This window comes from Macaca thibetana, chromosome 18 (assembly GCF_024542745.1).
Source record: "Macaca thibetana thibetana isolate TM-01 chromosome 18, ASM2454274v1, whole genome shotgun sequence".
Taxonomy (NCBI): domain Eukaryota; kingdom Metazoa; phylum Chordata; class Mammalia; order Primates; family Cercopithecidae; genus Macaca; species Macaca thibetana.
Window position 1 is genome coordinate 48,953,940 of NC_065595.1, and position 72,089 is coordinate 49,026,028.

Sequence of the window (72,089 nt, forward strand, 5' to 3'; positions counted from 1 at the left end):
GCCAAGAAGAATCTGCATCAGTCTTGCTGGGTCCCCCTGAGTCTGTTACCATTAGATCATACCCTTTGTCTAACCACATTTCACACAGCTGTCCATTCTTCGTCAAACCTAAGCAAAAAAACAGTTTTCTCTGGGTCTTTGAGTCTTCATTTCTGAAGGCTCCCATGTCACGTAAAACTTTGATTAAGTGAATTTGTTGTGCTTTTCTCTTGTTAACCTGTCTTTTGTTATAGGAGTGTTGACATGACCCTTAATGATGCACGAGGAACGGGGTGACTACCTTTCTAACCCCACATTCTCAACCATTCATTGAAAAAAACTTTCTGTAGTTTAGTAATTTTTCTCAGCAGTCTAGACTCGCATAGCATGATGGATTTTCAGTTTGATTTTCAAAATTTAACCTAATTTCCGCATTGCAGGGAACCCTGACAACATTGATTTGCTGACAAAATGAAAACAAAAATTATACCATTTTAGAGACAATGCTCTGCTATCCCTTGATCAGAGCTTGCTACACTTCTGATTGTCCCACTAAGCTTTCTAATTGACCATTTTTTTTTAGTGAAATAAACTTGAATTATATTTTGTCATACATCAAACCCTATTCTGACCCTTGAAGATGTTGTCTTCTTATTGTATTTACTGGAATTTAATTGTATAAATAAGTAATCCACTGATTTATGTGGTATTTATCTTTGGTATTTGGATAATTTTCCAGTAATGACATCAACTAAGTTTTTATATTCTATTGTCTAAAATAAAATACTTAAAGATTTTAGGTTTCTCTAAATATTTTACAGACCAAGTAGAGCTAAATGTATTCATTTGTTCTAGCAAATAAAATGCTATGAGAATAAAAATTGATACATTAGACTTCATTTGGGTTGTTGTGAGAATTATTTAACTCATATATTTTATTTACATATATAAATTAAAATATGTAAGGTATTTAATATAGGCTTTGGCACATATAGGCTCTTAATCTATGGTACTTTTAGTTATTATTAAACGACTCCTAGAACTAAGTGTCTAAGGTCACACAGGTTGTCAGTAGCCAACCAAGTTTAGAATTCAGATCTGGTGATTCCAGTCCTCGTGCTTCCCACCTCACCATGATGACTTTCTATTGGCTCCTGGGACAAGCCTCAGCTTCACCTACTGAGAAAATGAAGTCATAGGATAGGAGCTCAGCCTAAGCAGGGCCTGAGGGTGCCTGGCCCACACTACTGCTGGGACAAGTGGATGAGACCACAATTAGTCCAGAATTTGAATTTTATTATGGTGGGTACCAGGACCCTCTCTCCCAAAAGTCTGGGACTACTCTCAGGTTTCAGAAATAAAAACAAAATTCTAAGCCCACTCACCAACTGAATGAATCCCCCACTTGCCCAAGGAGACCCCAGAGAAAGCTTGGAAGCTGAGTTCCTAGCCTTGACGAGATGGGAGATTGAATATCCCTCATTATACCTCCTTCCTTGCTGACGCCACTAGGGCTTCCTTCCCTGATGGTTAAACAGAAACTAGCCTTTTTGGTTGTCAATTTTTAAAAAATGTTTAAATTTTTATGTATTTATTTATTTTAATTTTTGAAAAAATATGAGACAGGTCTCGCCATGTTGCCCAGGCTAGTCTCAAACTCCTAGGCTCAAGCCATCCTTCTGCCTCAGCCTCTCCAAGTGCTCAAATTACAGGTGTGAGCCACCTTGCCTGGCCAGAAGCCAGCCTTTTTTTTTTTTTATTTAATTATTAATATTATTATACTTTTAAGTTCTAGGGTACATGTGCACAACGTGCAGGTTTGTTACATATGTATACATGCGCCATGTTGGTGTGCTGCATCCATTAACTCGTCATTTACATTAGGTATATCTCCTAATGCTATCCCTCCCGCCTCCCCCCTCCCCACAATAGGCCCCAGTGTGTAATGTTCCCCTTCCTATGTCCAAGTGATCTCATTGTTCAATTCCCACCTATGAGTGAGAACATGCGGTGTTTGGTTTTCTGTTCTTGTGATACTTTGCTGAGAATGATGGTTTCCAGCTGCATCCATGTCCCTACAAAGGACATGAACTTACCTTTCCTATGGCTGCATAGTATTCCATGGTGTATATGTGCCACATTTTCTTAATCCAGTCTGTCACTGATGACAGACTGGGGTGATTCCAAGTCTTTGCTATTGTGAATAGTGCTGCAATAAACACATGTGTGCATGTGTCTTTATAGCAGCATGATTTATAATCCTTTGGGTATATACCTAGTAATGGAAAGGGAAACCAGCCTTTTGGAAAGACGCCACTACAGTTGTCAGTCAACAGCCAGATGCTGCCCTTCCCTTTTGCAATGTTGACACAACAACCAATCAGGCTTCCTTCCTAATGATAGACCACTTACCACAGAGTGGTTCTGGCCAGTCCACAGAGGATGCATAGTGAGGGTTTTTGTGTCTTCTGCTTTACTTTTTGATGTTAGAGGGCCAAGATCGGATCTTGCCAATGCCACCATTTTTTGGGACCTATGAAGGGGCATGAAGCTCAGCTGTGCATGTACATGCTTCTCCTCTCATAAATATTCATGACTCCTCCTATAGCTTTTTAAATGTGGGGGGTATTCATATCAGAATTACCTGAAGAACTAAGATATATATATCTGTGACTAATCGTCCACCCTGCTTGCATAAATTCCTGTTCCCTTTCACCCTCCCTCAAAGTGTCTGTTTCTGGCTTCTGACTGAAGGCTGTGCTTCCCAGCCTGTCAGAATTGCCACCATACAGGCTGCAAGCCTTGCTGAGAATTTAAGCTCTCCTTTCCAAATTTATGAACCTCCTTATTCTTCAGTTACAGGTTACATAGAGGAGTTTGAGAACTGTCTGACTCAGAGAATCACAGACTATCCACAGGAAGATACCTCTAGCTCGATGGGAAGGAACAAAGCTTTGTTCAAAGCTCATCCTTGTGACATAAGAGGACATAGAAATCAGGATCCTTTTTTTTTTTTTTTAATGACTTTGTGTTCTCTCTGGGCATTACCTTCTTTCTGATAGCACATCATGTATATCTCACCAGGTGAATCATATGAATTCTGGTTCATAAAACCTCATGTCCCAAAATTTTGTTTAAGTGGCATGGGACTTGACCGGGATTGAGGATTTTGACTGGATTAGAAAGTAGTAAAACCCAGCAGATGGGCCAGGCATGGTGGCTCATGCCTGTAATCCCAGCACTTTGGGAGGCTGAGGTGGGCGGATCACAAGGACAGGAAATCAAGACCATCCTGGCCAACATGGTGAAATCCCATCTCTACTAAAATACAAAAAATTAGCTGGGCGTGGTGGCACACACCTGTAGTCCTGGCTACTCGGGAGGCTGAGGCAGGAGAATCTCTTGAATTTGGTAGCTGGAGATTGCAGTGAGCCAAGATCACGCCACTGCACTCCAGCCTGGGCGACAGAGCGAGACTCCATCTCAAAAACAAACAAAAACCCCCAAAAATAAAAAATAAAAATTAGCCAGGTATGGTGGTAGGCACCTGTAGTCCCAGCTACTCGGGAGGCTGAGGCAAGAGAATCTCTTGAACCCAGGACGCAGAGGTTGCAGTGAGCCGAGATCTTGCCATTGCACTCCAGCCTGGGAAACAAGAGTGAAACTCCGTCTCAAACAACAAAAACAAAAACAAAAAAAACCCAGATGTAGCAGAAGTGTTCTAAAGCAATTAGCTGAGATAGCACAAGCTACAGAAGGAAGGTCATTATACAAACACAGGGCCATTAAATGCCAGTCTTCTTAGCCTAATGTTAGAGCCTGCCTTAGACCCAAAGGATAGGGGGATAGCTGCATGTTTTCTTTCAGCACAAGCCACCTCATGCTGTCTGAGCTGTCCCTATTAAGCCAGGCTAACAGGTTTTTCTTAACAACAGAGACCAGCAGATGATTTCTGATGTCAATGATGTTCATCTCGTATTCTGGTTTGGTTTCCTTTCACTACCTTCCTTCTCTGCTTTGAAGGTTTTTGTCCCTCAGTTTTCAGGGTCAAGGAGACTCAGGAAAATATGCACGGCAAATAATGTTTTTTAAATGTAGCCCATTTTCTACCTTTTTTACATCTCATTGGCTGTAATGTGTGTTTATAGAGACAATATATATCCATTTTGCTTCACCAGCTAACAATACAAAGAATGAGAAATGGCTCCTCCTCCTCTTCCTCCTCCTCGCAGTCTTCTCTTCCCAGAACCTGGCCCCGTTAGTGTTACCTTGCCTGAGGACTCCTTGCTGAAGGAGGAAAGGAGTAGGTACTATAATTCTTTGTCTAGTTATTACCTAAATTAAAAATTCCAAGATAAATAGTGCTTGCATCTCAAAGGGTGAAAGGGTAGAACAATGGCCTTGTGCTGTTTGTATATACTCTGTAACAACCAAGGAATAGGATGGCACCAAATCAGGAGGAATATAAAGGGAAAGCATTCCAGGCAAGTAGGAAAGTGCGATGGCATTGAGGAGGCTTGACCAGAAAGGGCAGGCAGAGCTGCAGGACAAGCTTCTGGTTTGGATTAGCAATCTGAGAGGGGAAATGTCTTTGAATTGGAAGCTGAAGATCTGGGTGCTAGATCAGTTCTATAGTTCTGCTAGTTCTAAAATCTTGCCTCAGTCAACCTCAGCAATATGAGTATAACACCACTATCTTTCCTCAGCATATAAGAGACAGATGAAGTCCTTTGTAAACTGTAAAGCAGAATCTAAATAAATATGAAGTCTCAAGAGCCGTACACTAGAGATGGCTCAGCTGGGAGCTACCTGTGGAATTAGGAAGCAGCTGTCCTCTGCTTCGCTTTGCCTTTCCAACCTGCATTCCTGCTTTTCCATCAACCACAGCTTCCCAGAAAAGTACTCTCTGGTGACTGAGTTTCTCACATTCAGTGTTTTTTCTTTCCAGGCTCTGGGTTTCTTCTTCCTGGGCTCTGATGAATGGCTTCTCATTATCCAATACCCATCTATTACCTTCATGTAGACACCATCCTCTGCTCACCTATTCTGTCTCTGATGTGTCCACAGGAGTGATAAAGCTAGTCTCCTTTTGTGTCCAATCAAGCATCAGTTGCCCTTATGTGTTCTTCCTGTTTATGGCCTGGGAGAAAGTATAACCTCTAAAGTAACCTTTGAACAGGGCGCATCACATCTGTTAGGTTGTAATCTATTGGTTTCACGCTCAGGGGTCAATATTGTATCTCAAGATTTATCTGGGCACATTTCACCATCACATCCATATACTTGGCATCTTTAGTAGGTGGAAGTGTCAAGAAAAGGGAGGTTTTAAGACAGGGTACTGTTGGCTTTTGCTATTGCCATGTCTGAGCCATGAAGCCACACCACATGGTGAATGTGAGGGTTCCTCCCCTGAGGGGAATACCTGGTTCTACTGCCAGTCATCCTGAGGTAGGACGGAGTGGGAGAGGCCATCCCCTGGGGTGCAATTGGGTCTGAACTCAATTTGTGGGGATGCTTAGAGATGCCTGGAGAGTCAGGCCTGCTCTCGTTATGAGGAGGTCTATTGCAAGCTCGCCAGGAACTCTTGAGGTTATGGTTAGTAGCAGTTATAGGATAGTTTCTGCATCATTTTCTGTCTTCCTACTTTACTAAAAATTAATAAAAGCCACTGTCTGGTCTGAACTGTCCTCCAGGGAATTAGTGGCAACAGGGTCTGCACACGGGGGGCAGAGTGGGAGCACTGGAGTGGTCACCATGAGGGACAGCTGTCCCCACCAGGGGACTATTTTACAAAGATGGTCAGCGCTGTGTGTTAAGAAGCAACAGGGATCTGTGGTATAGTTCCCTTGAGGCAAGACCTAGAAAAACTCCCACAAATGACCGGCAAGACACTTTGAAGGAAGTAGACCAGTGGGTGTTAGAGTCATAAGTTGAATAAGCAAAGAGGATGTAAACCAATTTTGTGGTCACAGGCCCATGTCACTGGCAGCATTGAGTTACAGCAATGTCTTTCAGTACTCTTCACTTCTCTTTCTTCTAAAACCATGCTCACCAAGTGACCTTCGAATAATAATTGAGCTTCCCAAATATTTACCAACGGGGAAAGAATGCCCTTGCAGTGACAGAGTGTATTCCAGTTCTCTGGAGGCTTTATTTTGCTATGTTAATCAAATTACTCTTCTGGTCTACACAGCAACTTTTTATGAGTTTGGTAAATATGAGTGAGTTCTGGAATGACTATTTATCATGTAAACAAACAAAATTAGATTTTAGTCCTTCAAAGACAAAGGTGAGATCCTGGGCCATGCCCTCTGTGTGAGTCTCCTAGGGCTGCCATTACCAAATACTGCAGACTGGATGGCTTCAGAGAAGCTTATTTTCTCTCAGTGATGAAGGCTGCAAGTCCAAGATCAAAGTGCAGGCCTGGTTAGATTCTCCTGAGGCCTCTCTCCTTGCTTCGCAGATGGCTGCTTTCGCACTGTGTCCTCACATGGTCTTTCGTCTGTGAGTGTGCACCCCTGGGGCTTCCTCCTCTTCTTATAAGGACATTAGTCATGGGGGTGAAAGGATAGAACAGTGGTGGTGTGCTGTTTCTATATACTCCTGTAACAACCCGGGCACAGCACCACGAAGGATGACACCAAATCAGGAGGAACACACAGGGAAGGCTTTATATGCTACTATCCTTTGGGTCTGAGGCAGGTTGTGACATTAGGCCAAAAAGACTGGCATGTAATGGCCCTGTATGAGCAAAATGAGGTAATGACCTCATTTAACCTTAATTACCTCTTTAGAGTCCTTATCTCCTAATACAGTCACATTAGGGATTAGGGATTCAACATATGACGAGTTGGGGGAGGCGGGCACACAATTCAGTCTATAACACTCTCGCTCTCCTGTCCGCCACTCCAGGAATACCACTCCGTGGGGCCTGAAAGAGCTAATTGCTCTCCCTAAATGACCCCAGTCTTTTAACCCCTCTCTATGGACGACGTCACCTCTCCGCACCTTTCCCTGTTGTCGCCATTGATTGAACATCAGGAGTCTCCCATACACATGATGACTGTCACCCCAGAATCAAATCCTCCTTTCTACCCTCACTCCTGCTGCCACCCTGGGTGACTTCCATGAGTGTAAGACCCCACGCCCCGAACTCACATGTTTACAACCTTCTCTGTTAGACCTGTGTGTTCAGGTTGACCAGTTGAACTACTCCTTTCTCCAGCATTTTCAGCTCGTAGATCCACTATGGTTCCACACAACTCATTTTGTAGGCCTTCAATCTTGGCTACATCTTAAAGTCCACTTTCTATTCTCCAACAACTGGGGGCTGATTGATTCTACAGAAAGTCTAAGTCTTTAGATTAGTACAACAATTAATCTACAGTCTATGACCTCATTTGGACATCAGAGAAAATTCATTTTACCTTCCTCTCTCTCTCTCTCTTTTTTTTTTTTTTTTTTTTTTTTTTTTGAGACAGAGTTTCACTCTTGTTGCCCAGGCTGTAGTGCAATGGCATAATCTGGGCTCACTGCAACCTCTGCCTCCCAGGTTCACGTGATTCTCCTGCCCCAGCCTCCTGAGTAGCTGGGATTACAGGGGCCCTCCACCACACCCAGATAATTTTTATGTTTTTAGTAGAGATGGGGTTTCACCATGTTGGCCACACTGGTCTTGAACTCCTGACCTCAGGTGATCCACCCGCCTCAGCCTCCCAAAGTGCTGGGATTACAGGTGTGAGCCACCACGCCTGGCCTAACCTTCCTCTCTTAATGCTTTCTTGCAAAGTTCTCACGAATCTTCCCTACTCTCCTCAGACCTCCGAACAATACTATGTGCCAAGCACTATTCAAAACACTTCTCATGTATTAACTTATTTAAATTAACAACCCTGTGAAGGAGATACTATTATAATCTCACATCTGTATTTTATAGATGAGAAAATTAAGGCACAGATAAGTTATATAACTTGCTTAGGCTCACATAGCTGTTACCACTAGGGAATGTATCTGAGTCATGTGGCCCCTCAGAAGAAAGAATTTGACCAGGGGCATCAGGCGGACTGAGAGACCCAGGCAGGTTTTAGAGCAGAAGTGAAGGTTTATTAAACAGCTTTAGAGCAGGCACAAAAGGAAGTAAAGTACACTTGGAGGAGGGCCCGGTAGGTGACTTTAGAGATCAAGTGCAGTTTGACCTTTGACTCAGGGTTTCACACGTTGGACATGCTTCCGGGTTGCGTTACTTCCCCCCTGATTCTTCCCCTGGGGCGGGCTGTCCACACGCACAGTGGCCTGCCAGCAGATGGGAGGGGCCGCATGTGCAGTGTTTACTAAAGTTGTGCGCATGCTCACTTAACGCATTCTTTCCTCACCAGTCCAGTGTTCCTAGAGGACGGTCATATACCAGTTAAACTCTACTATTTTACCTCTTCGTGCACATGCTTGAGCCCACTCACCCAGTTCCTGAGACCTTATCGGGAAGCTGTTGATCACCAGTTTCAGGTGTTTTCTGTCTACTGGGAGACTGCCTTTCTCTGGCGCTGGCTGCAACCGATTATTATTTTAGAGAGACATAGACGTTTAAGAACTGCCTGACCATCTCCTGATGGTCACCTGCTATTCCCATCGGGGGTGGGTTGGGGGGACCCCTCCCGCCCTGCTCTTGTTTGTCTACCTACTGTAACACGGCTGCTAAGTAACAGAATTGGCATTAACCAGGATTCTGTCTGCAGAATCTCTTCACCACGATGTGGTATTGCCTCTATTCATTTCTTGGACACTCAGGCTTTGACCAAGGTCCTTTTTCCCCTTTCAGAGGGAAAATGAAGGCACAGACACCATTATCTTCTTGTTTCCCGCCTACTCAATTCTAGTCTTATAAGCAACTTCATCCCCTGTAGGCTCAGAAGGAGAAATCCTCTTTTTCCTGTCCCAAGTAAATTTCTCTACCTGGGCTGTAAATCACATTCCTTCTTCTGAGACTAATTCTATTAGTTATTCTGGGTCTTCAAATTCTGCCTCTCATTACCCCTTCCTCTCATTACCCATCTCATTATCCCAGTAACGCTTTGGGAACTCCCACAGCGTTATTATGCCAGCATCCATCAAGTTGAGTGAATTCATGGGAACTGATACATCACACAACCCTCAAAAGTGGCATCCTAATGTATTAATTTATAATGACAAGTATAATTTCCAAGGAAACCAGGCAGTCATTACTGTTCCTCTGAGAGAAAGCTTAAGTCTCCTCTCCTTCAAGGAGTCTTTTGTGCTTTGTTCTTTAGCTTTCCTTTGGCACTTAGCATATACTGCTGTGTGTTATGATTATCTTATTTATCAGCATCCTGCGTCACCCAACTAGACTGAAGATCCCTTGAGAACAGAGAGTATATCCAATCTTGCTTTGTATGTCTGGCCCAGCATCTTGTACACAGCAATTGCACATGAAAAATTTTGATCCTTTCAGCATTGTTTTCGTTCGACAATGATCGAACTTCTACTGTGTACCAAACATGGTTTTAGACCTTGGGGAGTCCACAGTGTGTAAAACAGACAATGAATCTGATCATGTTGAGTTTATGTCCTGGCAGAAGGAGATAAATAGGAAATAAATATGTGTCAGGCTATGGTAAGTGCTATAAAGAAAGATGATGCAGAAGACAAAGTTGGGGACTTGGCAGGGGATTGTGGCATTATTTTACAGAAGGGGGTCAGAGATAACTGAAAAGGTGGTGTTTGAATGAAGACGTGGATGAAGTGAGGGAGCAAAGTGCTGGCTTTATCAGCACAAATATTTATAAAGCTGCTGACTTAGGAACTTGAACACTACTTCCTAGCCACATAATTTTTTTTCCTCAGTGTTTTACTACGAAAAAATTTTAAACATTTAAACAACTTTAAAAAATTGTGTACCATATACCACTGTATACAAAGGTTCTACCATTAACATTTTACTTTATCACATATCTCTCTATCCATCCTCTGTTCATCCACCAAGTCACTTTTTTTAATATATTGCAAAGTAAATTGAACACATCAGTATATTTCCCCCTAAATACTTCAGCATCCATGTCATTAGTTCAACTTTTTTTAGTGTTATTTTTTCCTTTAGATAAAATAAAATGCACAAATCTTAAAGTGTATATTTGCTGACTTTTGGTAAATGCATGCACATGTAACCCAAATTCCTTCTGAGCTATAAAGCATTATCATCATCCCAGAAAATCCCATCATATCTCATCCCATGAGCCCCTGTACCCACTCACCTATAGACAACCACTGTTCCATTTTTTTCCCCTATAGCCTAGTTTTGGCTGTTCTAGAACTTCATATAAATGGAATCATACAATAGTACTCTTTCAGGCAAGGCTTCTTTCACTTATCCTAATGGTTTTGAGATTCCTCTGGGTTACTGCATGTATTAGTAGCCTCATTATATATAAAGCTGTAGTCCAGTGGTTCTCAATCAAGTTTTGCTCCCAGGGGGCATTTAAAATTGTCCGGAGACATTTTTGGTTGTCACAACTGAGGAGTTGCTACTGGTATCTAGTGTTTAGAGTCCAGAGATGCTTCTAAATATTTAACAATGCCCAGGACAGCCTCCTGCGCAGATCCCCAACTTCAGCACAAGGACTTATCTAGCTCCAACAGCAGTAAGATTGAGAAACCCTGCTCTAGCCGGATATAAAGTATCATTTGTGTATTTACATACAATCAATATCTTCTGTCAGCTATCGTTTATCAACTGAGGCATTAAATATAGACCTTTGTTTAGTTTTAGTTTTCTTGGGATCTTTTTACATTTAAAAAAAGGACAGTACTTTAAGCAAAGTCATTTTTCTTTAACAGTGGAGAATTCAATCACCAATAGCAGACCCACGTAGGAAGAGATTTGGGTATGAGTCTGTCCTGAGAGCCATCACATTTTATGACATTCAGACTTCTTGAAAAACCCAGGTTGGACAAGAACTACACTGGCTTCTGGGGATGACTGGAAGAGATGAGAAACCTTCACTTTCTTTCCTTTAAAAATATTCTTAGGAGCATGGGGAGTAATTGATTAAGAGAAGGGTCTGGATGTATTCTAGTTTCACTTGTTCACTTTCAGAGCAATATTTCAAGAACAGATAGCAGCTGTCTGGGATTGGGTAGAAACGGCCGGTACTTGGAAATGTTCTGTTGCATTTTTCAAATAAAAGTCATTGACTATGATACGAGAAAATTAGATTCATAGAAATTTATTGGAGAAAGGTTACATTACGTGTTTCATCAATTTAATGGCTGTTGTTTTGAGCTACCTGATAGATTTTTTCTGGTAAAAAAAAAAAAACATTGTCAGGAGGCTGAATTTCTTGTTTCCATGAGAGTCACAATTAGCATTCATATAGCTCTCAGGCACCCCTGAAAGTGGGATTAAAAACAGGAGAGCATTGCTCTTAAAAGTCAGCTACTGTGAAGCTCTCCATTTATGAGGTGATTATTATTCTCACCCATGTTGAATTTGTATTTTAACTATTTCTAACCATTTTTTAATTTTAACTATTTTAAACATTAATGAGCAAAATGAATAAAGTCATGGGCGTAAGTGCTGTATTTGTAACTTCTGATCTTATTTTTATTTCTCTGACTTTTCTTGGTTATAAATGTAATATCTAATTTTTGATAATGAGTGGTGTTCAATAGCAGCTTTTTAAGATCACTATAAGTTAAACTATTTATTAAAAAATAATATAATATCTGAAATACGCAGGAGAACAAGCACATTCAAACTGTTATCTAGTATTACCTGTCAACTAACATTTACATTCACATTAAAAAAATAACTTTCTGATCCCAGCACTTTGGGAGGCTGAGGCGGGTGGATCACAAGGTCAGGAGTTCAAGACCAGCCTGGCCAAGATGGTGAAACCCTGTCTCTACTAAAAATACAAAAAAATTAGCTGGGCGTGGTGGCATGTGCCTGTAATCCCAGCTACTCCGGAGGCTGAGGCAGAGAATTGCTTAAACCTGGAGGGGCAGAGGTTGCAGTGAGCCGAGATTGCGCCACTGCACTCCAGCCTGGGTGACAGAGACTCCGTCTCAAAAAAAAAAAAAAAAAAAAAAAAAAAAAACTTTCTGGCTAGGCGCAGTGGCTCACGCCTGTAATCCCAGCACTTTGGGAGGCCGAGGTGGGCGGATCACTTAAGGTCAGGAGTTCGAAACCAGCCTGGCCAACATGATGAAACTCTAACTCTACTAATAATACAAAAATTAGCTGGGTGTGGTGGTGCATGCCTGTGATCCCAGCTACTTGGGAGGCTGAGGTGGGAGAATTACTTGAACCTGGGAGGTAGAGGTTGCAGTGAGCAGAGATCGTGCCACTGCATTCCAGCCTGGGTGACAGAGTAAAACTGTGACTCTCAAAATAATAATGATAACTTTTTTAAAAAAGTATGTTTCTTCATAAGTAAAGTTCTGTCAGCTGCAGCCTTTCAGTCCCAAGCTTCTTTCCAGTGACTCTCCCCGGTCGCCTCTTAAGAAACTTGTAACAGGAACCAGAGGATCACTGCTGTTCACCGACATTCTTTTCCTTGTAACTTAGTTAAGGAATTATTAATCCTCTCAAGCCATACATATTTATTTTTGCTGCAATTAGCTTCTTACTGAGTGGTCCAAGTGATAATTTCCTCATGGGTTCTTTCAAAAATGCCAGAGCTGATCCTGAGTTCCAGGTGAGAATGTTGTCTCTCTGCTACACAGTGGTGTTGTATGAGTTTGTTAGGGCTGCTGTAACAAAGTGTCACAAACTCGATAGCTTAGGAACCAAAATTCATTATCTCACCATTCTGGAGGCTGGAAGGTCAAGATCAAGGTGTTGCAGGGTTGCTCCCCCTGAGGACTGTGAGGGAGAATCTGCTTCGGGCCTCTCGCCTTGACTTGTCTTCATGTTCGCACAGCTTCTTGTATCTGTGCCTGTCTCCAAATTTCTCATTTGTATGAGGACAGCAGTCTTATTAGATTAGGGCCCAACCTAATGACTTCATGTTAACTTGATTACCTCTATAAAGATCCTGTTTCCAAATAAGGTCACATTCTGAGGTACTGGGGTCTGGACTTCAACATAGGAATTTTGGGAGGACACAATCTAACTCATAACAAGAGTCATTTTCTAAACTTCCTGAGAACTCTTACAGAGCCCAATACCTATTCCAATAAAAATAAATGTATATTATAGCATTTCATAGGTATTTTTAAAACTTACTCATTTAAAAATAATAAAAATCACCCATAATTCACATTTTATCACAATATCAAATGTATTTAGAAAATGAAACAAAGATGAAAACATAGGTAGTTCTTTTCCATAGAACATTCTCTTATTGTCATTTAGGGAATGATTACGGAGGATAGCCAAGATCTTTAACAGCTCTACTGATGACTAGTTGGCATGTAGTATGCTGCACATATTTCACATCTACAATTCGATAAGTTTTAATATATGTGTGCACCTGTGAAGCTACCACCAGAATCAAGATAATGAACATATCTTTTACCCACCCACCCACCCACCCACCGAGAGTTCCCTGTTTCTTTGTTGTTTCTCCTCAACCATTCATCTGCTTTCTATCATTATGCATTAGTTTGCACTTCCTATAACCTTACGTACATGGAATTTTAAGCATCTACTCTTTTTTTTTTTGTCTGGCTTCCTTCATTCAGCATAATTACATTGCAATTTACCCATGTTGCAGTCCGTATCAATAGTTTGTTTCTTCTTATTACATAGTATTCTACTTTTTGGATATACTACAATTTATTCATTTACCTATAGTTGAGCATTTAGGTCATTTCCAGATTTAGGTTATCACAATGTACATAGCTAACAGCTATGAACTTTTGTGTACAAGTTTTGTGTAGACATGTGTTTTCATTTCTCTTGGACAAATTGCTGGGAGCGGAGTTGCTGCATAATATAGTAAGTATAAGCTTAGCCATGTTAGGAATTGTTGGTGTTTTCCAAAGTAGCTGTGCCATTTTATATCACCACCAGTAGTAGATGAGAGTTTGAATTCCTCCATATTTTCATCAGCACTTGGTATGGTCAAGTCTAAGTTTTAGCCATTCTAATAGGTATGGAGTAGTAATTTAGAGTGGATTTCATTTACATTTCTTACATGAATAATTATGTTGAGCATCTTTCCATGTGCCTTTTGATCATTTATTTAGAAGAGTTCATTGTCCTTAGACAAATTAGATATTGAGTTTGTATCAGAATTTATTAATTTGCTAGTGTCAATGGAACCTGTAAAGTGAAAATGGGAGGGAGAGAGAAAAAGAGAGAAATAATAAGACAGAGAGACTGATAATAAAGGGGTGAAATAGGAAAGAGAATAATTGCATAGGCAGCTAATGTTTTTTAATATAAGAATAGTTTGCAGTTTCATTTCCTACATTTGTAGGTCATTTCATCATGACCCTATCCGTGGTTTGAAAAAAGTCTGCAGTAAGGTGGTCTGAGATGCTAGGCAGCTATCTACCAGTCAAGAAAGAAAAACCATCTACAAGCAAATGACGAAGATACATCTGTGGTGCTACTAATTGGAATAACAAAGTTTCATCCTCTGACTGAGGTGCTGATTAGGCCAATCAACGTGAAAAGATCAAATGGGGCCAATACAGTGATATTTTAAACAGGTTATTGCCTGTAATTATTTTATTCAAGCTACAAAAGGTGCAGAATACACAGTTCTTCCATTTCTTAGGTTGGGAACTGCTTTTTTCCCCTTGATATCACTAAAGAGCATGGTTGAGTTTAATTGCTTTACATAATAAACTGAGGAAATTAAATTTCTGTGGATTTTCTGAGGAAGTGTTCCTCTGGGAGGAGGATGGTGTTGGAGGTATGCAGGCCACGAACAACATGGCAAGGTAGCCAAAGGAAATCTAAACACAGGCTTCCTCTAATTTTCAAGTTGTTGGAAATGCAGAATTGTGCATGCCTCTGTCAACTCCAAACCTCAGTAAACTCTGCTATACACATGAATGCCTTGCATGAGTTCATGTGTGTGTGTGTGCACGCATGTGTGTGTGTAAACCAAGGACAAGCAGTTGAATTTGACATCTAGTTTGGTATATAAGAGGTGACACCTCACTGAGATTCGTAAGTCCTGCCAGAGCAGAAACCATGAGCCAGAATTGCACATGAGAAGGTAAACCCTGGGAAAGCTGCAGAAATCTTTAGACAGCATTAGATCTCCTACACTTTGTAGGTAGGAATGTTTCAGCTAATTTTGTTTAAATCTTCAGTTACAGAGTGACATTTGCTGATATTTGAATTTTATGTTACAGAGTGACATTTGCCGATATTTGAATTTTATGATTATTATGGCATCATAGGTTTATGTTGGTGTCAATTCTTTATTGTTTACTTGTTTTATTTTTTTAAATTCTTGCTCTGTCTCTAAGCTGGAGTGCAGTGGCCAGATCATAGCTAACTGCAGCCTCGAACTCCTGGGCTCAAGCAATCCTCCTGCTTCAGCTTCCCAAGTAGCTGGGACTGCAGGCTCTCAACACCGCACCTGGCTAATTTTTAAATTTTTTGTAGAGTCGGGCTCTCACTGTGTTACACATTGTGGTCTTGAACTCCTGGGCTCAAGCAATCCTTCTGCCTTGACCTCCCAAAGTGTTGGGATTACAGGTGTGAGCCACCATGCCCGCCTGGTGTCAATTCTTAATGTAACAAGTGTTTTAAAAGAAAACATTAAAAAGCACATTAGTGAAGATACGCCTGTTTTGACATATAAGTGCTGTTGTGACAGTAGTAATCGTCAGTCCTTAGTTTAATATCCCTGATTTACATGGACTCCTGAACTTGGGAAGGATATGCTCAACTTGGATGTCACATTTGGCTGGCATCAGGGACGAAAATCATGTTCTTTTCCTCCCTTCCTCCTGGGGCATCAGAGGACCCAAGCTTCTGTTTGTCCACTTTGGCTCTCATTGGTGCATTTGGCTGGCACGCTGGCAGCCACTGGGTCACCTTCTTCCTTAGCCCCATACTTCTACCTCCCTTTCCCCTCATCTGAGGACCAGTATGTTGGCAGACTACCTAACCATCTTTCCTTCCCTTTCTTACCACCCATTGCTCATTGCAGGATTAAGAAATAGCAATGAGTTAAAGTGACCTTGATCTGGCCACTCAGACTGTATCAAAAGATAAGATTTTTATGTAATATATACCAGCCTGAGAAATACTTTATAATGGTACACGTGTCATAATGATACTTTAAAGAAACGACAAAGCAGTAATAGTGCTTTCCAGCATTTTTTGTTGCATATATACACTCTGATTTTATATACAAAAAACCTATTCCAAGTTTAAAACACTTGATGAGCCTTTGCATCATAGGCTATGAAAAGTTGGAAAACAAGAGCTTTTTCAATGTTAAAATTGATAATAAAAACAATCATTTTAAAAGGAAGGATGAAAGAAAACGTCTATTTAAGTCTTTAGCCCATTTAAAAAAATGAGTTATTAGTTTTCTTGTGAGTGAGTCATAGTTCTTTATATATTTTGGAAATTAACTCTTTATCTGATATATGGTTTGCAAATATTTTCTCCCATTGCACAGGTTGCCTTTTACTCTGTTGTGTCTTTTGCTGTACAGAAGCTTTTCAGTTTGATGTTGTCCTGCTTGCTTATTTTTATGATTGTTGCCTGTGATTTTGGTGTAATATCGATGAAATCATTTTCCTCAACAAATTAAAAATAGAACAACTGTATGATCCAGCAATCTCACTTCTCAGCATTTATCCAAAAGAATAGAAATCAGGATCTTGAAGAGACATTAGCACTCCCATCTTCATTGCAGCATTATTCATAATAGCCAAGGTGTGGGACCAACATAAGAGTCCACGGATAGGTTAATGGATTTAAAAGATGTGGTATATACATTCAATGGAATATTACTCAGCCTTGAAAAAGGGAAGGAAATCCCGTAATATACAACAATATGAATAAACCTTAAAAACGTTATGCTAAGTTATAGAAGGATAAATCCTGCATGATTTCACTTACATGAGGTAGCTAAAGTAGTCAGACTCACAGGAGCAGGCAGTAGAATAGTGGTTGCCAGGGGCTGGAAGAAAGGGATCATTACGAGTGGCTAATCGATCTGCATAAAGCCTGGATTATGCAAGATGAATAAATTCCAGAGCTCTACTGTACAACCTCGTGCCTATAGTTAACAATGCTATATTGTACACTTAAAAATGTGTTAAAAAGATAACTTTCATGTTGTGTTCTTGCCACAGTTTTTAAAAAGGGATGAAAAAAGATTTCTGCTTCTAGCCATGTCTGAGTACCTAGTACCAGACTAGGCCTCTTGCTGAATGAAAACAATAAAATCATATGAGGCAACAGTTTTATAAATTGGGTAACAGGTAGAAGACTGTGATCACTGAAATAAGAAAAACTCATAAGATAAGCTCTGTATTCATCTAGAATCTCTGTCTGGGGGTGATTTCCAGGCTATGGCATAGGGAGGTGGAGCCTTTGCCAAGATGAGTGGTCTTTTTGAGCTAAGGAGGCAGAGATCAGAGTTTGGGCTGCCAAGATGCCTGGAATTGGTAGGCCTGGGAATGGGGAAGGAGGCATCTGTGCAAAATGGGGGGTGCAGGTATGTGTTTGTGGGATCTCTGTGTTTTTATCTGAGGACTGGGTTGTACAGGCACAGACTGAACCTTTGGGAGTCTTACCAGAGAGTTGCTGCTGTACAGTTGAGTTTGGAACAATATGAGAAATCGAATAGTGCTGACAGACATTGAAACTGAGTTCCAGCCAGAGTAGAGTGACCTCATTAATATCCCAGGAATTTATAAAGGCCATGCCTTAGGGATGAGGATTATGTCCTGGAGCAAGGCCTATTCTAGATCACTCTAAAAAAAAAAGCCTCTAAAACAAAGCCTTGTCAAAATCTACTGGGTAAACAGAGATTGGAATTTGATTTCTGTGAGCTTAGTAAATATCTTGGGGCTTCCACAGATTTTCCCTGAGGAAGCCCATGCAACTTGAAAGTGATCAACCATCATTAACAGCTTAAAAGCGTAGCTTAACATTATTTAGAGAATGACATATTGAAATTCAGAATCTATAAAATGTATCACCAACAATGTCTACTAAACAATAAAAAAAATTAACAGACATGCAAAGAAGAGCAAGAGCTAAGAAAAGAAAGTTGAACAGATGCTGAGATAGCTCAGACATTGGATTTAACAAATACACACTTTTAAAAAGCTGTTATAAACATAAACATACCAAGGACTTAAAGAAAATATGATTTTAATGAATAATCAGAGAAATGGAAACTATAATAAAGAACTAAAGAAAAATTATAGAATAAAAAAGTACAACAGTCGAAATTAAAAATTCATTCAGTAGGCTTAACAGATTAGAATTGGTAGGAAAAAAAGTTCAGTAAATATAGTAGCTTTCTATTGCTTCATAGAATTGTTTTGCAACAAATTACCACAAATTTAATGACTTAGAAAAACACCCATTTTATTATCTCACAGTCACTATAGGCCAGAAGTCCAGGCACAGTTTCACTGGGTTCTCTTCTCATGCCTTCACAAGGCTGCAATCCAGGTGATGTTTTTAGGATAATAGTAACATGATGAAAATCTCTGCTAATGTTGTCTGATAATCCCTATAATTTGGAATTTCTTTTTTTCTTTTTTCTTAATTTGGCTCATCCCAGAAAATTCTAACCTTCTTGTAGTTTTTATTAGGAATTACAAATATCGTAATCACCTGATGGGTTCATCTAACCCACTTCACATATAAAGCCAATTCACTGAGACAGTGGTATTGCAGCAGAGAAAATGTTTGATTATCATAGGGCCAGCCAAGCAGAACAACAGGAGATTAATTCTCTTTTTTTTTTTTTTTTTGAGGCAGAGTCTCACGCTGTTGCCCAGGCTGGAGTGCAGTGGCGCGATCTCGGCTCACTGCAAGCTCCGCCTCCCGGGTTCCCGCCATTCTCCTGCCTCAGCCTCCTGAGTAGCTGGGACTACAGGCACCCGCCACCGCGCCCGGCTAATTTTTTGTATTTTTAGTAGAGACGGGGTTTCACTGTGGTCTCGATCTCCTGACCTTCTGATCCGCCCGCCTCGGCCTCCCAAAGTGCTGGGATTACAGGCTTGAGCCACCGCGCCCGGCCAGGAGATTAATTCTCAAATCCGCCTCCCTGAGAGCCTGGAGGCTACAGTTTGTAAGTATAATTTGGTGGGCAGGGGGGTAGGGAATGGATGCTCCAGATTGGCTGGGAATGAAATCATAGGAGTGCCCAAATGGTTTTGGCGTACTGAGTCAGTTTCTGGGTGGGAGTCACCAGTTGAGTCAGTTCCTTCGTATGAGTCCAGGTGGAGTCAGTTGGTCATCAGAATGCAAAAGTCTAAAAAATATCTCAAAGACCAATCTTAGGTTTGACAATAGTGATGTCATCTATAGGAGCACTTGGGAAAGTTACAAATCTTGTGACCTCCAGCTTTATGACTCCTGAGCAGTAAGGGATTCTAGAAAAGCAAGCCAGGGAATAATGGTTGGTTAGCATTTAACTATGCCTATAGTGTAGCAGAATTTGGGCTCCTCCCATCATCTTAATCTTGTGATCTTTTATTAGTCTTACAAATGTGGTTTCAGTCCCTGAACAGGGAGGGGGTCAACTTTAGGGAGGTACTTTGCTTCCAAGTTAAACTAAACTAAATTCCTCCCATGGTCTGATGGGCCTATGCCCAGGAATGAGTGAGGACAGCCAGCCTATGAGGCTTAGAAGCAAGATGGAGTCAGCCATGCGAGACTTCTCTCAGTGTCACAATGTTTGCAAGGTGGTTTCAATATCCCAGTAATAATTTCTGACCATTGTTGCCTCTGTTAATGCAATGATTAGTAAACACTGCCAGCAACTAGTTAGAGAAATTTTTGTCCACTTTGGGAGACTAAATCTCAAAGAAAATAGTCAAATGAGTCCCTGCTCCAAATAACAATCTATAGTAATATCTTAGAGGCATCATTAATTTAGCCTTTTTTTAAGATAATGACGGGCTTTTTGAGATCAAAGAACCATAATTATCTCACCATACAACAATGGATAAATATTAGGTACCCAACATGCTGCTTCCCCTACTTGTATCCGGAGTTGGCTGCCTTCCCTTGTTCAGTGGTCATTGTCTGAGTGTACTCAAAGTGTGCTTGGAGGAGCAGCAGCTCTGGCATCATCTGGGGCCTTGTTGGAAATGCAAACTCAGGCCCTACCCCAGATCTACTGCATTTCAACAATAACATCTTCAGGTGATTCATATGCACGTTACATTTTGAGAAGCACTGCTCCAGAATAATAGGAAATGAGGAAATTTGATTCATTTCTGCTCCCAACTCTGCAGTGGGCCACTGTTCACATACCTGCTGGTAACTGTGATAGTCTCCTGTTATAGGAAGCCACAGTCTCCTGTTACAGGAAGCTATTCCTCCCACATCAGTAATAGCTTCATTTAATTTTCCCTGTAGTCCAAATGAAAAGCACAAAAATTTAATCTCTCAAAAGTGGTCCACCTTGTGCAACTCCTCAAATCCTAGCCTCCCTCCCCTGTCTTCCAGTTCACAACTTTCTCTGAGAGAGTCTTCTTAGAAGCCTACCCCCCCTTTTTTTTTTGTAAATCCTGATAGAGGCTGATAATTTGGCTCTAGGTTGCCACCCCTCCCCATCAACTCCCACCTTGCCATTGTAGGGGAGAAAAGATTTCTCACCCATTGCTAAGTTCATGGCTGAGGCACCTGTAATAAAAGATAAATTAACAGGAGAAAAGCACACAAATTTATTTATGTGGGAACCCTCAAGAAATGTGACCCAAAGAAACAGGGAAGTTTCTGTATTTTTATATTAAATTGGATGAAAAGGTGGACAGTTGTGGAGAAATAAGATTAGGGGACAAAAGTGTCAACCTGAAAAAGAAAGACACTAGAAAAAATTCTCTCTAAATATGTTGAGAATAGTCGGGAATAGAAATAAGGATTATAATCTAGGATGCATGAAGTAAATGCAAGCCACCAGTGCATTCTGTGAGAGAAGGGTAAAGCAGAAGTTTTATTAGCAAAAAGAAAGTTAAACAAGCTGCTTAGAAGCAGAGTTTATTAGTTCTGGAGGGTCAAAGCCAGAGTTGTTGTCAGTTCGTTGGCGGAGATGCCATTACTCAGCAAGTGTTCTTCCGAGTGCGTCTTACCCGAATTACTGCAGTCCTAAAGGATGTCTAGTGATGAGCCTTATCAAAGCAAAAGATGCATGAAGGGTTTTTAGAGAGCCCTTGGAAACAGTTCTTTTCTCAGACACGTAGCATGAGCCTCTGCTCCTTCAGGCCTTCTCAGTTCTATTTTGTCTGGGTCTGACGAAAGTGCTTTCATCCTGGTATGTGCAACTTTCAAAAGGAAATGATGTAATGGTAATAAACTAGGGAGAACTTAGCAAGGCCTGGTTGTTCAGATTCTTCGGTGTGCCCCAGTGTGACATTCCTTTCTTCCAGGTGTTTGAAATACTTGTTCCCCATGCCGTAAAGAAATACCACTTGAACATTAATTTATTTAGTAAGGCCATTTTTACTGCCTGCAGAAAGGGTACACTCGCCAGCAGTTTTGCCACGAGAGTACACTGAACAAAGGAGACAGGCTCATTTATAACCTGACGCGTCCACCCTACTGCTGCGTCCGGTTTCCACTGGCTGGAACGGGACCTCACGTTCTGTATTTGTCCCGTTCAGCTAGCAACTTAGAACTTTTTAAAAGAGGCAAAGGTAGAGAAGAACAAAGGAAGGAGGAAGTAACTTGTGGAATGCTGAGAAAGGTAAAAACACTTTTGAATAAGGAAGAGGAACAGGCTATGACCTAATGCTTGCTTGGAACAGTATAAGCATGCCAGGGCAAATATTTAGGCTACATTGTGGGAGCTGAGAATATAAAGTACATTGATTTCTTTATTATGGCTAGCAGATATTTAAGAATGTTAGCATGGGTCTTTGAATAAATTTTGATTCTTAGAGAGGTTACTATTTATTCCTAATTAGGGAGGAAAGTCTTTGAAGAGGAACCTCTACTTTACTTTTGAAACAGGTATATGGCACATGAGGGCATTATGACCTACTTCAGTGGAAGGCCAGAGAATTCTTTCATGGCCTGTCTTTAGAGGGGAAGGGCAGGAGAAGATCACAGTAACCATCTTGCTTCTGCTGTTTCCTCAAATGCCAACCAAGATGCCATATTTTGAGGTAGCATGTCCTGAACCCCATCACCATCTTGAGTTGCTTGTGGGATGTGGTAATCCTCAGCACGAGGTTTCCTAAGTCTAACTTACTCAGTCTTCAGCAGCACCAGTGAGGAGTGGAGCTGGGATATTGGAATTTGAGCAGCTCAAACCAAGGGGCCCTTGCAACTCTCAGCATCAAAGAACAGTCCATTTTCACCTTTGCCACTTCAAGTTGACTCCCCTTTGTGGTCTCCATGGCAACTGCAGACACAAACATGTTTCTTCATCCTTTCAGAACTTCCAATGGGTAACTAGTACATATATCAATTAGACACACACACACACACACACACACACACACACACAGAGTACGCTCCCCAGGACAAACATTGATTCTCACACAAATGCCAGTATAATACATTCATATACCTTTTTCTATCTGCAAAATACTCAGGATGCTTGCTCCAGCCAAAAAATACAGTTAAGTAAAGGATCAAAAACGGAGGCACTTGCCTTTGTTCCCTTTGCTTTTTTCCGACGGTGCCTTGGAATATATTAAAGAACAAAGCCCCTAGTAATGCTCATTCCTAAGCCTATCAAAGGCTCTAAAATAAAAAGTTTGTTCTTTCTAGTTTTGGTGTTGTATTGAATTTTTAGACAGTTTTTCAGGTAAGCTTTCTAAAAGAAAGAGAGTTGGGGTGGGCATCTATCATTCTCAGGTCCTCAAATGTGTGGGAGAGGGCTGCTTTTCTTCCTGTTACAGAGTAATTTTAAAGAAATGCAGTTTTTTCAGAAACCAACTTCCAGTTCCATGTCACGAAGACCTTCAGCCACTGTGGTTAAGAAAATGATTAGTTTGCCTGTGTGGTCTGTTGTCCTCTTTCAGAGTCTGCTAATATTTTCCTCTTTCCCATATTCTTGTTTCCTACCCTCCGCTACACTAACGTATCATTTTCTTGTGTTAGATCTCTTTACTATAGCAACTAACAGTCTATTATCCACAATTCCAAAGTCCAAGAACTCTGAAAATGAATCTCATTTGGTGGCGAAACTGCCCTCTCCTGCTCTGATTTGCCTGTACAACCATGCTTGAGTCAGAGAGAGGCTAGTCACACTCCTTACCCCTTCATATAGGACATTACTAATAATTGGTGGCGGAAGTTTTAATTTGTTTTATATGAGACGTTGCTACACGTCCTGCAAGCGGTGTTCCACGTTAGTTGGGTTTTCATAGTGTCCTTTCTAAAATCCTGAAAATTCTGATTTCTGAAACACAACTGCTTCAAGGGTTTCAGATGAGAGATTATGGATTTGGATTTGCAGACAGTTTTTAGTCTTGACATCTGGAAATATGAACATTTACTTTAGGAATTGAATCTAAGTTCCTCAGTTGTACCAGGCAAGTCTTTGCTTCTCTCCAGCATGCCTTCCTGTGCTGAGAACTTCGTGTGTGTGTGTGTGTGTGTGTGTGTGTGTGTGTGTGTGTGTTTGAGAAGGAGTTTTGTTTGGCTGTTGCCCAGTCTGGAGTGCAATGGTGCAGTCTTGGCTCACCACAACCTCCATCTTCTGGGTTCAAGCCATTCTCTTGCCTCAGCCTTCTAAGTAGCTGGGATTACAGGTGTGCACCACCGTGTCCCAGTTAGTTTTTGCATTTTTAGTAGAGACAGGGTTTCACCATGTTGTCCAGGCTGGTCTTGAACTGCTGACCTCAGGTGATCCGTCTGTCTCGGCCTCCCAAAATGCTGGGATTACAGGCATGAGCCACCGAGCCCGCCCTATTTTTAACTATTAATACATCTTTGTTGGGAAGAGTCACTTCTGTTGGGGTCTGAAGCATAAAGAGATTTTCCCCTTACATGGCACCTGGATGGATCCCTGTAACACCATTAACTCATTTTCCAGGAGGCAATGGTTTTAATTTGCCAAATGAAGATTTTATTTAAAATATGAATATTGACAATCCTAAGGAAGGAGGACCTTAAAATCTGGTTTGAATGAAAGTATTAGTGCTTCAAATAAAATATTCCAGAACTGGGGACTTTGTTTAGCATGGGTATTAATCAATTAAAAAGGTTTGTTTTTTTTTTTTTTTTTTGAGACGGAGTCTCGCTCTGTCCCCCAGGCTGGAGTGCAGCAGGGCGGTCTCGGCTCACTGCAACTTCTGCCTCCCAGGTTCAAGCAATTCTCCTGCCTCAGCCTCCTGAGTAGCTGGGACTACAGGCACGTACCACCATACCAAGCTAATTTTTGTATTTTTAGTAGAGATGGGGTTTCACCATATTGGCCAGGCTGGTCTCGAACTCCTGACCTTGTGATCCGCCTGCCTTGGCCTCCCAAAGTGCTGGGATTACAGGCATGAGCCACCATGCCCGGCCATAGTTGCCAGTTTCTGTTGTTACCATATTTAGATCCATGAGCACCCAGTGTTTAGCTCTTGCTTATAAGTGAGAACATGTGGTATTTGGTTTTCTGTTCCTGTGTTAATTTGCTTATGACGATTGTCTCCAGCTGCATCCATATTGGTGCAAAGGACATGATTTCATACTTTTTTATGGTTGCATAGTATCCCATGGTGTGTATGTACCTCATTTTCTTTATGCAATCCTCTGCTGATAGACACCTAGGTTGATTCCATGTCTTTGCTATTGTGACTAGTGTAGCAACGAACATACAAGTGCATGTATCTTTTTGATAGGAAGATTTTTTTTTTTTTTTTTGAGACGGAGTCTTGCTCTGTCGCCCAGGCTGGAGTGCAGTGGCGCCATCTCGGCTCACTGCAAGCTCTGCCTCCCGGGTTCACACCATTCTCCTGCCTCAGCCTCCTGAGTAGCTGGGACTACAGGCGCCTGCCACCACACCTGGCTAATTTTTTGTATTTTTATGTATACCCAGTAATGGGATTGCTGAGTTGAATAGTACTTCTGTTTTAAATTCTTTAAGAAATCTCCAAACTGCTTTCCACACTGGTTGAACTAATTTACATTCCCACCAACAATGTATTCCCTTTTCTTCAGCCTTGCCAGCATCTGTTGTTATTTGACTTTTTAAAAATAGCCATTCTGACTGGTGGGAGATGGTGTCTCATTGTGGTTTTGATTTGCATTTCTCTGATGATTAGTGATGTTGAGCATTTTTTCATGTTTTTTGACCACTCGAATGTCTTTTTTTGAGAAGTGTATGTTCGGGTCTTTTGCTACTTTTTAATGGGGTTATTTGTATGCTTAATTTTGTAAGAAATGGTCTTTCACATGGCTGTACCATTTTGCAATCCCACCAGGAATGAATGAGTGTTCCTATTGCTCCACATCTTCACTAGCATTTGGTATTGTCAAGTGTTTTCGATTCGGGCCATTCTAATAGTCAGGTAGTAATATTTCATTGCTGTTTTAATTTGAAATTCCTTAATAATTAATATATTGAGAATCCTTTCATACGCCCATTTGCCATATGTATGTCTTCTTTGGTGAGCTGTCTGTTTAGATTTTTAAAAATTGATTTGCTTGTTTCCTTATTGGTAAGTTTTTAGAGTTCTTTGTATATTTTTGATAACAGTCCTTTTCTATGTGTTTTGCAAAGATTTGCTACCAGTCTGTGGCTTATTTTTTTTTTCCTTAAACAGTGGTGTTTTGCACAGAAGTTTCTAATTTTAATGATGTACAACTTACCCTTTTTTTCTTTTATGCTTTTGGTGTGGTATCTAAGAATTCATGCCAAATCCAAGGTCACCTAGATTTTCTCCTATGTGATCTTCTAGTTTTATAGTTTGTATCATATAGTCTATTCCATTTTGAGTAAGTTTTGTGAAAGGCATAAGCTCTAGGTCTAGATTCATTTTTCTCTTTTTTGTATGTGGATGTCCAGACGTTCCAACATCATTTATTGAAAAGACCATCCTTTTTCCATTGAATTGCATTTGCTCCTTTATCAAAGATCAGTTGACTATATTTGTCTGAGTCTATTTCTAGCCTCTCTTTTCCATTCCATTTATCTATTCGTCTGTTCTTCTGCCAATACTTCAATGTCTTAGAACATTCTTTTAATCAGAGAATTTTTCTCTGCTTTTTCCCCTAAATTTGTCCCCTTCTGATTTCCAAGAATTTCTTTAACTCCCTAGCAGCAGCCCACAAAATCCCTAAACTCAGTTTCCCCCTTCCCCTTCCTTGTCTTTGTCTGTATTCATTACAAGCCAAAGAGCTTAATTTGTTAGGACTTTTCACTCTGGAAGAATATGTTTGATGCTGTCAATGCCTAGATTTACTATAATACAAATATCTTGAAATCCGAATCTATGTTGACCAGATTCAGATATTTGGTGAATTTGCTTGGCTGATGAGTGTAATTATATTATGAATGAGAATCTCTAAGTCAGAATACCTTTTAAGCATGTCTTGTGTATGTTTTCACTCTTCACAGTATCTGTGTACAGATAATTGATGAAGAAAGGAAATAAAAAAGGAAGGAAAGAAGAAGGAAGGAAAAAGGGGAAAGCAAAAGAACAAATAAATAAATGAATAGATAAACTAACAGCTACTCAGGAAGAAAGGGGTCCTCAAAAGAGGGTCAAATGCAGCCCTGTGCTGTTGAAGCAAAGATAAGGTGGTAGGCAGGAATAAGCAATTCAGAAACAATATAACTATTGCAGAAAGGGACCACACCAAGGGACTCAGACTGGATGTAGTCAGGTTAAAGCTGAGTCCTTCCAAACCTGAAGGAAGTCAACCTATGATAGCTTGAAATGGGAGCTTCTTGTGGTGGTTTTAACATATGTCCACAAATTTGTTGACATATGTTAAAATTCCTCTCCTCAGTAGGCTTTTCCTCTTTCTTTGGATATGAGCTGGACTTATTTACTTGCTTCTAACAAATGAAATGTGGTGGAAGTGTAGATGGATGAAGGCAAAGTCATAAAAGACATTGTCACTCCTACCTTCACTCTTGTATCCCTCAGACTGAGGAAGTTGGCTTGCAGACTGCAAGACAACTTAGGCAGCCCCTTTAAGAGGCCCCGTGGGGAAGAACTAAGGCCTTCTGCCAAAAGCCACCTCTGACTTGCTGGCTATGTCAGAGAAAAAGCATACAACTTTCTTTAACGTGTGTACACATGAGCCTTCAGAATGAAGACCCAAAGATACAGGGGACATTGTCCATTTTTTATGCTTAGGTTCAACAAAATATAGACATCCATATGGGAATATGATTGGACAAAAAGGGTTTGATCTAAGGTTAATAGACTGAGTGGGGAAACCCCACAAGGCCTGTCCATCTAGATTCTTCTTGGCCTCTCTGAGCAGCATTCCTTTCTTCTGGGTGTGGGGCAGGGCCCTCTCTGGAATGGAGATCTTAGGACCTACAGTCAAAAAAGGTTAGATAATTTCCCTATGATCAGTTTTTACATGGAAAGATGGAGGCAAAGTTAGAGTGATGTTTTTAGGCCTTATGACTGACTTTGACCAAAAGGGGCTTTGGTTTCCATGATCCGCCTTGGGGAAGAGGAATTCTAGTTTCTACGGCTAGCCTCGGGAGAGGATGGGACTGAGAGACAGGAGGGCAGGAGAAGAACAAAGAAAAACTTTTGCTTCCAAGGCTGATCCAAGGTCTTTATTTTGGGGTACTATTTTCTGAGCCCCAGCATAGCAATAGACGGCTAATATGCTAGTCCAGGCCTTCATCTGTATTACTGTGCTGTGCTGCCTTTGGTGTGAATCATAAATGCCCCCAATGCTACTGAGGAATTGATGGATGACAGATGATAACGAAGAGTGTCTGAGGGAGAGGATGCTATGCTTCCTCCACAGCACATGTGGTCTCATCCACCTCCCTCCTTTGTGTATCACTGTTTTTCTTGGTTCTTTTGATTTCTTTCTCCATTCCTTTCTTTTCTTATTCTGCTCCCCATCTGCCACTCCTGTTTCCTCTTATCAGGACACCAGTTTTGTTTGCAGTGCCATATGCCCTGGCTGGTCTCAGCTAATGTGGTAATTCTATTCTCCTTGCCAGTGATTGATCTAGGGGTGGGCATGCAACAGAGAAGATGTAAGAGGAGGTCTTTTAGGGGCTCCAAAGAAATGTCTTCCTCTCATCTAAAAGAAGAACATGTTACAAAAAGAAATCTATTTTCCTTTCAAGTTTGAACAGTGTCATCAGAGGACACTGTACTTGATTTTCTGCAGCTGTCATGTTTCGTGGGGAAGGTCAAAGAAATGGCAGAGATATGGAGTCAGAGCTCTGACATTGCTGGGGCTGTGTGACCTCCAGGGTAGCCCTCCTCTTGACTTCCTGGTGAGTGAGACACCAATATTTTTATTGTTATACCACTTTAGCATGTGTTCTATTACTTGCTGTCAAAAACATTCTAATTGATATATTGTTTCCTTCTCTTCCTTGCTTTTTCTTCTCCTGTCAGGAACATCAAGAAGGCTCCAAAGTTGTTGCCTTTTTTTTTTTCCCCCGATTAAGGCCTTTCTGGGTTAAAATGACTTCTGACTTGTGGTCAAGAAAAAGTGAAAGTAGGTGGCGCACGGTGGCTCATGTCTGTAATCCCAGCACTTTGTGAGGCCACGGTGGGCGGATCACAAGGTCAGAAGATCGAGATCATCCTGGCTAACACAGTGAAACCCCATCTCTACTAAAAATACAAAAAAAAAAAAAAAAAAAAAAAAACTAGCTGGACGTGGTGGCGGGTGCCTGTGGTTTCAGCTACTCTGGAGGCTGAGGCAGGAGAATGGCGTGAACCTGGGAAGGAGAGGTTGCAGGGGCCAAGATCATGCCACTGTACTCCAGCCTGGGCAACACAGCGAGACTCTGTCTCAAAAAAAAAAAAAAAAAAAAAAAAAAAAGTGAAAGTACATTGTTATCTTGCACAGTAAGAAATACAGAGGTGTGTTATTATAGGTGTTGGATTTCCTTATTAGTCCTGCTTTACAAAATTGAGGTTAAGTAACTTGCCCAGGGTCACACAGCTGGCCAGTGTGGATTTGAACCCAGGGGTCAAATTCCAGACTCTTTGATGCTAACCTCTGTACATTACTGCCTTTTGTCTGAGCTCACCTAGTTTGGATGGGCTGATGCTCTTTCTTTAGATGTGGGCTTGATATTCAGGTATGGGCAATGATATATGAGGAATGATATATTTCATTCCTCTGGCCATAAGGACTGGTTCATTGTTGGACATGTGACTCCAGTTAGGTCAATGAGTTTCCACCCCAAGACTTTTCTGGAACTATATGTAAAGTGAATCTATATCAAATGACATTGCCAAATGAACAGTTTGTACACATGGAGCTGTTTCCAACCATCACTGTACCACAGAAAGAGCCAATCCACAAAAATATAATAAAAAGAGACAAATGGCTCGTGCTGACGTTATGTGACCCTGCATCCAGCCTAGACCAATCGCTACTGACTTTTCAGTTATGAGAGACAACACATTCCTTCTTTTTGCTCAAGCCAGTTTGAGTGGCATTTTTGTCACGGAAAGACTTCTTAGGAGCTGAACTGTGTCTCCTTAATTCATATGTTGAAGTCTTAACAGTACCTACTACAATAGCTCAAAATGTGACTGTATTTCCATAGGATCTTTAAAGAGATAAAGTTAAAACGAGTTCTTCAGGGTAGGCACTAATCCACTATAACTGGTGTCCTTATAAAAGGAAATTAGGACACCGACGCACAGACTGGGAGTTGGCCATATGAGGATGAAGCAATCAGGTGGCCATCTGTAAGAAAAGGAGTGAGGCCCTGGGAGAAACCCACCCTGCCATCACCTTGATCTTGGACTTCCAGCCTCCAGAACTGTGAGGAAATCAATCTCTTTTGTTTCAGCCACCCAGTCTATGGTACTTTGTTATGACAGCCTGAAAAAACTAATACAAGGCTCTGAACACTTTCTAAATTCGTATCTGGAAGTGAGAGAATACATGTTGCAGATTGTGAAATAGAGAATCAGCTCACTCAAGGTGGGGTGGGGCAGTGAGGACCTCTCGATTTTGAGCAGGAAGCTGGCAATTTCTGTTGTGCAGTAGCAGCAAGGCAGTGGTTAAACTGTATCCTATTTTATCTTGGTGCTCTGACCATGGGGCTACTGAGGTTGAAAGTTAAAGAGAGATGATAGAAAAGCATCAGGCTGATGGAATAAGATGAATTTATTTTGTAGCCTTCATTTAGGTCCTACCAGAAAGACAAGTTTTGTTAGAAATCAACCATCTGAAAGCAGCAAGGGAAGAAAAGACAGCTTTGCTACGGGAGGCCCTTTCTTCCTATAGTTATCAACTTAGAAAGTTAGATGTCTCTGTCTGGGCGTGGTGGCTCAAACCTGTAATCTCAGCACTTTGGGAGGCTGAGGCCGGGGGGATTACCTGAGGCCAGGTCAACCTGACCAACATGGTGAAACCCCGTCTCTACTAAAAATACAAAAATTAGCCAGGTGTTGTGGCATGCGCCTGTAGTCCCAGCTACTTGGGAGGCTGAGGCAGGAGAATCGCTTGAATCTGGGAGGTGGAGGTTGCAGTGAGCCAAGATGGTGCCACTGCACTCCAACCTGGGCAACAGAGTGAAACTCCATCTCAAAAAAGTTAAATAAATAAAAGAAAAGAAAGTTAGATAGATGTCTCTGAGCTTCGCTGAATTGAAAAGTGAGATTCTCTGTCATCAATTAATATTACTTCTCACAAAGCCTAGGGTGTGGAAAACATATCAGAAGATAGGAATCAGAGAGAAGCTTCATTCCTGTTCTTCTAGGCTTCTTCCAAACATCTTTCAGATATTTAGCAGCCTGAGAAAGGTGACAATGGTCTCACTGTAAAGAGTCATCCATCAGACATAACCAAGGGGCAAGGGCCAAGTTATCTGTGCTTTGAGGGTGCTGGTTCTGTCCTGGGGCAGCCAGCATGGACAATATTAGGTTGAGGAGTAGGTGGGATGGCAGAGCATTAGGGCCTACGCTGAGACAAAAATCCCACAATAAAGGGTCTGGAATCTAGGACTGTGACCAAACATGTTTGACCTGGGCCATCGGTCAACAGAGTTGCCTGATTTTTTTTCTTTTTTTTTGAGATGGAGTTTCACTCTTGTTGCAATAGAGTGCAATGGCGTGATCTCAGCTCACTGCAACCTCCACCTCCTGGGTTCAAGCGAATCTCTTGCTTCAGCCTCCTAAGTTGCTGGGATTACAGGTGTGCACCATCACACCTGTCTACTTTTGGTTTCACCATGTTGGGCAGGCTGGTCTCGAACACCTGACCTCAGATGATCCCCCACCCCAGCCTCCTAAAGTGCTGGGATTATAGGGGTGAGCCACCGCGCCCCCCACCCCCCGCCCACCCCCGATTTGCATGATTTCAAACTGTGTAGTTATATTGCCCAAGAAACTGCAAGCTTGGACAAAAAAAAAGGTGGCAATGGCTCAACTTCCAAAGCAATTTTCCAGCTCCTCTCATCTGCACCAATGGCAGTGGGATGTGTGGCTTCAGAGGGGGAACACTTCCTAATACCTTTCTAGGTCCTGGTGGTTTGGGTGGTAGGCGAGATGGGAGGCTTACCTCCTTCTGCCCCCTTTACCTGACAAGTGCAGGATGAGGCAAGTGACTCAGGTTTGATTAGCATCATTTTCCATCCCTCTGATCCCAGTGATTGGTTCAGACCAAGTAACTGCATTACAACTCGATCCTAGGGTTGTTTTGCAGGAACTGTTGGGAAAGCGAAGCACTTCATCCTTCAGTTGCTAAATTAGCAGAATAAGCTTCGGGTAGGATGTCACTCTATAGAAAGAGCTGACTGAAAATGAATTAAAACTGAGGAATGTATAGCTGGGAAATATATACGTGGAGAGAGGTGTTAAGTACTTGTGATGGTGGTTGACCTCTAGGATCCAGCAATGCCTGAAGTGATTGCTACTTCTGGATTTCTCAACTTTTTCATTACAAGAGCTAATACATTTCTCCCCCCGCTTCACTTTTTATTGTTATTTTCTCACAACCACACTTCCCACCTTTCTTTCCTCTTTTTCAAAGGAATTCACTTGCCTCATCTGGCACTTGTTGGGTGCTGGGGCAGAAGGAGGTAAGTACTCCCCAGAACCACCAGGATCCAGAAGCTTATTAGGAAACATTCCCCTCTGCGGCCACATGGCCCCCTCCTACTGGTGCAAATGAGAGAAGCTGGAAAATTGCTTTAAATGTTGTCCAGATGCCACCTTTTTTTCTCCTTTCTTGATTTCTTACCTCCTTCTCTTCTCCTCTTCCTCCTTCCTGCTCCTTTCCATGCCCCCTAGATTTGCTTGCATCAGTTGGAATGGTACTTTTGGCTCTCATAACCAAGAACCATGAGTAATACAGGAGTCATCAACACTCTTTACACTCTTTAGCAGTTGGAGACCTAACCAGATGCCCGGGCACTAGGGACACAAAGTGGAATAAAGTTGAATGAGAAGTGGACTGTGTCTTGGAGAAGCCCTCAGCATTGTGAATCATGGACATTGTACAGTGTGACACGTGCCACACTCACAGTGTATATAGAGTGTGATGTGGAGAAAGGGTCCTCATTTGGACTGAGGGGTTAGTGAAGGCTTCCAGAAGCTGAGTAGGAACTAGAAGGAAGGACGTTTCAGGCAGAAGGAATAACCGAATAAAGACAAAGGAGTGTCAGATGGCACATTATCCTTCATTCTGGAGGCTCCAAGTAGTTTGATATGGCTGGGACGGAAGGTGCCTTTAGAAATGTGAAGGCAGATGGTGCCGAGGGTAGGAAGACATCAGACCATGGGGGACCTTTGTCCTTCAGGTATAAAATCATTTAAAGATTTAAGTGGGGGAAAACGTGGTCACATTTGTTACTAAGATGATCACTTTGGCTGCAGTGTGGAGGATGGATTGAGAAAAAGCAATTATTACCTTACCATAGGATCATGAGAATCTTTCTTCAATAAATGCGAGAAAGGGCACTCTGTTTTTCATGATATTCTGATTGCCAGCATCTTGACAGAAGGGCTATGGCAAAACCGAGAAAACACTATGAACATTAGGCAAAAAAGCAAAACAAAACAAAAGAAAACAAAGATCTCTTTAGCCCCAACAGTGCTAATTTTTGCATACCCAGCAATTACTTTTCTAATGAAAGTCATTGCTGCCAAAATCAATCAGTATAAATGTTGGAGACTCCTTTCTCCTTCCATGAAAAGCTTTTACTATTTCGTTTCACTAAAGCTTAAAGAGAACTCGGTGTTTATGGTTCATTCTAGAGCGATCCACCACAGGCATGCTTTAGGATGATGGTCAGGGAAACTGTCATTTAATCTCAAGGAAGCTGTCATTTGATTCCATTCAAAACTAGGCAGTACACATCAGCAGGCAATATAGTCTGATGCTGTGGCCTACTTTGTTGGCTGAAGCCTTCCACTGTCCTGGGAGGGAACTTATTTTTCTTTCCTTTCATCTCTTATACACATACATGGAATATAAACGTTGGTCACTCTAGAAAACACATGGATAGTCCTAGAGCAAAATGGGTTTCAAGGTTATTTAATTTATGCCTCTTAAAACCTCAAACACTTTCCTCCCAGTAAAATTTCATGCAGTATACAGAACTTTTATTAAAAAAAATTATTCATCTCCTCCTTACTTCTCTTTATCACCTACTTTTTTCTTTCTTTTCTTTTTTCTTTTTTGGATGGTGACAGGGGTCTTGCTATGTTGCCCAGGCTGGTCTCAAACTCCTATCCTCGATTGTTCCTCCCGTTTTGGCCTCCCAAAGTGCTGGGGTTACAGGTGTGAACCACTATTTACAAAGTTTCACACTCCCTTAGGGAATCCACTGGGAACACATCTTTACAGTGTCCGTGGAAAAGGTTATGTGATTTAAGAAACACTTGTGATACAAGAAACATTTAATATCTAGGAATTTGTTGACTTTTTAGGATCTTTGGATGAATGGGTTTTTAATTTTATCCAGCTTATTTAGAAGAAATTGCCATGCTTGCTTTAAAAGGGTTTCTTTTCGGATCCCAACGTCGCCGAGCGTCGCGCTCCGCCCCCGCCCGGGGGTCGGTCACGGTCTGCGCCTGCGCAGGCCCCGGTTTGCCCGCCATTCTGCGGGACGCTGGCTGCGATGGGTTGGGGAAATGGACGCCTGGAGAACGGAAATCCAGTTATCAAAATGGACTCGAGAAGAGAGAACCTAACGGAAGAATAACAATGGAAGAAATTGGGAACATTATCACAAAGCTATCAACCTGCCAAATTCCAGGCTCAGATGATGTCACAAGTTAAAAAAAGTCCTTCATGAAAAAGATCTTAAGCAACGTGATGGATTCAGAAGCTCATGAAAAGAGGCCACCAGTACTTACATCTTCAAAACAAGATATATCACCTCATATTACAAATGATGGTGAAATGAAGCATTACTTGTGTGGCTGCTGCGCAGCCTTCAACAACGTCGCAATCACATATCCCATTCAGAAGGTCCTCTTTCGACAACAGCTGTATGGCATCCAAACCCGGGATGCAATACTTCAGTTGAGAAGGGATGGATTTCGAAATTTGTATCGTGGAATCCTTCCCCCATTGATGCAGAAGACAACTACACTTTCACTTATGTTTGGTCTGTATGAGGATTTATCCTGCCTTCTCCACAAGCATGTCAGTGCTCCAGAGTTTGCAACCCGTAGTGTGGCGGCAGTGCTTGCAGGGACAACAGAAGCAATTTTCACTCCACTGGAAAGAGTTCAGACATTGCTTCAAGACCACAAGCATCATGACAAATTTACCAACACTTATCAGGCTTTCAAGGCCCTGAAATGTTATGGAATTGGAGAGTATTATCGAGGCTTGGTGCCCATTCTTTTCCGGAATGGACTCAGCAATGTCTTGTTTTTTGGCCTTCGAGGTCCCATTAAGGAGCATCTGCCTACCGCAACGACTCCCAGTGCTCATTTTGTCAGTGATTTTATCAGTGGAGGTCTATTGGGTGCCATGTTGGGATTCTTGATTTTTCCAATTAATGTTGTAAAAACTCGCATACAGTCTCAGATTGGTGGGGAATTTCAGTCTTTCCCCAAGGTTTTCCAAAAAATCTGGCTGGAACGGGACAGAAAACTGATAAATCTTTTCAGAGGTGCTCATCTGAATTACCATCGGTCCATTATCTCTTGGGGCATAATCAATGCAACTTACGAGTTCTTGTTAAAGGTTATATGAAAAAACCCATCAGTTAAGTGCCGTTTATCAACTGAATAGACCTTCTAAGAAGAATGCAGTTTGGCCTCTTTCTTAACTGGCCAAACACAAGTTGGTGTCATAACTCCGGGCCACAGTGAGTTATGGGCAAAGCTGTTTTCCTTAAGCATCAACAAAACAGAATAAAATGTTCCAATAGGAAAATATAAGGGTTTTATTTGTTTGTTTTGTTTTTTATCATTACCTAACAGCTTTAGGCTAATTGCCTGGTAAATAGCTGTCCATCTGATGGCCTTTGACAGGGAACCTAATCCCCAAGATAGGATTCTTTTTCTCAAACCAGTCTTGAACTCCTGCGTTGAGACATAAGTGGCTGTGACCGGCCGGAAAGACGGTCCTCAGGGGCCAGGGGCTCCTCAGGCTTCCTTTGTGACTCCATTGCTTGCTTCTCTGCCCTCAGGAGCAGCTGCAGAGGATAGTTTTCATTAAGCTCAAGCATATGACAAAGGGGCAGAACAGAGAAGAAAAACAGCTTAATAGGTATAGGCTTTTCATGATAAATTGCCTGTATTAGTTTTGAAACTAAGCACCTATCAGATAGTCATTATACTATTTCTATTTAGATATGGTAGATCAAGGAGCTCTGAAAGTTCCCATTTTGTTTTCTAGGTTTGAAAGTTTTCTGTTTGATTCTGACTGTGACCTTCAACCCTTACAAAATATTCTTATGTTAATTCCACTTATTTCATTGCCGAAAGATGAAGGGACTTAAATGTTGTTATAGGTGTTCCATGCTGTTAAGAAGTTTGCATATTGTGTATAGATCAAATTCTGTTTAGCTTAGTTTCTTTGAATTATTGATGCCATCTCAGCAAAGGTCTGTGGTTATTTTTCCTGTGCAGTAGGAGTTGGTCATATTCAAGCATCCTGTTCTCTTAAAACTCTCCTTTTAAAAAATAAACACTTTCATAACATTTTGTTTTGGCGGTCTACTAATGCAATCCCACTTTTCCCCCTAGTTTCTAAATGTTACAGAGTGGAGGGGAAAAGACTCAGGATGGGTTTCACCTCACAGTGTTCGCTGTCTTTTATTTTACTCCTGGAAATAGAGACTCCATTAGGATTTGGATATTTTGGGAACCCAGTTTACCACTGTGTCAGTAAAACAGTAAGATAGTTTGAGAGCGTATGATCTAAATAAAGACATTTGAAGGGTTAGTTTGAATTCTAAAAGTAGGTAATAGCCAAATAGCATCCTCATCCCTTAACAGACGAAAACTTCTTTGTCAAAGGAATTAGAAAATGTGAAAATATTTTTTCCAGACGAAACTCATGCCACTTCCAATTGACTAATGAAATATAAGAGACAGATTGAAAAAGTGGATTATGAATCTTAAAACCCTTTCTGTAAATATTATGTAGCTAAAGATTATTTCCAGCATCTGACATGACGGTAGGTTTCTTGTTAACCAGTTTTTCTTCTTTCTGGGTAATTGCATGTGAATATGTGCACATACTGACCAAAATAAAGGCCTTGACTTCGTAGTTTACTGAAAGTTCCTGGGCAAATAGTCCATAAAAGCTGTTTACCTCTGAATGCATGGTGGCTGGTTAAATACAGTGAACATCCTTTTTCCAGCTGTAAAGGATGAAGCGTATTAAGCATTAGCCAGACATTAATAAAGCTAAATAGCCATACAGCAGCAGCTCTGTCTGACAATGTTGTGCTGGATATTACAGTTTATTTTCAAGGTGCAGATGTAAAGATTTTAAAAAGTAATAATTTGTCACCAAATAAATATGAGTAGCATCCTTTGGCCTATTAAATAGAGTCAGGATTTGAAGGGAATTGAGTTTGAGAAATGAATAAATAAAGGCACCTTGGTGCCTGACACCCTCATTCATGTGTGTGACTTTGAGCACTCACAGGCACTTCTAGCTACTCAGCCCAGGGCAGGTGGGTTAGCCTGGGGTTATACCTTGGCCCTGGAAATAGACACCATTGGGCCTTTGGTTTTGTTAGGCTTCCTTTTGTCTTTACACTCCATACAGGTGGTAGAAATCTGAGTTCTAAAGCGCTTTTGTGAAATATAAGCTAAGTGAGAATTCTAAGTAAAATGCTTTGGTTTCTGCTGTCTCAAATAAGTGGCGTTTAAAACAATTATTAATAAATATTTTTAATGGTTTTAACTCAGCATTTTAAAAAAAATTTCTTTGTCACTCTTTACAGCTTTTGAAGACCAAACTGCAAATACATTACCAGGGATGATTTTATGTTGTCCTATAGACTTCTTAAATTTGACAAAAAAATTAGCAGGACTTGTAACCAACAGCTTTGTCTGAACTTGAAGTCAAAATGTGTTGTTAATAAGAGATGCTAACTATTGCTTTTACCTTCAGTGTGAACTAGTGTGGTAATAACTTTGAAAAGGCACGCTGGGCACGGTGGCTCATGCCTGTAATCCCAGCACTTTGGGAGGCCGAGGCTGGCAGATCACTTGAGCTCAGGAGTTTGAGACCAGCCTGGTCAACATGGCGAAACCCCATCTCTACTAAAAATACAAAAAATTAGCCAGGTATGGTAGTACCCACCTGTGATCCCAGCTACTCGGGAGGCTGAGGCAGGAGAATCACTTGAACCTGGGGGGCGGAGGTTGCAGTGAGCCGAGATCGCGCCACTGCACTCCAGCCTGGGCAACAGAGCAAGACTCCATCTCAAAAAAAAAAAAAAAAAAATTGAAAAGGCAAACATGATTGAATATCTGAAAAGCTTTAAAAGTGGCCTTTCTGTTACGTATGTGGCACAAATGGCTCATGAGTGCAGGACACTTATGGTCTTGTGTCCTATACTTCGTGTGTGATGCCACCAGAAATGTTATGGATTCTGTATTGAACACACTGAGAGTAGTATGAGCCCTCAGGACTGCACCACAGACTAAACACAACCTTGATATGGTGGCAAATATGTGTGTCTTTCTTGTTTCATTAGTGGTTGGGGAGAAAATGGATGTTTTTGTCTAAATAGTCGATATTCATCTTAACATGGTTGGCTGTATAATCACCGGCTATATTGTGAACTGTGCAATAAAACAGAATCGTTTGTGTGAATAATTACCTTCGCATACCTGAAATTCCCAAGCTCAGTTACAATGCAATACTCAGTATAAGGCTGTGCAAACATGTAAGGGAATAATGGTGGTTGATGGGATATATATGAAATGGGATCTAGAGAGCTTCAAGTGAAGCCAATCATGTTGAACTAACACTGGTTCAGTGTAGATGAAATAGAGTGAGGGGTATGCAGTCATAAAATGAAGGGTGGACAGGAGATTACATGTGAAGAAAGGGTAAGCACTCAGACTTGGTTTCTTTTAAATTAAAATATTTCTTTTCTCATGTGCAAATGTGTATCAAAGACTTGAACAGGCATTCTCTTGAAATTTGAAGATTTTTAGTTTTGAATGCTGTATTTGCTTAATATTAAATATGTGTTGCCTAATGGCTCCCAAATTGTGTGGGAGTCTCGAAGGTTCGTTATTGAAAGTGGTTAAGCGCACAATGCTATTTTTGTTTGATAGTTTGAGTTTTATGACCATATGAGTTTAAATGAAATCTGTTAAATGTTTCAGAGTTAATACTTTTTTTTTGATAATTTGGAATAAGGTTTGTTTTTTAAGCCCCTCTCCCCCCAAAACTAACTAACTAACTAACTAACTAAATAAATAAATAAATAAAAGGGTTTCTTTTCACACATCAGGCAGTTGTGGGATGGGAGTTTATTCAGACTACTTTTACGTTTTGGTTGATGCATAGGACTGTGGGTTCACATGAGCCTTAGTTAACCTTCTGTCAGTATAGTGGTGTCTGACATTCTGCATTAAGGAAATTTTTTTCTCCCATCAGAATCTGTAACTAATGGTGCTAAACTTCATGCATGTATTTCTATAATAACACACCAGATTTGTGGTCTATAATAACCAGCAGTATAGACCACAAATAATGAAGAATATAAGCTTTAGAATGACATATACCTGGCCAGGCATGGTGGCTCACGCCTGTAACCCGAGCACATTGGGAGGCTGAGGCGGACGGATCACGAAGTCAGGAGTTCGAGATCAGCCTGGCCAACATGGTGAAACCCCGTCTCTACTTAAAATACAAAAATTAGCTGGGTATGGTGGTGTGTGCCTGTAATCCCAGCTACTCGGGAGGCTGAGGCACGGGAATTGCTTGAACCCAGGAGGTGGAGGTTGCAGTGGGCCGATATCACACCACTGCACTCCAGCCTGGTGACAGAGTGAGACTCCATCTCAAAAAAATAAAAAGTAAATAAAAAGAATGAGATATACCTGTGTTCAAACTCTAACTCTGTTACTTACAAGTTATATGTCATTAGGCAAGTGACTCTGGGTTTTTCTTTCATCTGAAAAATAACATTTACTGCAAATGGTTGCTTTTAATTATCAGTAAAATAAAATGCCAAGTAAGCCACTTACTATGGCATCTATAAATAGGCTTTCAAGACACAAAACTATTATCATTATTCTCTTTTCCTTTTTCTTTCACCTTTCGTATTTCTCCCAATATCTTTTTGCTGTGGAAATAGCTTCCACTTGACATTTACAATGTTGATTCTATTTTAATCTTTGGCTACTCTTTCAAACATATAATTCTTCCTTTCTGATTTTGACCTGTTATTTTGGTTTTTCTCTAATGTTTTCACTGCCTGGATATAATAACTTTACTTTATTTTGCCCATTTTATTTCCCCTACTATTTGAGGTCTCTTTTCTTCTTGACTGGTTATACTGATAACTATGATCAAAGTTTCTAACTTTAGACATCAAATTTCATCTCAGGGTAATCTTAGAATCTGCCAGTTGACATGTTATTTATTGAAGAATGACTTGGAATGTACAGGCAACCTTTCCTGTTTTTAAAGAACAACCTAAATGTCCCAGTTCCCCTGGAAGCCAATCTCTGAATGGTTACGCATCTAAAAGAAGCACAAACTGGACTTTCATGTAAGTCTTTACCAAACAGTTCTTGAGGATTTAGGAGCAGGGAATTAATATTGCATGATGCACATACACCCAAAAAAACTTCCTAGTACTCACATTTAGATAACTCTTCCTCTCTCCACAGTTCTAATCTTCACAGATGCTCTCATGTCCATTCTCTTTCCTGTCTTATTGTCTCTTTTGTACATTCTCCTTTATACCACCAAATTAGTTCTCTTCTCTCCCCAGTACTCAGTTTGCCAAGCTCTTCCTACTTTCTCCAGTTCCCTTATTTCTTATTTGAGTATCTCCATGCTTGCTGTTACGTGGAACAATTCAGCCATTCTTAGATTCTCCATGTCTTCTCTTCACCTTGTATACTCATTAATTCTAACAAGGGCAAATATCTTACAAGTATGTCGATTCTTATAAAAGACTATAGGCCACTGCTATGGTTTGAATATGTTCCTTCCAAATTTATGTGTTGTAAACTTAATCCTCATTGTAACAGTATTAAGAAGTAGAACGAATGGGAGGTAATTAGAATTAGATAAGGCCATCAGGATGAAGGATGAAGCCTCCATGATGGGGCTGGTGGCTTTATAAGAAGAGGAAGAGAGACCTGAGCTGGCACACTCTTACTTCCTCACCATATGGTGGCCTGTGCCACCTTGGGACTCTGCAGAGAGTTGCCATCAGCATGAAGGCCCTCACCAGATGCAACCCCTGAACCCTGGCCTTCCCAGCCTCCAGAACTGTAAGAAATAAATATCTCTTCTTTATAATTTACCCAGTCTGTGGCATTCTGTTACAGCAAGGAAAAAATGGACTAAGAAAACTACCCATGTCAACATGACTTTGTTTTTTTGTTCCTGAAAACACCTATTCAGAAAATATAAGGTTGCACACCAATAAGTAATTTTACTCTGTGCTTCTGGAAATCCCAAGACCAATTAATTGGAGACAATACATTGAATTCCAAAATTCACAGACCAATTTATTGGAGACAATACATTGCTTATCTGGGCAAACCCTTGCTTTTTAACCACAGTTTACCGATTCAAGTTGCTGTGACTGCCAACTTAAACTACTATATAAACATATATATTTACATATAAACATTTTTATGTATCATTAAATACATAAACAATTTTTGTATATTATACATATAATTAACTTTGTATTGATACATTATAGAAATACATATATATTTCCCTATATATAAAACAGGTCTTTCAAGGCAGAGAATATATATATTCCTTGAAAGGCCTGTTTTAAAACACTTGGGCTCAGACCTCAGAGCCCTATAAGTATTCCATTTCTGATTCCCCTTATGAGGTGCTGCCAAGACTGTCAAGGATGTATTCTTTCTTGGCAGAAAGTTCTAATAAATTTAGCTTTGATTTATTAAATATTGATATTTTGGGGCGTTCAACAGAGCAAATAAACATTTCTTAATTTATTGTATATTTTTGATAATTATGTGTATTTAAGGACTGCGGGTATTTATCATTTGCTTTTTGCAGAGAATCCTCCTTTTAAATGAGAAGAAATAACTTAGCCCTATCTTACAGAATATCATTACTTGCTGAATGTATTTAACTTCTTTTTTAAAATTTATTTTTACTTTTTTTAACTTTACAAATAAAAATTGTATACATTTATGGTGTGCAACATGATATTTTGATACATGTATATGCTGTGAAATAATTAAATCAAACTAATATATTCATCACCTCACAATTTATCATTTTTTGTGGTAGGATTATTTATGATGTTCTCTCTTAGCAATTTCCAAGTATACAAAACATTGTTATTACTACAGTTCACCCTTGAACAACAGAGGTTTGAACTGCGTGGGTCCACTTACATGACTATTTTCTTCTTCCTGTGTCACCCCTGAGACAGCAAGACCAACCCCTCCTCTTCCTCCTCAGCCTTCTCAACATGAAGATGAGGAAGATGAAGACCGTTATGATGATCCACTTCCATTTCTTCCTTATAATATTCTTAATAACATTTTCTTTTCTCTAGCTTACTTTATTTTAGAATATAGTATATCACACATGTAACATACAAAATATGTGTTAACTGTTTGTCATGGGCAAGGCTTCTGGTCAACAGTGAGATATTAGTAGTTACGTTTTTGAAGAGTCAAAAGTTATACATGGATTTCTGACTGCAAGTGGGGTTGGTGCCCCAACTCCCATGTTGTTCAACGGTCAAGTGTATAATCGCCATGCTGTACGATAGTCTTCTGAACTTATTCCTCCTGTCTAACTTAAATTTCGTTTCCTTAAGCCAACATCTCCCCCAAATCCTCAACCTCAGCCTCAGTAGCCACTATTCTACTCTTTGTTTCTATGAGCTCAGCTTTTTAGATTCTACATATAAGTGAGATCATGCAGAATTTGCCTTTCTGTGCTTGGCCTATTTTATTCAGCATAGCGTCTTCCAGGGTCACTTGTGTTGTCCCAAACGACAGAATTTGCTTCTTTTTTGAGGTTGAATAGTATTCCATTGTGTATATATATCATGTTTTCTTTATCCATCCATCTGCTGATGGACACTTAGGTTGATTCCATATCTTGGCTATTGTGAATAATGCTTCAGTGAACATGGGAGTGAAGATCTCCCTTTGACATACTGGTTTCATTTACTTTGGATATACACCCAGAAATGGAATTGCTGGATCATGTGGTAGCTCTATTTTTACATTTTTTGAGGAAGCTCCATGCTATTTTCCATAATGGCTGTACCAGTTGAACATTTCCACCATCAGCATGCAAGGGTTCCTGTTCCTCCACGTCCTCTCCAACACTTGCTATCTCTAACCTTTTTGATAACAGTCTTGGAATGTGCCTAACTTTGAACAGACATGAATGGATGTGATTACAGCTGGCTCTAAGCAAAGTCATGAAGTTCATTAAATTGAATTTCTATAAAATAACTTTGCTTTGTCTCCTAGTTTTCACTGACGCTTGGGCAACCTGCCAGAGGTAACCAGTGCTCTCCTGCTTTCCAAGGATCTGCACTATAGTTCAGTCAAATTGTCTCCCAAGTTCGCATTTATCACCTTCCATCTTCCTCTTTACAACCCATACCCCTCCCACCATTATCCCATTAACGGTGATCATCACTCCCGGGCAAATTCTTGATTTTATAAAAGTTATCTTAGGAATAAGAGCAGGAATTCTGGTCTCTTTCTTAGAGCTCATGCCCAGAAGAACTCAGGGCCCCCGAGGGTCTGTATTGGTATATGTTAAAAATTTAGCTTTATCCATTTTGGGAGTAGGGGAAAATGGGAAGAAAGGGCATGACAGTGAAGGGTAAGAGGAAAAAGGAAGAGATAGAGAGGGCTAAGAAAGGTAGATGTGCATGGTACCTCCTGATATGTATCAAAATAATGTAAGGTGTAGCACACTAAAGCTTTAGAGTTATGACCTTCCAGTTGAACCTTCTTGTTTAATATATGAAAACCAGAAAACTTGCCTAAAGCTGTATAATTACAGGCAGAACTGAAAAGACAGTTTACCTATGATTGCTCAATGTCCAAAAAGGGAGTTAACTAGGAAAAAATTAGGTAATCTGTTCTTGAAGAGTTAGTTTCAGCTCCAGAAAGAGAGAAGGCTCATAATACTATTCCAGGGAGAATGAAATGATGGTAAGGCTAGCTAACATGAGGTTCAAGACATTATGTGAAAAATAATTATTTAGTAACTACTCTGTACCAGGTAAGAGCAATGGAAGATGTTTCATTTCATTCTCTTTTCTCAAAGTTTATTAAGAACTGAACATCATTAAGGATCACTGTAGTTTTCAACCTACTTGCAGTTTGTTTTCAAGTTGTTGAAATTTTAAGTTGTTATGGTGGGGAATTGTACTGTGCATGATAATTTACATCTAATATACTGACTCTGTATTATCATCATCCCATGTGCTGCTTAATTATAGAATGTCATAGATCAATTATTGTGGGATCTAATAATGAATTTCACTTATAATGAAGAAATTTCTTAATGACTAATATGCTGCAGTCAATCTGCCTGATAATTTTGGAGTTTTATAACCCTTGACAATTACTTGGGAAATAGCATTAATGTACTTTAGATAAAAATATGCTTCTCTTACTGCCTGTGCTCACAGAATTTATGCTGCATTTGCAACATTAAACTATGGTATGAAATGCTCTACAGTATGCTTTAATTATAACAGAACAGACTGTTCACTCTTCTCAATCCCTTGCTGACAGACTTTGTGTTGTGTCAGCAGATGATGACTCTTCCTCCTATTATGTTAGAATGATAAAATGTGCTTCAATCATACAACCCTCATCAGCATAAGAAAGACTACTAGATTACATCTATTTTATTCTTACTCAGATTACTCTGCCAAGAGGAAGTAGTGAAGAAATTTGGGTGAGAATACAGATCAGAAAAGCATTAATGAGAAGATACATGACGTGAAGGCTCTGTAGAGGGAAATGAGAGGAATAGGTGGCATTACAGAGAGCAAATACAAGAATCATGCAAATTTGGAAAGTTCTATGTCGTAAAGGAAATGCGTGAAGGAGAGGCAGAGGAGGCCACTACCCCAGGGAGTGAGACAATATAACCTGCATTTTTCCTTCTAGCTTTTATGTTCAGGGGTACATGTGTAGGTTTGTTATATAGGTAAACTTGTGTCATGGGTGTTTGATGTACAGATTATTTTGCCACCCACGTACTAAACATACAGTACCCAATAGGCAATTTTTCTGATCCTCCCCCACTTTCCACCCTTTATGCTCAAGAAAGCCCCAGTGTCTGTTGTTCCCCTCTTTGTGTTCATGAGTTCTCGTTATTTAGCTTCCACTTATAAGTGAGAATATGCAGTATTTGGTCTTCTGTTCCTGTGTTAGTTTGCTAATGGTCTCCAGCTCCATCCATGTTGCTGCAAAGGACATGATCTTGTTCTTTTTTATGGCTGCATACTATTCTGTGGTGTATATGTATCATATTTATGGTGTATATGTATTTTTTATATATAGATATATTTTTTATAGTCTCTCCTGTTGTCCCGGCTGGAGTGCAGTGGCATGATCTCGGCTCACTGCAACCTCCGCCTCCCAGGTTCAAGCGATTCTCCTTTCTCAGCCTCCTGAGTAGCTGGAGTTACAGGCACCCACCACCATGCCTGGCTAACTTCTGTATTTTTAGTAGAGACAGGATTTCACCATGTTGGCCAGGCTGGTCTTGAACACTTGACCTCAGGTGATCTTCCCACCTTAGCCTCCCAAAGTGCTAGGATTACAGGCATGAGCCACTGCGCCCAGCCTGTGTATCATATTTTCTTTATCCAGTCTACTGTTGATGGACATTTAGGTTGATTCCATGTCTTTGCTATTTCTCTAATGATTAGTAATATTGAGCATTTTCTATATGCTTTTTGGCTGCATGTATGTCTTCCTCTAAAACCAACCACACAATTGGACATAAAACAATCCTCAGCAAATTAAAAACAAAAACCTGAAATCACACCAACTACACTCTCAGACCACAGCACAATAAAAACAGAATTCAATACAAAGAAAATTGCTCAAAACCATACAATTACAGGAAAAATTTTTTAAAAATGGTCCTTAATAGTTTTGTGTCAATAATAAAATTAAGGCAGAAATCAAGAAGTTCTTTGAAACTAATGAGAACAAAGGTACAATATCAGAATCTCTAGGACACTGCTAAGGCATTGTTAAGAGAGAAATCTGTAGCACTAAACACCCACATAAAAAAGTTAGCTACAGAGTGAGACTCCGTCTCAAAAAAAAAAAAAAAAAAGTTAGAAAGATCTCAAATAAACAACATCCCAGCTAAAAGAACTAAAGAAGCTAGAGCAAACCAACCCCAAAGCTAGCAGAAAGCAAGAAACAACCAAAATCGGAGCAGAACTGAAGGAAATTGAAACACGACAAAGCATACAAAAGATCAACGAATCCAGGAGTCAGACACTTGAAAAAATTAATAAGATAGACCAGTAGCTAGACTAATAAAGAAAAGAGAGAAGATCCAAATAAACATACTTAGAAATGACAAAGGGATGTTATTACTGACCCCACATAAATACAAATAAAACCATCCGCAACTACTACGAACACCCCTGTGAACACAAACTAGAAAATCTAGAAGAAACAGATAAATTCCTGGACACATACATGCTTCCAAGATTAATCAGGAAAAAATTGAATCCCTGAGCAGACCAATAACAAGTTCTGAAATTGAATCAGTAAGAAATAATCTACCAACCAAAAAAAGCCCAGAACTGGATGGACTCACAGCCAAATTCTACCAGATGTACAAAGAAGAGCTGGTACCATTCCTACTGAAACTATTCCCAAACATTGAGGATAGATGCCTCCCCCAACAAGGATAGATGCCACTGTCCTTGATGAATATAGATGCAAAAATCCTCAACCAAATACTGGCAAACCAAATCCAGCAGCACCTCAAAAAGCTAATCCACCACGATCAAGTAGGCTTTATCCCTGGGATGCAAGTTTGGTTCAACATACGCAAATCAATAAATGTGATCCATCACATAAACAGAACTAAAGACAAAAACCACATGATTATCTCAATAGATGCAGAAATACTTTTGATAAGTTTCAACATCCTTCGTGTTAAAAACTCTCAATAAACTAGGCAGTGAAGGAACATACTTCAAAATAATAAGAGCCATCTATGACGAACCCACAGCTAACATTGTACTGAATAGGCAAAAGCTGGAAGCATTTCCCTTGAAAACTAGCACAAGGCAAGGATGCCTTCTCTCACTAATCCCATTCAATATGACCTAAAGGAAGTCTGCATGCGGTAGGGGGTGAGTCTGAGAAGTAAACAGAGCCAGCAAAATCATCAGGCTGCCGCAGGAGCTGGGGCTAATCCACAAGCAGCCAGGGCATTTGAGACATGGAACAGTTGCCTCAGGAGTGCCAGATGCTGTTCTTGCTGGACCAGAGAGTGAGGCCCACAGGAACACAGGGCTCCCTGCAGTGAGAAACCTGAGTGAATCCTGTGCAAGCAGTTGAACTAAGCTATCACTTACACAGCTTTCTGCAGCAATGGTTGGCGTTGTCATTGGCTTGAGTTCACATGCTCCCCGAGCTTCTCCCTTTGGAAAATGGCCCTTTCTATTTCTGTGACCAGATATCCCTCATACTATGACTTGTTTTACCCCTCAAACAATGGCAGATGTTCCCCTGGAATTATTCCTTGGACCACAGGTGACTTTGATAGGACATGTGGAGTCTGAACCTTGGATATTGGTGGAAGGGGGGCCGTTGGTGTAATCTAGGGGGAAAAATCACAAATGTTAGGGTTTTAGGTCACTGATAATCTACAAAATGTCAATCCTCACTCCATCCCTGAGCCTCACATGATTGCTGATTTGTATCCCTGGGGTGGTGGTCAGGGGCAAGAGTGGGGAATGAGGTGGCTCCAAATGGAATTAGGGAAGGAGTGATGGGTCTGAGTGAGGAATAAGGGACAGCTGGGAGAAGACTCTGAGCCAATTTGTTGAAGGTTAGAAATGGACTGGGGCAGGACTGCCTGGTAAAGTTCTGTACTTAGTATTAAACTGTTTTATAAAAAGTGACTTTGATAGGATCCTTTTATGTCGCACAGTGGCAAAATGTATCCTCTGTCAAAATATCTGCAGTAAAGTCATATTTTTGGAGCAAATCTTGTGGCAGCATTCAAGAGGAGTTGAAGGAGGGAAAACACTGTCTTATTAGAATAATCTAGATATGAAGAGATTGGGACTTAAATTAGAGATCCAAGAGAAGGTGTGATGCAGCATGTCTGAAAAGATATGGAGGATAGATTAAAGTGGAAATCAGTCTGGTGACTCTTAAATGCTGGGGCATGTCTCAGTTCGATCACTTAAAAATATGGATTTCGGGGTTCATACCAGAAATTTTGATTGAGTAGGTATGACATAATGAAAAATGTATAAATTTGTTCTCTGCCCCAGTTACTGTCACAGAGCTCCTAAAGCACTTTTAATTTCCTGAGCAATAAGGGTGCTAAGTGTATCTTTTGTTCTAATAAGTCTTTGACCCAGTTCCTGGCATAGAGCTTCTAATCCCTTGGAATTTCTTGGGTGATAGGAGTGTCTTTGTTCGAATGAGGTGCCTCTTGGTAGGCTCCTGGATGGGGGCTGGTCTCCAGAAAGACCAAGCCATGGTTAGAGGCTTGAAACTTTCAGTCCCAACCCCATCCTCCGGGAAAGGGAGGGTGGCTGGAGATTTGAGGTAGTAATTGATTCTGCCTATGTGATGAAGTTTCCATAAAACTTCCTGAACCATGGGGTTTGGAGAGTTTTATGTGGTTGGCAAACATGTCAATATGCTCAGAAGGTGGCACACCCTGACATTGCTGGGACAAAAGCTCTTGTGCTTGGGACCCTTCTAGATTGGACTCTTTGTGTCTCTTTTTCTGGCTGTTGATTTATATCATTTAAAATGTCCTCTGTGGCTGGGTGTGGTGGCTCATACCTGTAATCTCAGCACTTTGGAAGAGCAAAGTGGGAGGATCACTTGATCCCAGGAGTTCTAGACCAGCCTGGGCAACATTGTGAGACTGCGTCACTACAAAAATAAAATAAAAAGTTAGCTGGGCACAGCGGCATGCACTGTAATCCTAGCCACTCAGGAGGCTGAGGTAAGAGGATTGCTTAAGCCTGGGAATTCAAGGCTGCAGTGAGTTATAGTCACACCAGTGAACTCCAGCCTGGGTGCCAGAGCAAGACCCTGTCTCCCAAAAATAAGTAAATAACGAACAAACAAACAAACAAAATTTCCTTGGTAATAAATTGGCAGTCGTAGATAAACTATTTTCATGGGTTCTGTGAGCTGCTCTAGCAAATTATTGAACCCAAGAAGGGGGTGGTGGGAACCTCTGATTTGTAGCCAAATCAGAGAGAAATTATGGGTAATCCAGGGACCTACTACTTGGAATTGTCATCTGAACTGGGCGACAGTTGTGTGGGACTGGACCCTAAACCTGTGGGGGCTGCACAGACTCCAGTTAGTGTCAGAATTGAATTGCATTGTAGGACACCCAGCTGGTGTCAGAGAAGTGATCAGTGTGGGAAAGCCCCACACACCTGGTCACAGAAGTGTACTGAGTGTGAGTGTAGTACAAGGAAAAACAGTGTTTGTTTTTCCAATCTGACAGTAGGTCTGTTGAGGACCTCATTGATGACTAGAATGTATACTTAAGTGTAGCAGCCATTTACCACCAATATTGAGGGTTTCAGTCATTGCGTCACATCAGAGCCACCCAATGAACTGCAAACTCAAAAGTATCTGAGACAGGTCTCAACCAATTTAGAAAGTTTATTTTGCCAAGGTTAAGGATATGCCCATGACAAGGCCTCAAGAGGTCTCGATGACATGTGCCCAAGGTGGTTGGGGTACAGCTTGCTTTTATACTTTTTAGGGAGACATGCACATCAATACAACCTGTAATATTACAATGGAATATGTACATTGGTTCAATCTGGAAAGGCGGGGCAACTTGAAGCAAGGTAGTGGGGGCCTTCCAGATTATAGGTAGATTTAAAAATTTTCTGGTTGGCGATTGTTTGAAACAGTTCATTATTTTCTAACAACCTAGAATCAATAGAAAGGAATGTCTAAGTTGTGATGACAAGGATTTGTGGAGACCAAAGTTTTATCATGCAGATGAAGCCTCTGGTAGCAGGCTCCAGGGCAAATACATTGTAAATGTTTCTTATCGGACTTAAGGTCTGTGTTGATGTTAATGCTGGTCAGCTTTTCTTGAATTCCAAAAGGGAAGAGTGTATAACGAGGCACGTCTGACTACCCCTTTCTCATCATGGTCTAAATTAGTACTTCAGGTTAACTTTGGAATGTCCTTGGCAGAGAGGAGGGGTCCATCCAATACAGGAGTTATTAAGAAGTAATATTTAGGCAACTAGAAAGGGTGAAAGTTCTCAGTGGAATTTTTCTTTAATGAAAAGCAACCCCCAATACATTTCTTTTCTAACAGAAAGTGGCTTGAAAAACCAGGCCAGCAAGCGTTGATACGCACATGCTGTTGGCTGGAAGCTGGGTACATTCAATATGGTGTCTCCTGCCCTCTTTTCCTTGTCGCCATGTGTGCCAGGTGTCATGGCAGCCTCCAGGTAAAGTCACATGTGCAGGACATCAGGGGAACACACATTTCCATTGTGCAAGGCCAGGAAAGGTTCTGAAATAACTGAGAGTTTCTGGCTGGGGCACACCCTGGTGTTATTCAAAGGCTTCTGGACTGGACCCAGCCTCTGACAGCCTGCTCTGGGTGTTGGTAAAAGATCCCCAGCTATCCTGTTGCAAAACTTTACTTCTTTTTATTTTATTTTATTTATTTATTTATTTTTTTGAGACAGAGTTTCATTCCTGTTGCCCAGGCTGGAGTGCAATGGCACGATTTCAGCTCACCGCAACCTCCGCCTCTCAGGTTCGAGTGATTCTTCTGCCTCAGCCTAGCTGGGAGTACAGGCGCCGGCCACCATGCCTGGCTAATGTTTGTATTTTTAGTAGAGACAGGGCTTCTCCATGTTGGCCAGGCTAGTGTTGTACTCCTAACCTCAGGTGATCCACCTACCTCGGCCTCCCAAAGTGCTGGGATTACAGGTGTGAGCCACCATGCCAGGCCAAAACTTGCCTTCTTTTTCTATCAGTGGTCGTTATGTCTCTTATTCTCTCTGTATGTCAAATGTGTGGGAATTTTTACAGCCTAGGGAAGAAGTAATCCGTCAGGCAAAATCAGGAAATGCTATAGTAACCATGGATATAGCTCAGGGAAATGCTGTTGTAATCTAGGAACAGAGGTCTCCCCTCCCCTCACAGTGAGGTCACTCACTAATATTCCTCTTGATATTTCTTTTTTATCACTAATATTCCTTGCTAATATTTTTTTTTTGCTAATATTCCTCATGGTATTCCTGTTTTTCTTTCTCTCTTTTTTTTCCTTTGGAGATGGAGTTTCACTTTTGTTGCCAAGGCTGGAGTGCATTGGCGCAATCTCAGCTCACCACAACCTCCGCCACCCGAGTTCAAGCAATTCTCCTGCCTCAGCCTCCCAAGTAGCTGGGATTACAGGCAGGTGCCACCATGCCTGGCTAATTTTGGATTTTTAATAGAGATGAGGTTTCTCCACGTTGGCCAGGCTGGTCTTGTACTCCTGACCTCAGGTGATCGCCTACCTTGGTCTTCCAAAGTGCTGGGATTACAGGTGTGAGCCACCATGCCCGGCCCAGCACATGGTATTTCTAAGCCAGCAGCATTACATAGTGGAAATAGAGATCCTCTTTGTAAGACACACTGCTGGTGCTGTGTGGTACACTGCAGCTTCCCAATTTTTCCTTTTTGCACCTTTCTACTGGAAACCAGGCTTCATGCTGCTCCTGTGAATGAGAAAATTCTGCCTTCAACAGTTAGGAGTAATATGTCCTCCGCAGCCAAATTTTGGTCCCAATACTCTCCCATCAGCAGGAAAATCACCATTAGGCCCCCACGGCCCCTACTCTGTCTCTGATTAAGACAGTACTTAATTAGTAAAAGGATTTTAAGTCCGGAAGTTAACCAGAACCATTTTTCTCAGGGTAAATGCTTTAGCACGGGCTATAATAGCAGGCAATCTACCACATTCCCTCCGTTCAAGGGGCCTTACCTTTCATGTAGTCTTTCCCCAGATCCATTTTTTTTTAGGGAGGTACACAGGTCACCAAGTCTAGGAAGTCAAAGGGAAATCATAAGCAGAGGACTAGAGCTACTTGGGTGAGCATGACTAGCCCCCAACGCTTAGTTTCTCTGGTGCCATGGCTTGGAGGGTCATGCCTACAACCATGGGTGGCACATTTAACAGGGTGCCGGGAACCAGGAACCAGGGAGGGAAAACAGTTGAGGGGATGCTCCCACTGTCTTCTTCTCCACCCTGGGTCACTTACAGAAAGGAAGGAGACTAGAGGGATGCCTTCTCTCACTTCTTTTTCTAGATGGGTAGCAGATTATCTTCAGCTTGACCCCTCTGGAGTTGCACTCTTAAACACTGGAACTTCTTTAATCTCAGAACTTTGAAAAACGGCTTTTTTTTTTTTTTTTTTTTTGCACAAGGGCATGGCATTTTTACTAAACCTTTTCAAGTGTTGTAAGATCAACCCAGCTCTTTTAGCAATCACACTGGGCAGGCCCAAAGAGATTAATTCCCCCAAATTAGAGAAGCAACTTCCAGGGGAACCATCTGAGGATCCCCCTTATTTGGGGCCCCTTGAAGTTCCCTTCTTATTACAGGACCTTAGATAAATAAAGGGAGACTTAGGCCGACTTTCTAAAGACCCTGACAGGTATACAGAAATTTTCCAAAATTTAACTCAGGATTTGACCTCACATGGAGGGGTGTTATGTTGCTCCTAAGTCAGATCCTCACTGCAGCTGAAAATAACTGATTGTTTAAAGGAAGGGTGTTTAGAACAGGTCAGAAAGTTTGAGTATGTTGTAAGAGGGTCTGTGAAATTCAGTCATGAAAGAGTTTAGTAATTAAAGGAAAGGAATTATCAAGATTAACACTAAAGTTATTGTAGCCACCCAATAATGTATTTCTTCCAATCATATTGCAAGTTACAAAATGGCCTAAGCCTAAAATTATTCTCTACTGGCAAGTCAAGGGGGAAGTACATGCTTTTCTCAAGGAAAATATTACTTTTATATTAACGTTTCTGGTAATGTACAGCGACATCTAGTGGAGACAAACCAGTATTACAATCCATTGCTGTAACAGGTATCAAACTCTATTGTCATTGTTAGGGTCTATAAGACTTCCACTAACAGTGGTAATTTTTTTTTTTTTTTCTTCAAAGACAGATTCTTGCCCTGTCACCCAGGTTGGAGTGCAGTTGCATGATCTTGGCTCACTGCAACCTCTGCCTTCTGGGATCAAGCAATTCTCCCAAGTAGCTGGGACTTCAGGTGCATACCACCATGCCTGGCTAATTTATTTTTATTTTTATTTTTTTTTTTGTATTTTTGGTGGAGACGGGGTTTCTCCATGTTGGCCAGGGTGGTCTCGAACTCCTGACCTCAGGTGATCTGCCCACGTTGGCCTCCCAAAAGTGCTGGGATTACAGGTGTGAGCCACTGTACCCAGCCAACAGTGGTTATATTAATATTCATGTCCTAACTCTACATTTTAAACCTTCTTGTAAAATTTATCTCTTTTCATCTAGAAGCAATCAAACTCCAAATGGTGCTGCAGACAGAACCACACATGGACACACCATTCTTCTGAGAACTCTTAGATCAACCTCAGGAGGAGGCCCAACTGCTGTCCCTAACATGATGCCCCCTTTTCAGCAGAAAATAGCCAGAAAGAATTGTCATCCAACACCCTCTAACATCAGTTAAGTTTCCTTCCCCTGATGGAGAAAATAGTATGAGAGTTATTTAGAAATAATTTTTAGGCAGCTAGAAAGGGTGAAAGTTCTCAGTGGAATTTCCCTTTAATGAAAAGCAACCCCAAAAGCATTTCTTTTCTAACAGAAAGCGACTTGAAAAACCAGACTGACAAACACTGATATGCAAATGCTGGCAGCTGGAAGCCAGGTACATTCAATGTGGTGTCTCCTGCCCTCTTTCCCTTGTCACCATGTGTGCCAGGTGTCATGGTAACTTCCAGATAAAGCCACATGTGCAGGACATCATCGCAACCCGCATTTGCATATTAAAAGGCTGGGGTGGTAGGGCCAGTTTTTTTGCTGGCTACGTGAATGACACACCTGGTCAAACCAATCCCCTGGGTCCTATGTAAATCAGACACCGCCTCCTCCAGCCTCCCGATATAACTGACTGCTTTCCGCTGCACGTGGGGTTTTTGCATTTGGAGCCCCCCTCCTTCTGTACAGGGCAGCTGTTTTCTTCTTTCTTGCCTATTAAACTTTCGACCTCTTGAAACCACTCCATGTGTGTCCGTGTCACTAATTTTCTTGGTCTCTCACATCCCACGATGTGAAGGAGCCATATCACATTCAGATAGTTGGGGGTGGAGGAGGGGTCTTAGAATTTTAATTTTGGTTTACAGAACTTTAAACAAATACTTCTGTCCAGACTCTATCATCTACCATTTAAATCTGATCTTTGGGGGAGATTCAGGCACAGTATTTCTTAAAAGTTTGCCAGGCTATTTTAATGTGTAACCAAGATTGAGAACCCTTGCTCTAGAACATTACATGGTTGCAGTGATTCAGACTTTATGTTCTCAGAGATGAGACGAATGGCAAGGAGAAGCATTCCAAAAAAAAAAGTCACCTGGCTAACGATAATCTAGGGTGAAATATTTGGCATTTATTCCTATATTTTTAGGAAGAATATAAAACAGAAAAAAAAGGTTTAATGTATAATTCAAAATGTCAGGATAGAGACATCTAGTGTTGAATTTAGATGCTTACTCAGAATTTCAATAATCTATTCCCCCTGGCCGCCCCACTTGGCCAGTGTTATTTAAGGTTAAATGCAGAGATATAATTTCCAGTAGTCTTTTAATTTGGAGTCTTCAGGACGACAAAGTGGATGATTTGGTGATTGTGTGGGGGTTGGGGTGGGCCTGTGCCAACATAAATATACTTCTTCTGGCCTTCTAATAAATTTGGGAAAGAAATGACATAAGAGCCATATGAGACTTGTTATAAATAAATTTTCAGTACTGCCAAAGAAATAGCACGCAAACATAAAGTTAATTTTCTCAGCAAGGCAATTTTTACTTCTATAGAAGGACACAACTTGTGGATGGAGCAATGGCAAGAGCACACCTGAACAAGGGAGGGGAAGGGGTTTTTATTCCTAACACAGTTAGCTCCTACTGCTGTGTTGTTCCCCTATTGGCTAGGGTTAGACCGCACAGTCTAAGGTAATTCCCATTGTCTATTTTAAAGAGAGCAGGGGTACGAGCCGGAGTGTCAGGGTGAGCGGTTTGGTGGGAAAGGCGGTTACAGAACACGTGACTCAGGATGAGTCAGGACGAAGCAGGTGACCAGGGGTGACTCAGGTTAAAGCTGGTGACCAGGGGAATAGATGTGAACTACTGATTAGAACTGGCAGGAAAGTTGTTTACTGAAACCAAAGGCAAGGGGACAAAGAGAACCAGGAAGTTAAACTTTAAAATGGAGAACAAAGAATAAGAAAGCTGAACATACTGACATACTGATTCTTTGAAGGGGAATACTATATTTAACAGGCTGAAAGAACAACATCAAATAGTTATCCCCAAACATAAGGCCTGTAGTGTGCTGAGTTGGATTAGATCTTCCTATATTCCTGTCCTACCACAAATCTAGAGCTTTTGCACCCATTTGCTCTGATTTGAGATTAAGATACTTGTCTCTCCAGTCATATGGAGAATCCTAGCTTTCCTCAAGACCTATCCACTGCACAGTGCTTTGGGCTCCTAGCAGCAGCCCTAGGCCCTTCCCTGGTACACTCACTGTGTAGCTCACTGTTCGTGGCTTGGCAGTGAGCTAGAAGAGAAATGAATCTGCAGCAAGAGTGAGAAAGAACCAAACGTGAACCTATTATTTGCCCCCTCTATCTCTGAACAGGTAAGTCTGTCTTTGTCTCAAGGAAAGCAGGGAGTTAGAAGCATTGAAAAGAAGTTTGAAATATTCTTTAGTACTGTGCCTTCTCTTTATAAAAATAAGCATTTCCCTTTCCTCAGAGGCACAAAAAATATTTTTTGGAGCAAAGTGTGTCATTTCTGTAAATTAATGTGCTTTAAATGTAAATGATAAGAAAACAATAAAGCTTAACTTATTTAGCATTCTCCTGAAATTCTGAAAAGCTATAGCAAATAGTGGAAATGTGTATAGAGGGTATACAATATAGTCTTCATGAAAATTTATCCTATTAAAAACAAAGGCTAGGTGAGGTGGCTCACATCTATAATCCCAGCACTTTGGGGGGCCAAGGCGGGTGGATCATCTGAGGCCAGGAGTTTGAGACCAGCCTGGCCAACATGGTGAAACCCCATCTCTACTAAAAATGCAAAAATTAGCCAGGTGTGGTGGTGTGTGCCTATAATCCCAGCTACTTGGGAGGCTGAGGAAGGAGAATCAATTGAACCCAGGAGGCAGAGCTTGCAGTGAGCCGAGATTGCACCACTGCACTCCAGCCTGGGCAACAGAGTGAAACTCTGTCTCAAAATAAATAAATAAAATAAATAAATAAAAATAAGATTCTGACTGGGTACAGTGGCTCATGCCTCTAATCCCAGCACTTTGGGAGGCCTAGGTAGGAGGATCTCTTGAGCCTAGCAGTTTGAGACCAGCCTGGGCAACACAGCAAGACCCCATCTCTAAAAAAAACAAAATACTTAGCTGAGCATGGTGGTGCCTACCTATAGTCTCAGCTACTCGGGAAGCTGAGGCAGGAGGATCACTTGAGACCCGGTGTTTGAGGCTGCAGTGAGCTATGATTGTACTACTACACTCCAGCCTGGCCAACAGAGCAAGACTCTGTCTCTTTAAATAAAATAAATAAATAATAAATATTCCTATAATCTGGGGAAAGCACTTTGAGACTAAAGGTCTCAGAATGACGAGTGCCATTAAAAGTATGCTGTGGGCTCCACATTAGAGAAAAAGTAAGGGCCATACGGAGATGAAAACCTGCAGTTAGAAGTTTCAAACTATGCTCAGATGGTCTTTATTTTTAATAACGATTTTTTAAAAATTTGTGAATAATATATTCTCTTTTCATTTAACTTGTAACAGAAATAAGCCCCAATGAAACAATTTGGACCTGAATTTTTCATGCTGAGGAATAGGCCATTTTGCTAATTCCATAATCATATCAATAAATAAACAAATTAGTGTTTATTCAGTTTGTTAGAAAATTTGGGGTCTCACTTGAGCAGCTGGCTGTCTTTGCTTGCCAAATTAATTGTAATGAATGATCTAATTTCTTAAGTAAATGAATTTGAAAAAATGTTGGATTAAATAGGTTTGTGACTAAATGGTAGAATTATTAGGTTACCCTACGTTCTGTTACAAGTATCCTGGAAACTGCATTTTGGAGTCTGGAACTCTATTAACAAATGTCACTTGATAGTAAAACATCCTTTGGTCATTAGTATACTCCCAAAATTAGCTGAATGAAGCAATTTGAGTATACTCTAGCAGTTTGAATTTGAGGGCCAATGCTATGTTTGATACGTAAGCATGGGACTGGATTTTCACTCCTATTTTTGAAGGCATGTTTCGGCAACACAGGCCCTACACACTTGGCCCATCCAGTTTTGATCACATTCAGTTGTTCCCATAAACAGAGAAAGCCCCATGGCCTTTCTGGAACAGCTTGTAGTAATAAGACATGATCCTAATATGTGCTATCTTCAGATTATATCTTTTGAAGGACCTGAGCACATTTATAATCAAAATAGAAAAGGATATCAAAAAGGTTTTCCCCCATATTTAAGCTACATATTTATTTCTCTTGCTTTACCACATTATCTATTATGCTCCCTGCAATGACTGTTGACCATTAGGGGCAGTAGACAGCATTCTTCTTTTTTCTATTTTAATGAAAATAATTTGCGTTTATTTGAAATGTTTGTAATTGATTTCTAGGAAATAAACTTCAACATGTTTGGAAGCTTCTCTTTATCTTAAATGAGTTTTAAAGAATGAAAAGTGTCTGGTTGAATTTGTAGCTTCAGTTATTATGATCATGTTTTTATTCTCTTTCCATTTCTTAACATATTAAATCATGTTCTTCCAGTGATCGAACTATTCTTGAATTCCTAAATTAAATCCTATTTTGTTAAATTCATTCTTTAATATATTGTTAGATTTGATTTGCTAGTTAAAAAAATATTTCTGACCTATATTCCTAAGTAAAAGTGATATTCCGCTGGGCATGGTGGCACACACCTGTAATCCTAGCACTTTGGGAGGCCAAGGCAGGAAGATCACTTAGGCCAGGAGATTGAAACCAACCTGGGCAACACAACCAGACTCTTGTCTCTACAAAATAAAAAGTGATCTTCAGTTGTCCTGTGTGTGTGTTTACTTTTTCTTTTTATCTTTTCACCAGCTTTATTAAGATATAGTTGACAAATAAAGTTATATATATTCAAGGTGTACAATGTGATTTTTTGATATATGTATACATTGTGACACCATTAAACCAAGCTAATTAACATATCTATCAATTCACATACTTACTCTGTGGTGAGAACATTATAAAATCTATTCTCTTAGCAATTTTCAAGTAGACAATACATTATTATTAACTATAGTCACCATGCTGTACAAGAGATCTCCAGAACTTATTCCTTTTGTCTAACTGAAAATTTGTACTCTTTGACCAACCATTTCCTCATTCCCATCCCAGCCCCACTCTGCCCCAGCACCTGGCCACCAGCATTCTACTCTCCACTTCCATGATTTCAACTTTCTTAGATTCTACATACAAGTAAGATCATGCAGTATTTGTGTTTCTGTGCCTGGCCTATTGGACTTAGCATAATGTCCTCCAGGCTCATCCGTGTTGTTGCAAATAACAGGAATTCCTTCTTTTTTAAGGCTGAATGGTATTCCATTGCATAGCTATATCCTGTTTTCTTTATCCATTTATCTCTTGACAGACACTTAGGTTGATTCTGTATCTTGGCTATTGTGAATAATGCTCCAATGAACATGGGAATGAAGATATCTCTTTCACATAATGATTTCATTTACTTTGAATATATACCCAGAAATGGAATTGCTGGACCATATGGTAGTTCAGTTTTTACTGTTTTGAGGAATCTCCATACTGTCTTCCGTAATGGCTGTGCCAAGTTACATTCCCACCAATAGTGTGCATGGGTCCTGTCTTCTCCACACCCCTACCCACACTTACTATTTTTTGTCTTTTTGATGATAGCTATCCTAACAGGTGTGAGGTGATATCTCTCTGTGGTTTTAATTTACATTTCTCTGATCATTAGTGATGTTGAACATTTTTTCATATACCTGTTGGCCATTTGTAAATATCTCCTTTTGAGAAATATCTATTCAGGTATTTTGCCTGTTTTAACATTGAATTATTTGTCTTTTTAATATTGAGTTGTTTCAGTTCCTTATACATTTTGGATATTAACCTCTTGTCAGGTGTACAGTTTGTAAATATTTCCTCCCCTTTCATAAGTTGCCTTTTCACTCTGTTGATTGTTTCCTATTCTGTACAGAAGCTCTTAATTTTGATGCAATCCCATTTCTGTCTTTTCACTATGTTGCCTGTGCATTGAGGGTCATATATGACCAAAATATCATCTCCCAGACCAATATCTTGGAGCTTTTCCCTTAGGTTTTCTTTGAGTAGTTTTATAATGTCAGGTCTTACATTTAAGTCTCTATTTCATTTTAAGTTGAATTTTCTTTGTAGGTGAGAGAAGGGTCTAAGTTCATTCTTTTGCATGTGGATATCCAGTTTTCCCAGTACCAATAATTGAAGAGACTGTGCTTTCTTGAACATTGTATGTTCTTGGTACCTTTCTTGAAGATCAATTGAACATAAATGCATAAACTTACTTCTGGGGTCTCTAATATGTTCCTTTAGTCTATGCATCTGTTTTTATGCCAGTACTACACCGTTTTGATTACTATAGCTTTGTATACAATTTGAAATCAGGTAGTATGAGACCTCCAGCTTTCTTCCTTTTGCTCAACATTTCTTTGACTATTTGGAGTCTTTTGTGTTTTCATACAAATTTTAGGATTCTTTTTCTATTTCTGGGAAAAATGTCATTGAATTTTGATAGGCATTGCATTGAATCTGTAGACTGTTTTGGTGCCAATGATCATTTTAGCGATATTAATTCTTCCAGTTCATGTATGTGGGATATCTTTCCATTTATTTGTGTCTTCTTCATCCTTTCATCAGTGTTTTATAGTTTTCAATGTACAGGTCTTTCATCTCCTTGGTTAAATTTATTCCTAAGTATTTTTTTTTTTTTTGGATATAGTGTAAATGAGATTGTTTTCTTGATTTCGTTTTTGGATAGTCTGTTGTTACTATTTAGGAATACTGTAATTTTTCTATGTTGATTTTGTATCCTTTAACTTTACTAAATTTGTCTATTCTAACAGGTTTTTTTTGGTGGAGTCTTTAAGATTTTCTAAAATCCTAAAGATTTATAGATGAAATGTGATCATATCATCTATAAATAGAGACAATTTTACTTCTGTTTTTCCAACTTGGATTCCTTTTATTTCTTTTTCTTGCCTAATTGTTCTTACCAGGACTTCCAGTACTATATTAAACTGAAGTGGTAACAGTGGGCATTCTCATTGGATTCCTAATCTTAGAAGAAAAGCTTTCAATTTTTCACCATTGAGGAAGATACTAGCTGTGGGCTTGTCATATATGGCCTTGATTATGTTGAGGTATATTCCTTTATAGTTGATCTGTTGAGAGTTTTTATTATGGAAGGATATTAAACTTTGTCAAATGCTTTTTCTGTATCTTTGAAATGGTCATATAATTTTTTTCTTTATTCTGTTCATGTGATCTTACATATTTGCATATGTTAAACCACCCTTTCTCTGGGATAAATCTCACTTGATTATGGCGTATGATTCTTTTAATGTGTTGTTGAATTTGGTTAGTATTTTGTTGGGGATTTGTATATCTATGTTTATCAGGAATATTGGTCTGTAATTTTTTTGCAGTGTCCTTATTGATTTTGGTGTCAGAGTAACAATAGCCTTCTAAAGTGAGTTTGGAAGTTTTCTCTTTCCTTCAATTTTCTGGAAGAGTGTGAGAAAGATTAACATTAATTCTTCCTTAAATGTTTGGTAGAATTCACCAGTGAAGCTGTTGGGTCCTGGGCTTCTCTTTGTTGAGAAGTTTTTGATTACTGATTCAATTTCTTTTTTTTTTTTTTTTGTGATGGAGTCTGGCTCAGTCGCTCAGGCTGGAGTGCAGCGGTGCGATCTCGGCTCACTGCAAGCTCCGCCTCCTGGGTTCACGCCATTCTCCTGCCTCAGCCTCCTGAGTAGCTGGGACTACAAGCCCCCGCCACCATGCCCGGCTAATTTTTTTTTGTATTTTTAGTAGAGACGGGGTTTCACCATGTTAGCCAGTATGGTCTCGATCTCCTGACCTTGTGATCTGCCCACCTCAGCCTCCCAAAGTGCTCGGATTACAGGCATCAGCCACCACGCCCGGCCTACTGATTCAATTTCTTAGCTCATTATAGATCTGTTCAGATTTTCTATTTCTTCATGATTCAGACTTGCTAGGTTTTATGTTTCTAGGAATCTATCCATTTCTTCTAGGTTATCCAACTGTTGGCATATAATTGTTGACAGTAGTCACTTATGCTCCTTTTTTTTTCTTTTTTCTTTCCTTTTTTTTTATATAGGGGCTAGAGTGCAGTGGTATGATCTCAGCTCACTGCAACCTCCGCTTCCTGGGCTCACCTGATCCTCCCACTTCAGCCTCCTGAGTAGCTGGGACCACAGGGGAGCACCACCATGCCTAACTTTTTTATAGTTTTTATAGAGACAAGGTTTTGCCATGTTGCCCAGGCTGGTCTCGAACTCCTGAGTTCAAGTGATCTGCCCACCTTGGCTTCCCAAAGTGCTGAGATTTTCGGTGTGAGTCACTGTGCCTGGTCTTTATGATCCTTTTTTATTTTTGTGATATCAGTTGTAAATGTATCTTCTTCCATTTATCATTTTATTTATTTGTACCTTCTCTCTTTTTTCTTAGTCTAGCTGAAAGTTTGTCCATTGTGCTTATCTTTTTTAAAAAATTAACTCTTATTTTCATTGATCTTTTCTATTGTTTTTCTACTCTGTCTTTCATTTATTTCTGCTTTGATATTATTTCCTTCCTTCTGCTGACTTTGGGATTAGTCTGTTCTTTTTTTCCAGTTCTTTGATGTGTAAAGTTAGGTTGTTTATTTGAGATCTCTCTCATTGCTTCTTAATGTAGGCTTTTATTGCTATAAACTTCCTTCTTAGAACTGCTTTTGCCGTATCGCTTAAGTTTTGGTATGTTGTATTTCCATTTTCATTTGTTTCAAGATTTTTTTTATTTCTCAAAAGGGTAATAGTTATGTTATGAATAAGACTACCTGATGTCAGTATTGACCAGAGTCTAAGACTCTCCCAAATTTACTAACAGTTCTAAATCTGCCTGTCCCACAACCTTTCACTAACTAGCAGGGCTGCTCTTAGATGGTCTTTGCAGGCAAAAGCCCTTCCATGTGAGTTTCAGGTTCGGAGATATGAAGTTTTTTGGATGTGAATCACTCACGAGTGGTCTGCAGCATGCCTTCTGACCTGAGGCCTCCTGCTCCTTCCAGGCAGCAACAACTCCTTCCAGAGACTCCCAAGGTCTCTGGAGGCTGCAGTGGAGGCTGCATAGCTCTTTCCTCTTCTGGTCAGTAACTAGTTCTTTGAGATGAGAACAAATAAACAGCAATGAAATGATTCCATCAGGAGATTTATCTTCTAAAAACTGCTCTCTGGAGAAAGATGGTAGTGTTAATGGAGATCAAATACATAATTTCCCTATAGCCACTGAAAATTCTCCAAAGAAGCAGTAACAAAGGAGAAAATTATACCTGGGATGAAGCTAACAAAGTGCTGAAGAGTGGACAATAAACTACAAGGAGTAAAGCACAATTTGAACAAAAATGAAAGACTTCAGCAGTCAACTGACAGCCGGACAGACGTTTAGTACATTGCTGGATGGTAGAAGGCAAGTGGGGGTAATACTGAGGTCTCCTGCTAATTCCTCTCACCTAAGAGGCACAAGGGCTAGATGCACAGCTTTGGCAAAGATAGGAAATTCCCTGGAGTTATTTTCTTCATGAAAGATGCCAAGACTGGCAGACCTGGAGGGTAGATTCATCCACCAAATAGTGTTGGAAGTAAAAGGAGCTCCTCAGCCAAACAATTTTTTCTTCTCCTTTAACCAAAGGAGCCAGTTTTTCCTCCTCTAAACCAAGGGAGCAGTGAGAGAGAAATGCCCAAAAGACTTCAGGAATACCAATCAAGGCCAACATGTAGTGAAGCAAGTTGTGGCATTGTCCCCTGGGCTCACCTGGTGCAAACAGCACAGATAACTCTTGCAGGCAGCCCTCTGCAGAGGAAAGGTGGCATGAGGAGGGGGAGGAGAATAGGGCTTCATTCAGTGGTGCACTAACCTACAAAAGCTAAGCAAACCTGCACCCGCAGCCAATATCCAGAAGCCTCCTTTGGTGCTCCTCAAATTCTAGGGCATACAAGACTCCTCTAGACATTGTTTAAAATGCATGCTCCCGAGCCCCACCCCAGGAGGCTCTTGTTCAATAGTGAGGCCCTAGGAATGGTTTCTTCCCCCTCTTTTAAAAAAAAAGCAAGCCGGGCGCGGTGGCTCACGCCTGTAATCCCAGCACTTTGGGAGGCCGAGACGGGCGGATCACGAGGTCAGGAGATCGAGACCATCCTGGCTAACACGGTGAAACCCCGTCTCTACTAAAAAATACAAAAAACTAGCCGGGCGCGGTGGTGGGCGCCTGTAGTCCCAGCTACTCGGGAGGCTGAGGCAGGAGAATGGCGTGAACCCCGGAGGCGGAGCTTGCAGTGAGCTGAGATCCGGCCACTGCACTCCAGCCTGGGCGACAGAGCGAGTCTCCGTCTCAAAAAAAAAAAAAAAAAAAAAAGCAACTGATATTCTACCAACAACACTTGGGAAAATGCCTGACCTTTTATTTATTAAAATAGGCAATAAATGGAAAATAATGAGACATTTGAGCAAGACTAGCAATCAGAGGGGATAAAGCTGAAAATGTAGAGCAAATGGCCACCTATAAATATAGAATCTAGAATGTTAACAACCACCCCAGCATACCAACAAGTGCATTTTAAAAGAGGAGTAGCAATTTATTATTTAAGGAGCAAACTAGTGTGTGCGTGAGCGCATGTGCACACACACACACAAATGTACACTAGAACCAATGAAACCATGAGTTTAATAATATTTAAACAATATGTAGGCACCACGCTAGGAACATTATGTGTATGAATTCATTTAAAAATGATCACATCCTGGGAGGAAAATTCTTTGGTTAGCTCTATACAATAGAAGAGGAATGGAGACTTGGAGAGGTGAGATAGTTTGTCCAAGACCATAAAGTAAAGTAAGTGCTGAGGCCAGAATTCTAGCCAAATTTAGGGGTCTGTTCTAACCACTGCACTATTCTTTGCAACACACTGCACTTGGAAGAGATTAATTAGAGAGTGTAACTATTCTGACCGGGAAAAGAGAAAAGATGAAATATTAAGACTGACTAATTTATTCATTCATTCCTTCAAAATATATATCCATTGCATGTCTACTATATGCCATACTGGACACTTTCAGCAGTGAAGGTGATGGAGAAATTCTTCATCCTCATAGGCCTTACATAACAGTTGAAGGAGCAGAAAACAAACAAATAACCTATATATTTACAATAAATATAAGTTTTAAAGAAAAATGAAGCAGAACAAAGGGATGAGATGGGTTGGGCAGGATGAGGCTATTTTAAATCGAGCACTCAGCTGTGCTTTTTCTGCAAACAGAACAAAAGGAGCTATGGGAGAGTCAAGCAAAATCTTGAGATGTGCATGCCAGACAATAGGAGTACACTAAGGTGGGCATAACCTTGGTGTTTTCAAGCAATGGCAAGAAAGTCAGTGAGGCTGGAGTAAAGGTGCAAGAGCAATAACATTACCAAATGACTTCAGATAGTCAGCTTTATTTATACTACTCCCTCAAAATATTGGAAGCTCCACCTCAGGGTGTATTCTGTTACATGGATACGATGACCTACACAAGCAAGCCATGTCCATTGTTCTGGAGTGCTAGAGAAAACATCTGAGAATACATGTACTGGTAAAGATGGATATTATATAGCAAAGACCTGTAATCAACCTAAATGTCCACCAAAGATAGACTGGACAAATGAAAATGTGTTACATATACACTGTGGAATACTATGCAGCCATAAAAAAGAACAAGATCATGTCCTTTGCAGAGACATGAATGGAGCTGGAGGCCAATACCCTTAGCAAACTAACGCAGGAACAGAAAACCAAATGCTGCACATTCTCACTTATAAGTGGGAGCTAAATGATAAGAACTCATGGGCACATAGATGGATGGGGCCTACTGGAGGTTGGAGGGTGAAAGGAGGGAGAGGAACAGGAAAAACAACCAATGGGTACTAGGCTTAATACCTGGGTGATGAAATAATCTGTACAGTAAACCACCATGACACAACTTTACCTTTGTGGAGGAAAGACTGGAGACAGGAAGAAGAGTTAAGAAATCAGGAAATGATTGAAATAGTGCAGGTAAGAGGTGTCTAGGGTCTGATCTAGGACAGGAAAATTTGACATTTTAGATAGTAAAATACCTGAACTTTAGACAGTAACACACCTGCACTTGTATCCCTGAACTTGAAAATTAAAGTAAAATAAAATGAATAATGCAAAAAAGATGGGTATTATAGTTCATGTATACAGTATCTCCAATGACTTTTTTTAAAAATCAAGTTAACATTAACATCATTCTAAGATTCATTTATTTGGGCTCAAATATCGGTCGACTGCACTCCAAATGGTCCCTGGTAAGTCAGTTCAGCACACATTTTCCCACAGCTATAGTGCTTCTGTAGTAGTTTAATTTTTTAGAATGAACCCAAAGTCCTATTTAGCACCTCTGAATTTATTTATTTATTTATTTATTTATTTATTTATTTATTATTTTTTGAGATGGAGTCTTACTCTTGTCACCCAGGCTGGAGTGAGTGCAATGGCGTAATCTTGGTTCACTACAAACTCCACCTCTTTGGTTCAAGCAATTCTCCTGCCTCAGTCTCCCGAGTAGCTGGAACTACAGGCATGCACCACCATGCCCGGCTAATTTTTGTATTTTTTACTGGAGATGGGGTTTCACTACATTGGCTAGACTGGTCTCGAACTCCTGATTTCAGGTGATCCACCTGCCTCGGCCTCCCAAAGTGCTGGGATTACAGGCATGAGCCGCTGCGCCCGGCCAGCACCTCTGAATTTAATGATGGTAGTAGCAATAGTGCAAACCATAACCAGGATGACCGCATTATTTCTGGGAGGAAATTAACTCTGGGTTCCACTAAGTGGGACCAACTCACAGCTCCTTCAAAGCCCATTCTGGTTCTGCTGTTTTTATTGGGAATCCACAGCAGCAGTGAGGTTCCTAGAGTTCTTGTGGCATCAGAGGGAGCCCTGTGCAGTTAAAGAGGGTCCTGGTGACCTAGGTGGTAGTAGGGAATCCCCAGAATATCAGGAGCGGGCAGAGAGCCCCACTGTTCTCAGCAGTGGAAGGAAAAGGAAAGTAAACGTGATGGGAAGGGGCAATTCTGGCACAGAGGAGAGGGGGCCTCCAAGCAATACAGCCCTGCTGCCGATTCTAGGGGAAACTGTTCTCATTAGAGGGGCACCCCTCAGAATTCAGTGTCTCTGGAGTTATTCAATGTGGAGGTGAACTCCTGAATAAGACATTTCTGTCTGGGTGAGAGACGTTTATACATCAGGTAATGGTTATGTAGAAAACTGTCTCAGAAACTTCTGCTTACATATTACAAACTTCTCCATATATTGAAATACATGTATATTTAATAAATCAGAAGATATAGTAGGGTTATTTGGCTTCATGCTTTTTCACAGACCCAGTTTTTGACCAAAAGTGATAGTTTGTCTCTGAACTGCATTTTGGATCCATCATTCTGGTTATGTTGTGGATGAATGTAGAGGGAGGAAAGACTGGAGACAGGAAGAAGAGTTAAGTAATCAAGAAATGATTGAAATAGCGCAGGTAAGGGGTGTCTAGGGTCTGATCTAGAACAGGATAATTTAACATTTTAGGTAGTAAAATTGGACAGGTTTGTAGAATTTGATATGAAAGCAAGGAAGGAGAATAGCATAGAACCCAGTACCTGGTTGACTAAGTGGGTGATAGTGAATGAAGGAACAGTCTTGGGGGAATGACAGTGATTTCACTTTTAGACACATGGAGTTTGTTGTTTTGTTTTGTTCTGTTTTTTAGAACAGGGATCAGGCTGGGTTAGAGGAAAGTCAGCCTGCTCAGTGGGAATAAGAGGGTTGTCCTGCTGGACTGGAGAAGGTTCAACCTCCATAGTGACTGTTGTAGGTATGGTAACGTCTATATCCACATTTTTTACTGTGGTATCAGGCAAAGTTGAATTACTTCTGAATATTGAAGACAGATCTAGGGGTGAAAATACCATCTCATCATTCAGTGAACTTCCAAAGGCTGAGGAGAGCTGAATTGGAGGCTGAGTTGTGGGCTCTTGATGGCCTGAAGGAAGTTCATCATTTTCAGGGGTATTTAGCTGCTGAATTATAATCTCTTGCTGGTCTTTCAAATGTTGAAACTGCTCAGGGGACATTAAGGGCTGAGCTGGGGCCCCCTGTTGGGTTAAAATTTCAACCTGATTAGTGAACTCGAGTCATGGTAACCATGTGATCCACAGGTTTAACAGTGACATGGTGTAATATTGGCGGCGGAACTTAATCATGACTTAGAGGAGAAACTGTTACCTCGTGATGCTCTGGAGGTTGAACTACAAATTCATCAGGGAGCTCTGAAAGCTGAGCTGGGGCCTCTTGCTGGGTTGAAGAAGATTCAGCCTCCTCGGAGGTCTGCGGATGCTTAGCTGCAGCCTCCTGCTGGGTTGGAGAGGGGTTCTCCTCCTTAACAGGTTCTGGAGATTGGACTGATGTCTCCTGTTGAACTGGTAAAGGTCCAGCCTCTTCCGATGACTCTGGAGGCAGAGGTGGGCCCTGTGCTGGGTGGCAGATGGTTCTACATCATTAACTGGCCCTGAGAGCTGAGCTGTAGCCTCCTGGTGGGTTGGAGACGTTCCCACCTGTGCAGTAGGCTCTGTTGCTATGGTGAGCTGAGTATCTGGAGTCTTAATAGCGACATTGGGCACATCTGAATGCTGAGCTTGCTGGTGACCTGGAGGTGAAACTGTGACTTCATGATGTTACGGAGGCTGAGCTAGGGCTTCCTGCTGGGTCTCAGAAGGTTTAGCCTCCCTGGAAAACCCAGAAGGCTCATCTGGCTGCTCCTGCTCACTGCGGGGAAAGTTCAGGCTCCACAGGGGGACCTGGAGACCCAGCTGGGGCCTCCTCTTGGGTTGCAGAAGTTTCCACCTCCTCTGGAGGCTGGGTTGGGGCCTCCTGCTGGGGTGGAGAAGATTCCGTCTCTTTGGTAGGCTCTGAAGTTATGGTAACCTCTACATCCGCAGGTTTAACTGTAATGTTGGGCAAGTTATAATGAGCTTGATCTTCACCTGGAGGGTGAATTGTCACCTCACGATTCGGTGGAGTTTGAGCTGCACTCTCCATAGAGGACTCTGGAGGCTGAGCTGGGACCTCCTGCTGGGTCTCAGAAGGTTCAACCTCCCTGGGAAACTCAGGCGGCTTCTCCTGTTGACTGGAGGAAAGTTCAGGCTCCACAGGAGGACCTGGAGGCTCAGCTGGGGTCCCTTGCTGGGTTGCAGAAGGTTTCATCTCCTCAGGGTGCTCTGGTGTCTGAGCTGGGGCCTCTAACTGGGTTGAGGAAGAGCCCACCTCCTTGGGGTGTTCTGGAGGCTGAGCTGGGGCCTGTTCCTTACCTGGCTCTGGAGTTACCGTAAGCTCCACATGCACAGGTTTGACTGTGACACTGGGCAAGTGTGAGTGCTGAGCTTCACTCCAGCTTTTCAATGGAACATTTACCTCATGATGTATCGATGGCAGAGCTACGATCTCTTCAGAGGCAGGCAGCTGCTTTGCTGGGGCCTCCTGCTCTGTTGAAGAGGGGACCCCCTCAAGGGACTGTGAAGGAAGAGCTGGGGCCTCCTGCTTTGATTGAAGAAGGTGCTACCACCTCAGGGAGCTATGGAAGCTGCGCTGCGGCTTCTTGCTGGAGTAGAGGACTGGATCTCTTTAACGGTTTCTGGATTTTGAGTTTCAGGCTCTAGATGGAACTGAGCAAGTCCAACTTGCTTAGGAGGCCCTGGAGGCTCATCTGAGTTCACCTGGAGTTCTGGAGGCAGGCTGCCCGGATACAGTATATCCATATTTGAATCTAAATACTCATTCTGCAGTTTGTTTCTGACGCTGAGGTTTTGATACAAATCGGTATGGAGTTCCAACAACAACCCTGGCAAGCCTTTGAGGCTGAGCTAGATCTTTCTTCGGGTTCTTGGGCAGAACAGTCAAGTTCGTTGCGTTTGATTTCTATCTAGAGGTGGAACAAGTATTTCACATGCCTGATGATCTGCAGCCTGATCTAGATCTACAGTTAGAAACTTACTTTTGAGGCGAAGAGGCCGAGCTGAGGCCTGGTTCTGATCCCAGTCTAGCGTTGCAACCACCTCTGGGAGCCTTCTTTGCCGAGTGAGCTTGTCATTCAGATCCCGGTGTGCAGCAGCGAACTGCTGTGGCCCCGGGAGAGCTCTCCAGCCGAACTGGTGTCCAGGAATGGAACCAAAGTCTGAGCCAAAGTCTCAGTCGGTTCCTGAAGCGGGGCTGACATCTTGGAGGAAGCAGAAGACCCCAGGTAATCAAAGCCCCTCCCGGGTCTGCCCGGGGGTGGGGAGTTAGCGCAGGCTGCGATTCGATTCGCGTGGGAGATCGGAGGAGCGGGAAGACCAGGGCTCACTTGGCCCCAGGGAGTCAGAAGTCAGCTGGAGCGGGTCCTGGACCCACTGCAGAGGCTAAGCCGCCTGGACTAGTAGCCACAATAGTTGCCATGTGAGGAGGGGCCCGTGGGGGCCAGAGACGCAGCCGGGACAAGACACGCGCTGGCGCCGCGCACTGAGCCGGAGGCATTAGGGCAGCCCCGAGACGCTGGCGCCCCTGGCAACCGCGCGCCCCGTCCCGTCCTTTATTAACGTCACCTTTATTTACGCAGCCTTTATTAGGCTGGGGTCCAGATCCGCTCCCCATCACCAGGGCGATCTTATCCCACAATCCAGCCCCAACCTCCCTTCCGCCCCGCCCCGCCCTGCCGGAGCACCCCTCCTCTCCCCTCAGCGAGGAAGGATGTGGGCCGTGGGGTCTGCGGTCCCAAGATTCCAGCAGCCTGGTGGAATGGGTGGGGTGGGTGGGGGCGCGGCAGAGCTTCCCGAGGAAGTTTCGGACCTCGCCTCGGGATATTCAGAAGTGCCAGTCCAGTTCGGGCAGCCTGAACTCTTCTTCCTCCAAGCTAAAATCCCAGAGATGCTTTTCCTCCTCTTGGCCATAGGGAAAGCAACTGACCTGCAAAATGTGTGCCAGTTAGGGTGGCAGGCAGAGCACACATTACGGTCATTTATTTCAAAATGTTGCCATTTCTGCTAAACCTTCCATATCCTTTGTTGCCTGTTTGGTAATTAATTTACCACCCTATTAGGTAGGGGCTACCAGGGTATAAACGAGGACTCCAAATTTTCTGTCGGAGGGATTTAGGGGAGTGGGCAATTCAGACTGAGAGAGAAGGCTTTAATCCTAGTGAATAGCCCTTTGCACTAGCCTGGGAGGAAGCAGAACTGTCATCCTGCCTTGACTTAACACAGCCTTTACCCTAGAAGCTACAGCGCCACTCTTCAAAGGTCTACCCTGTGTGCACACATGGAGAATGTGGGGAAAAGAAAGAGAGATCAGCCTGTTACTGTGTCTATATAGAAAGGAGTAGACATAAGAGACTCCATTTTGTTCTGTATTTGAGATGCTGTTGATCTGTGACCCTACCCCCAACCTTGTCCTTGCAAGAGACATGTGCTGTGGTGACTCAAGGCTTAATGGATTTTGGGCTGTGCAGGATGTGTCTTTGTTAAACAAGTGCCTGAAGGCAGCTTGCTGGTTAAAGGTCATCAGCTTTCTCTTAATCTCAAGTACCCAGGGACACGTACACGGCCAAAGGTCGCAGGGACCTCTGCCTAAGAAAGCTAGGTATTGTCAAAGGTTTCTCCCCATGTGATAGTCTGAAATATGGCCTCGTGGGAAGAGAAAGACCTGATCGTCCCCCAGTCCGACACCGGTGAAGGATCTGTGCTGAGGAGGACTAGTACAAGAGGGAAGAAGGCCTTTTGGCGGATGTTGGCAGTTAAGATAGAGAAAAGCATCTGTCTCCTGCCCGTCCCTGGGCAATGGAACATCTCCGTGTGAGACCCGATTGTATGCTCTGTTTATTGAGATAGGAGAAAACCGCCTTACAGCAAAAGGTGGGACTTGCTGGTGCAATGCTGCTAAAAGGTTTATGGAGATGTTTGCATATGCATATCAAGGCACAGCATTTTTCTTTAAACTTATTCATGTCACAGGGATCTTTGTTCATATGTCTTACTGCTGATTTTCTCCCTATAATGATCCTATTATCCTGCCACTCCCTTATCTTTAAGATGGTAAAGATAATTATCAATAAATACTAAGGGAACTCAGAGACCGGTGCCGGTGCCGGTGCCGGCGTGGGTCCTCTGTATGCTGAGCGCTGGTCCCCTGGGCCCACTTTTTCTTTCTCTATTCTTTGTCTCTGTGTCTCATTTCTTTTCTCAAGTCTCTCGTTCCACCTAACGAGAAACGCCCACAGGT

The 72,089-nt window shown here is 41.3% G+C and overlaps 1 protein-coding gene across 1 annotated transcript; it reads left to right on the plus strand.

The window, feature by feature from the left end:
* Positions 1-34,299: 34,299 nt before the first annotated feature.
* On the plus strand, positions 34,300-37,606 carry SLC25A52 (solute carrier family 25 member 52). The gene has a single exon (XM_050768277.1). The coding sequence runs from the start codon at positions 34,523-34,525 to the stop codon at positions 35,435-35,437; it is 915 nt and encodes a 304-aa protein (XP_050624234.1). The 5' UTR covers positions 34,300-34,522; the 3' UTR covers positions 35,438-37,606.
* Positions 37,607-72,089: the final 34,483 nt, after the last annotated feature.

Coding starts and splice junctions, on each gene's coding strand:
- SLC25A52 (XM_050768277.1), top strand. CDS start 34,523: ATGAAAAAGATCTTAAGCAACGTGATGGATTCAGAAGCTCATGAAAAG.